We start from the raw sequence: 72,089 nt of genomic DNA, 5'->3' as shown, positions 1-72,089 counted from the left end.
CACAACTTTATAGGCCAAAGGGCCTGTTCCTGTGCTGTACTATTGTGAATATTGTTCTGACAGAAGCCACAAATAGGACTCTTTTTGTCACTAAGATTCTTTGTTTTATACTCCCAGTTCTAGTCTGTAAATTTTATGAAATAGTTTTATAACCTTGAGAATATTTTGAGTCTAAGAAACTTATGGTACCAGTTTTTCGATGTTCTGTTTAAAAAAAAAAGAAAATACTAACCGTAAATACAAAATATAAACAGTATATGCACAAAATATTTCGCAGATTTTGTTTATGAGTACTCAGTTTGTAAGAATATAATTAATTCCAATTTATGATTCATATGATTTGTTTATACAGGTGTTCATCCTCCTGCTTCTGCTGATGAAAATTTTGAGCATCATATTGAAAGGCTTAGAAAATTAATTAAAAAACGTAGTGATCTCTACGATGCAGAAGAAAGAGCCCTGAGAGTTATGCTGGAAGGGGAACAAGAAGAAGAAAGGAAAAGAGAAAATGAGAAAAAAATGAAGAAAGAGAGGGAGAAGTTAGAAAAACAGCAACGTGAAGTTGAATCAATGCTATTTGGAGACCCAGGTACTTGTAATAGCTGGACTTTACTTTTTCATAGCAGGCCAGGCAGCATCTCTAGGAAGAGGTACAGTCGATGGTTCGGGCAGAGACCCTTCGTCAGGACTAACTGAAAGAAGAGCTAGTAAGAGATTTGAAAGGGGGAGGGGGAGATCCAAAATGATAGGAGAAGACAGGAGGGGGAGGGATGGAGCCAAGAGCTGGACAGGTGATAGGCAAAAGGGATATGAGAAGATCATGGGACAGGAGGTCCGGGAAGAAAGACAAGGGGGGGGGGGACCCAGAGACCCAGAGGATGGGCAAGGGGTATATTCAGAGGGACAGAGGGAGAAAAAAGAGAGAGAGAAGAAGAATGTGTGTATATAAATAACTAACAGATGGGGTACGAGGGGGAGGTGGGGCATTAGCAGAAGTTTGAGAAGTCAATGTTCATGCCATCAGGTTGGAGGCTACCCAGACGGAATATAAGGTGTTGTTCCTCCAACCTGAGTGTGGCTTTATCTTTACAGTACAGGAGGCCGTGGATAGACATATCAGAATGGGAATGGGACGTGGAAGTAAAATGTGTGGCCACAGGGAGATCCTGCTTTCTCTGGCGGACAGAGCATAGGTGTTCAGCGAAACGATCTCCTAGTCTACGTCGGGTCTCGCCAATATATAGAAGGCCACATCGGAAGTTCAGCGAAACGATCTCCCAGTCTGTGTTGGGTCTCGCCAATACATTGAAGGCCGCATTGGGAGAATTCAGTGAAACGATCTCCCAGTCTGCGTCGGGTCTTGCCAATATATAGAAGGCCGCATCGGGAGAATTCAGTGAAACAATCTCCGCTCTGTCCGCCAGAGAAAGCAGGATCTCCCAGTGGCCACACATTATAATTCCACGTCCCATTCCCATTCTGATATGTCTATCCACGGCCTCCTGTACTGTAAAGATGAAGCCACACTCAGGTTGGAGGAACAGCACCTTATATTCCGTCTGGGTAGCCTCCAACCTGATGGCATGAACACTGACTTCTCAAACTTTTGCTAATGCCCCACCTCCCCCTCATACCCCATCCATTATTTATATACACACATTCTTTTTCTCACTCTCCTTTTTCTCCCTCTGTCCCTCTCATTATACCCCTTGCCCATCCTCTGGGCTTCCCCCCTCCCCCTTCCTTTCTCCCTAGGCCTCCCGTCCCATGATCCTCTCATATCCCTTTTGCCAATCACCTGTCCAGCTCTTGGCTCCATCCCTCCCCATCCCACTTTCAAATCTCTTACTAGCTCTTCCTTCAGTTAGTCCTGATGAAGGGTCTCGGCCCGAAACATCAACTGTACCTCTTCGTAGAGATGCTGCCTGGCCTGCTGCGTTCACCAGCAACGTTGATGTGTGTTGCTTGAAATTCCAGCATCTGCAGATTTCCTCGTGTTTGCGTTTACTTTCTCATACTTAGTTCACTTCATATCAAACCACTGCATTGCTGTAACAATCAAGCAACTGTTCTTATGTTAATGAGCCTTTGAAACATGGTTAAGAGTAATTCAGCTAAAGAATGTACATTTAAATACCATGGTGTTTCAGATCAACCACCTTTAGTTACAGCTGGCTACCATTGTTCAGAAACCAATTCTAACCAAAGGGGGCTAGCCTGAAACATCATCTATTCTCTTTGCAGATGCTACTTAACTTACTGAGAGGCTCCAGCAATTTTCCACTTTTTTTTCCCCTGCTATGCAGCATCTGCAGCGGGCTTTTATGTGAATAGATTTTTAATCATATTTGTTGTCTGTTGTATTGATTAAGCTTCTCCAACAAATTGAGTTTTCCTTATTGTAGATCTACTGCTCAACCTTGAGATTATAAGAAATAGGAGCAGGAGTAGGCAATCTGGCTCGTTCAGTCTGCTCCGCTGTTCAATAGGATCATGGCTGATCTTGCCATGGACAGATCTCTGCCTACGTGTCTTTTCCCTGTAACCCTTAATTCCTCTACTATGCAAAAAAAACCCAGCATAATTACATCTGTTCAATAGATCTCCACTGCTTCCTTTCATAGCCATTAATGTAACTGATTACTCCTTGAAAGTAACACTGTCATCCACACAAAGAAGCACCAGGTGATTTTTATATGCTTTTCTTTGTGCAATAGATTTGCCTGTAGACCACCCACTACAACCGTTTCGTCAATATTACTTGCAAGCTGAACATTCTTCTCATGCACTTATTCAAATCAGGTAAGGATTAATTCATCTTATCATGCTCCAGATATTTGTATCCTTGAGTATAATTGGTTCCTCTAAAAGATTGAGGAAAATGTGATTATTCAAGCTGATGGAGTATTTTACACAATTGGGAGTATTTAATAATTTAACACTTTTAAGAAGGAAATGTTCTCCATCTTTGAGCAAGGGCTGTATCAGTTCTTTGGAGTTAAGTGAGAGTTGTCCTATAATTTAGCATTTTTACAAAAATCAGTTGAACTGCAGCAAGACATGAAGTGGTTTGTGTAAAGAAACTGTTAGCTATCAACTGCTTGGAAGGTGACAAGGCATTCACCTAAAATGAAAAGAAACTACTCTGGAAACAGGTTAAGCAGCATTGGAGCAATGAACTGATGAGGGATTCTCAATTTGAAACAAAAGCTCCACTTCTTTTTCAACTTAGAGCTTCTAGCATTTATGTGTTTTCATTTCAAATTTTACATATCTGCACTTTAAAAAAATATCCCTACAAGGGCCTTGCATTTTATTAAACTTTCTGGAATATTTTTGCATATCAATTCATTTAACAAAAAAAAGTTTGTTGGATGAGACACTGCATTAACATTTGCCAGGTTTCATGTTGTTTTGTTATACTCTCATTTCTTTATTTGGAGAATTACACTGCTTTTTTGCCTTTATATGAAATGAGCTGGTATTTGTCTACATGTCCACCATGCTTAAAATAGTTGATTTAATTTTTTTTATCCTATTAAATCTTATTTTTATTTATTTTATTTTCTATGTTGGATTAAACAGAATCAGTTAGTCTTGCCCCTTCCCTTCCCTACCCCTCATCAAAAGCTTACAGCACAGTTATACGTGCTGCTTGAAAGCTGTGTTGAGAACAGTAGTAACAGACAGAATAAAGTACGTTTCTAATAGTTACTTAATGGTGTATTTCTAAAGTGTACATGTTGACATTGCATTTTTTCCTTTTCCCTACAAGGCAAGAATGGGATCGATACCTTGTCCCAGGAGATCATCCTGAAGGTAGCAGTATTCCGCAAGGTTGGGTCTTTCCGTGTCCACCTTCATCAGACGTATGGCGAACTGCACTCAAACAGAACGAAAGTTGATGTCCTTCTCTTTAGCTTAAGATTTTTTTGGGTTAAAGATGAGCATCTGTTTTATAATAAATAAATGTGGATTTATCTTATTTAGAGTTCTGTGACTGTTTGATATTATATAAAATTCATAAAACTGTTCACTTTGTAAGCAAAGGTCGCAGAAAACAAAACTCCCTAAGCGCTTTATGATGCTGTAGGTCTCTATTGCTGTAGATCAGCAATTACTTGTCACTAAGTAAGCATGCAGAGTAAGAAATGCAGTAAACTGTAGATAATCTACCATCTGACCATTTGGAAATCTTGATGATTTGGTGACAAAGTAATATTTCCCACACTCCCTCTGACTGGTGGCCAGGGCCCTGGTTCCTGTGCCACTAACAATGACTCCCCTACCGCTTAGTGTGATCTTGTATCCATATACAATTAAGATTAACTGGATCACTGGGAAATTTACAATATTACTGTATAACTTCTGAAATGTGTATTGAACCACTCATGTTAATAATATAATTTGCTAATCCAGCGCCACTGGTGTCCTGAGCATGCTGTATTATTGGAGTTTTATGAAACTTAAAGCCAGTTTAATAGCTATTCCTGAACCTGGTGGAATGGGTCCTGAGGCTTCTGTACTTTCTTGATGACAGCAGCGAGAAGAGAGCATGCCTGGATGGCGGGAGTCTTTGATAATGGGTGCTGCTTTCTTGTGTCAACATTCCCAACTATTTTTGTGCCTTGGATCCCTACCATTAACCAAGGGGTCTGTGGGCTCCAGGTTGTGAACCTCTTCCGTAGATGTGCTCAGTGGTGAAGAGGGCTTTGCCTATGATGGATTGAGCATTATCCCTACATTTGTAGGATTTTCCAGAGGAGGTTCACAAGGATGATTCCAGGAATTTGAAGGGTTATCATACGGGAAGGTTTGCTGCCTCTGGATCTGTACTCGCTGGAATTCAGAAGGATGGGGGGAGGGTGGGGATTTCATTGAAACCTTTTGAACTTTGAAAGGCCTAGACAGTAGACGTGGAAAGGATGTTTCCCATGGTGGGAGAGTCTAGGACAAGAGGGCACAGCCTCAGTATAGAAGGGTGCCCTTTCAAACAGAGATGCGGAGAAATCTCTTTAGCCAAAATGTTGTGAATTTGTGGAATTTGTTGCCACGTGTAGCTGTGGAGGCCAGGTCGTTGGGTGTATTTAGGGCAGAGATTGATAGGTTCTTGATTGGAAATGGCATCAAAGGTTATGGGGAGAAGGCCAGGAACTGGGGCTGAGGAGGAGATAGAAAAAAAGGATCGGCCATGATTGAATGGCATAGCAGACTTGATGGGCCAGATCGCCTAATTCTGCTCGTATGTCTTATGGTCTTAAATACATACCAGGTGGTGATGCAACCAGTCAATATACTCTCCACCACACATCTAGAGAAGTTTGTCAAAGCTTTAGGTGACATACTGAATCTTTGCACACGTCTAACAAAAGTAGAAGCACTACTATGCTTTCTTCGTAATGGCACTTAAGTGCTGGACCCAGGACAGATCCTCTGTAATAATAACAGAGGAATTTAAAGTTACTGACCCCCTCCACCTCTGATTTCCCCCAGTGAGTAATGGCTCATAAACCTCTGTTTTCCTCCTCCTCCTGAAGTCAATAATGAGCTCCTTGGTCTTGCTGACATTGAGTGAAAGGTGGTTGTTGTGGCACCACTCAGTCAGATTTTCTTTCTCCCTCCTATATGCTGATTTGATATGCCAACAACAGTGGTGTCATCGGCAAATTTAAATATGGCATTGGAGGTGTGCTTAGCCTCACGGTCATGAAGTATAAAGTGAGTAGAGCAAGGGGCTAAGCTCATAGCCTTGTGGTTCACCTGTGCTGATGGAGATTATGGAGGAGATGTTGTTGTCAATGCAAAATGACTGGAGTCTGCAAGTGAGGAAATCAAGGACCCAAGAAATTCTGCAGATGCTGGAAATCCAAAGCAACACACGCAAGATGCTGGAGGAACTCAGCAGGTCAGGCAGCATCTATGGAAATGAATAAAGTCCTTCTTGTGCAACTGGAGTCCTGAAGGAGGTACTGAGACCAACGTCTTGAAGCCGTTTGATTAGGTTTCAGGATTGTTGGAAGATTTGAATAAGCAAATATGTTCTAAGCACCTAATGTTCTCAGTGTAAAAATTTGCCTCACACATCTTGAAGCTTTTTTCCTCGCAGCTTAAACCTAAAACCTCTAGGTATTTGATACTTCCACCTTAGAGTGAGGATTTATATTTAATTATAGAAATCATTTGATTACAGAAATGAATGAATTTCTAATTGCCAGCATTGGGATTAAAGGAAAAGGCAATTAAAAACATAAATTTGAATTCAGAATGTGCAGTTTTGTCACTTGAATCAGGTTTAGCTCTACTAGTAAATTGTATCTTTTAGACAATTATAAACCATTGTTCATTCATTTTTGGTCATTGAAACCTGAAGCCAAACTCAATTCTACCTCCAGCAGGTGGCAGTAACTGCAAGGAAACAACTTGAAAATAAAGAAGTTATTGTTCTCAAATTAAATGCAGATACTGGAAATGGATTGCTTTTCTTTCCATAACTGGTTTAACTAAGATGAAGAATTATATAAATGCAAGCTTCTATACTTCCATTGTCTTTGAGAAACAAACTTTGAACAGAAGGGTGGGATGCTGCTGCAGTATGTAATGTTAAGATTAGAAAACAGGAATAATAAATCTCCTTTTACATCAAATTAAAACAGCAAGGATTGTGCTGGGTAGTCTACAAGTGTTGCTATGCTTACTGCACCAACATAGTACAGTATGCCGTATTCAGGTAATCTAATAGTGCTAATCAAGATCTCTTGTGCCTAGTCCATGCCGTTCTTTTCGCCTTACTGCCGTAAGCTGACTCCCAGATGCTGCTGCATCTTGACTTCTAGTTACTTAACATTGTTTGCATCCCTTGCCTTGCTTCTTATTTCTATAACGTTTCTCTAATTTGGGCTTCTACCCCCATCACCATCATTTGCAAGAATACCTAAATTCTGGATATTGTTTTTTAAAATCTCTCCTCATTGTAGATTCTCCATATAAATTAGAACTCTGACCTAGGTTTTGTCGATTTTATCTCTTTCAGTGTCAGTCTACCTCTGGTGTACTGATGTTAGATGTCCTGTTTAAAGTGTCCTGACTGCATTATGGTCTGGTACGTCAATTCAAACGTACATGAACACAAGACCATAAGATAGAGGAGCAGAATTAGGTCATTTGGCCTGTTGAGTCTACTCTCCCATTCCATCTTGGCTGATTTATTATCTTTCTCAATCCCATTCTCTTGTCTTTTCCCCATAATCTTTGACTCCCTTGCTAATCAAGAGCCTACCTACCTTCACTTTAAATATAACCAATGGCTTGGCTTCTACAGTCATCTGTGGATTTGAATTCCATATATTCATCACCCTCTGGCTAAAGAAATTCCTCTTCATCAGAAGCTTCAGAAATTGGTAGACTCAGCCTAATACATAGTAGGATGTTAGTCCCTCCAAGGCCTCAGAAAATGTTTTCTCCACGGTGTTAAAATCAGTGTTTTGGGCAGTGATCCATAAGTCATCAGCATATATAAAATGGCATGTGACATCATCTGTAGGTTGGTCATTCATGTGACATCATCTGTAGATTGGTCATTCGTGTAGATGTTGTACAACAGCGGTGAAAGCACACTTCCCTGAGGAAGACCGTTCTTCTCCTAATCCACCACCTGCTGCGCTTCCATAGAAAACCACCTCCGCGCAAACCCATCCAAGACGCAAGTTTGTGCATTCCACCTCAGGAACCGTGAAGCCAAACGACAGCTTAAAGTAACCCGGTGTGGAGCAACACTGACACATTGCGAGCACCCAATCTACTTAGGAGCCACCCTTGACAGCTGCCTCACTTTCAAGAGCCACAACAATAAGACAAAGGCAAAAGAGAGCGCACGAAAGAACATCCTGAATAAGCTCACTAACACAAAATGGGGAGCAAGCTCGAAAACATTGCAAACCAGTGCACTTGCTGTTTGCTATTCGACTGCCGAATACGCCTGCCCTGCATGGGAAAGATCCACTCATGCTAAGGAGATGGATGCCATTCTGAATGCAAGCTGCCGACTTATCACAGGTTGTTTAAAACCAACAAACACCAACAGCCTATAGATCTTGGTGGGTATCGCTCCCCCGATATAAGAAGAATGGTAGCCAGCAAGAAAGAAGGACTCCATCAAACATCAGATGAGGGGCACCCTCTACATGGTCACACACCTATGCCCAGCTACCTAAGGTTAAGAAAGAGCTTCATGAACAGTGTTGTCCCATTACAATCAACCCCATCTGAAGCCCGCATCACCTTGTGGAAAGACCGGCTCGCCAGTCGCAAACAACCTCCAACGATGGAAATTCCACTGGATGAAAGCCTTCCCTCAGGAGCTGATTGCAACTGGGCAACCTGGAAGTGCCTTAACAGACTTAGGACTGGTGTAGGTCGTTCAAAGGTGTCACTAAGCAAATGGGGATATACAACCAGCCGGACAACTTGTGAATGTGGAACTGAGCCATAAATTATGCAACATCTCCTGCAATGCCCATTGCTAGAGGAACCCTGCACTGTTGCAGATCTTGCCAAATTCAACAACAAGGCGCAAAAATGTGTCCAGTTCTGGCTGGGCCATGTATAGACTGTCTGTGGACACGATAAGAAGAAGCCTAATACATCACAGGCCTATCCCTCCACACCATCAAAAGTATCTACTGTACACCATAAACAACAGGAATTCTGCAGATGCTGGAAATTCAAGCAACACACATAAAAGTTGCTGGTGAATGCAGCAGGCCAGGCAGCATCTCTAGGAAGAGGTGCAGTCGACGTTTCAGGCCGAGACCCTTCGTCAGGACTAATTGAAGGAAGAGTGAGTAAGGGATTTGAAGGTTGGAGGGGGAGGGATGGAGCCAAAAGCTGGACAGGTGATAGGCAAAAGGGATACGAGAGGATCATGGGACAGGAGGTCCGGGAAGAAAGACAAGGGGGGGGACCCAGAGTATGGGCAAGGGGTACATTCAGAGGGACAGAGGGAGAAAAAGGAGAGTGAGAGAAAGAATGTGTGTATAAAAATAAGTAACAGATGGGGTACGAGGGGGAGGTGGGGCATCAGCGGAAGTTAGAGAAGTCGATGTTCATGCCATCAGGTTGGAGGCTACCCAGACGGAATATAAGGTGTTGTTCCTCCAACCTGAGTGTGGCTTTATCTTTACAGTAGAGGAGGCCGTGGATAGACATGTCAGAATGGGAATGGGATGTGGAATTAAAATGTGTGGCCACTGGGAGATCCTGCTTTCTCTGGCGGACAGAGCGTAGGTGTTCAGCAAAACAATCTCCCAGTCTGCGTCGGGTCTCGCCAATATATAAAAGGCCACATCGGGAGCACCGGACGCAGTATATCACCCCAGCCGACTCACAGGTGAAGTGTTGCCTCACCTGGAAGGACTGTTTGGGGCCCTGAATGGTGGTAAGGGAGGAAGTGTAAGGGCATGTGTAGCACTTGTTCCGCTTACACGGATAAGTGCCAGGAGGGAGATCAGTGGGGAGGGATGGGGGGAATGAATGGACAAGGGAGTTGCGTAGGGACCGATCCCTGCGGAATGCAGAGAGAGGGGGGGAGGGAAAGATGTGCTTAGTTCACAGCTATCTGGACTATTCCTTTTCTCACCCTGTCTCTTGCAAAAACGCCATCCCCTTCTCGCAATTCCTCCGTCTCCCACGCATCTGCTCTCAGGATGAGGTTTTTCATTCTAGGACGAGGGAGATGTCTTCCTTTTTTAAAGAAAGGGGCTTCCCTTCCTCCGCTATCAACTCTGCTCTTAAACTCATCTCTCCCATTTCACGTACATCTGCTCTCACTCCATCCTCCCGCCACCCCACTAGGAATAGGGTTCCCCTGGTCCTCACCTACCACCCCACCAGCCTCCGGGTCCAACATATTATTCTCCGTAACTTCCGCCACCTCCAACGGGATCCCACCACTAAGCACATCTTTCCCTCCCACCCTCTCTCTGCATTCCGAAGGGATCGCTCCCTACGCAACTCCCTTGTCCATTTGTCCCCCCCATCCCTCCCCACTGATCTCCCTCCTGGCACTTATCCGTGTAAGTGGAACAAGTGCTACACATGCCCTTACACTTCCTCCCCTACCACCATTCAGGGCCCCAAACAGTCCTTCCAGGTGAGGCAACACTTCACCTGTGAGTCGACTGGGGTGATATACTGCGTCCGGTGCTCCCGATGTGGCCTTTTATATATTGGCGAGACCGGACGCAGACTGGGAGACCGCTTTGCTGAACATCTATGCTCTGTCAGCCAGAGAAAGCAGGATCTCCCAGTGGCCACACATTTTAATTCCACATCCCATTCCCATTCTGACATGTCTATCCACGGCCTCCTCTACTGTAAAGATGAAGCCACACTCAGGTTGGAGGAACAACACCTTATATTCTGTCTGGCTAGCCTCCAACCTGATGGCATGAACATCGACCTCTCTAACTTCTGCTGATGCCCCACCTCCCCCTCGTACCCCATCTGTTATTTATTTTTATACACACATTCTTTCTCTCACTCTCCTTTTTCTCCCTCTGTCCCTCTGAATATACCCCTTGCCCATCCTCTGGGTTCCCCCTCCACCTTGTCTTTCTTCCTGGACCTCCTGTCCCATGATCCTCTCGTATTCCTTTTGCCTATCACCTGTCCAGCTCTTGGCTCCATCCCTCCCCCTCCTGTCTTCTCCGATCATTTTGGATCTCCTCCTCTCCCTCCAACTTTCAAATCCCTTACTCACTCTTCCTTCAGTTAGTCCTGACGAAGGGTCTCGGCCTGAAACGTCGACTGCACCTCTTCCTAGAGATGCTGCCTGGCCTGCTGCGTTCACCAGCATCTTTTATGTGTGTTACTGTACACCATACCATTTTCTTACAGCTACCACTGGCTGAAGCCTGAAGCCCTAACCTGCAAGTAACTTCCCTTCAACCTTTTGTTTTTGAATCAACTTGCACAACTTTAATCTCTTATTTAGTATAGCAACACTAAGACTACTTTGCAATACAATGGACTTTTTTTGATGGTGTTCTTTTATTTAATGGGTACAATTTATGTTTTTCTTGTGAACATTGAGTCTGTAATGTCTGTAACGCTGCTAGAGTTTTTCTTTTCACCTGTACATGTGACAATAAACATTTTCCTTTGATCTTAAGGTACAGTATTAATGCTTGTTTTATATAAAGGAGGGTGCTGGGAATGATGTTTTTCACAGATAATAAGTAGTTAGCTGTGTTAACATCCTCTGGGATTAGACATTTTGATGCTGTCCATTACCCTAAGAAGATTTAACAGTAATCACTGACTCTGCCACGTAAAAAGTCTGATGACTACTGGCTTCCCCCTAGTAGAATGTACCGGAATTAGTGCTTGTCCTGAAGAGTTTTTGGGGAAATATAATTTACTTCCAATCAAGATTCCTGACAGTAAGCAATTATTAAAATACTAATAGTAGCACATCAATATGGTGGATTATTACTTACTGTTGCAATAAACCTTATTTAAAAATATGACATTTATCTACTGGAACTACAGTATATTAGAAATTTTAAAAAATAGAATGTTCCTTTATATGTATTTGATATCCTGGACATTTTCTAGTTTGGAACTGAATTCAGAATGTTGTCTTTTGAAAGCTTTATTAAATGCAGCAAGAACCAATGCTATTGGAGTTGTATAAATGTTTATAAGTAGGTGAATTTTGCACTGTAGACTTCTTTTAAGTGATTTCTGTAGTTGGATGGATTCCAATGGACAATAATTAAATGTTTCTGGGTTAGTTTACTCATGTAACTATAATGCTTTGTTAATTGAAATTAATGGATGGTGAACATGGCATTTATATTTCACAAGTCTTGTGTAAGATATTCCAGGAAATCACAGCCTAGGGAAAATTTAATCAAATAATTTTTTACATGCATCCCTTGAAAAGAGACAGTTCTCTCTCCCTGACAGGTTAATGCAAACAAGAAATTCATTTGTAAAACTTGCAGTTATATTCTGGGAAGTCCATGATCGCTAAAGATATTCCCTTGGTTGTATTTAATGTTAAAAAATCTGATAGTTTTCTAATAATTAAGTTGACAATATTAATTTGCAACTATATTTAAGAATAGCTAAATTCTCCTCAATCTCCCAAGAAAATCTTGTGACAGAATTTTTAAAAATAAACACTGTAATTTCGGAAAATCTGAGGTAAAAATGAAAAGCTCTGGAAATCCCTGTCTGAATCAGGAAAGAGTATAGTGTTCCTAGTTTTCTGAAATGATATTCAGTTCCAACTGTTTTGTCTTTAATTATAACGTAAGTATTTATCTGGTTGCAGATAAGTTTCCTTCAGAAACTTCGAATTAGATAGCTTTGCATTTCTTCCAAGTAGCTTCATATAGATAGCAGTCTTTATCAAACCAATAATTATCTATCAACAAGTTGAATGGCTGGCGAGGAACATCAGTTTCTCTTGACAGAAGTACGTTCTGTACCACATTTGAAACACTGAAAACAAATGGAAATTTCTCCAGGGCATTGATAGAATTATTAATATAAATCTTGACAGATTGCCAAATAAATCTGAGACCTATGAGAATAAGAACCATATTGAGGGGTAAATTTCCTTCACATTCTTCAATCATTAAGATCTCTGAAATGCTTAATATGGAAGTGGGGCTGGGGACAGGCTTCTTTGTGTGTTCGTGTCAAGGTTGGTTAGCTGGAGCAAATCAAGATGTGGTTGTTAATCACATAAATATGTAAGCATTAGTGTTTGTTTCTATTGTTGGCCCCTAGTATATCTGTTCATTGATAGAACAAATCTATTTACCTCGTCTCTGCTGACGTTGGGATGATCTGTTCAATTGGGATAATCCTGTGTGAGAGCAATTGGTTTCCAACCAGTGCTATTTTTAAACTGTTGATTTCATCATCACCCACGTCCAGTTAATTAATGACTTAGAAGCATCTGGGCTGTATATCTGCTTGAAACAGAACCAGACTGATCATAAACATAGGAACACAATTAACAAGGTAACAAAAATAGACTTCCCATTAACTTTGAACAGCACCGTCCTGCATGAAGACAAGTGTGAGGTATTGCACTTCGGTTGGACCAACCAAGGTAGGTTTTACATGCTGAACAGTAGAGCACTGAAGAGTGTTTGCAGAACAAAAGGATCCAGGAATACAGGTCCATAATCCATTGAAAGTAGTTGTCACAGATAGATAGGGTCGTTAAGAAAGCTTTTGGCACTCTGGCCTTCATAAATCAAAGTACTGAGTACAGGAGATGGGATGTTATGGTGAAGATGTACGAGACATTGATGAGGCTGAATTTGGAGTATTGTGTGCAGTTTTAGTTGCCTACCTACAGGAAAGATGCAAACATGGTTGAAAAAGTGCAGAGAAAATTTACAAGAATTTTGCCATATCTTGAGGACCTGAGTTAGGGATGGATGAAGAATAGGTTAGGACTTTACTCCTTGGAACATAGAAGATTGAGAGGAGATTTGATAGAGGTATACAAAATTATGAGGGGTATAGATAGGGTAAATGAAAGCAGGCTTTTTCCAGTGAGGTTGGGTGGAACTGCAACTAGAAGTCATGGGTGAAGGATGAAAGATAAAAAGTTTAAGAGAAACATTAGGAGAAACTTCTTCACTCAGAGGGTCATGTGAGTGTGAAATGAGCTGCCAGCACAAGTGGTGCATGCAAGTTCAATTTCAATGTTTAAGAGAAGTTTGGATAGGTGCATGGATGGTAGGGGTATGGAGGGCTTTGGTCCTGGTGCAGGTCGATGGGAGTAGGCAGTTTAAGTAGTTCAGCATGGACTAGATGGGCCAAAGGATCTGTTTCAGTGTTGTACTTTTCTATGACTCTATTCAATTATGGATCTGATCTACACTCAGTATGACCACTTTATTAGACCTTCTTTTCCTAATAAAGTGACCACAGTGTGCGTTTGTTGTCTTCTGCTGCTGTAGACTATCCTCATCAAGGTGTTGTGTATTAAGATGCTCTTCTGCACACCACTATAGTAATGTCTGATTATTTGAGTTACTGTCATGTTCCTGTCAGCTTGAACTAGACTGGCCATTCTCCTCTGACCTCTCTCATTAACAAGGTGCTTTCACCCACAGAACTGTCATGCATTGGATGTTTTTTTTTTTGTTTTACGCACCATTCTCTGTAAACTGGAGATCGTTGTGCTTGAAAATCCCAGGAGATCAGCAGTTTCTGAGATACTCAAACCAATCTGTCTGACACTTCAATTATATTTCTTCTCCATTCTGATGTTTGGCCTGAATGATAACTAAACCTCTTGACCATGTCTGCATGCTTTTACGTCATGAGTTGCTGCCACATGATTGGCTGATTAGATATTTGCATTAATATGCAGCTGTAGCTAATAAAGTGGCCACTGAGTGTATACTATTGGTGTACCAATGAGGGTGCATTATTATTTGATTGACACATCACATGCTACTAATATATTGTAATCATTTCCTTCATTTCAGAGTGCATTGGGAATACAACAATGAGTAGATCAGCGAATGAGGTTTGTAGCAGTTTGGGTAAGTAATTTTCCAACTTAATACATGTACTAGAAGGCAATTATGGCCTTTCTTTTAATTAAAATTAATCACCTATACTTCCAAACTGTAAGCATCGGGGGATGTGATCTGGACGGTTTATAGCCTGCAGGCAACCTGTTGTCTCAGTGGCAATTTTCCAATTAAAGGTAAAAGTGGCGACCATCTGCTGCACAAAGCTTGCCCCGTACAGACTGATGAAATGATGGAATCTTCCAACACACAACTAAACCTTTAATCTCATGGGAATGCCAAATGAACAGATAAGAAAAAACAAGCCAATTACTGTAGAGGATATAACCTGGAAAATTCCCCTCTGACTTTCTGAGCTCATTAAAAGCACTCCTGAAGACCATGTTGACCTTGCCTAGCTTCCCTTTCATAAGGCATGGTTTCTGCTCCAATGAAGAATTGGTTCAGATCTCATTTGAAAGCTTGCTGTCTGCACAAGTTCACAATTCATCTTAAAGATCTACAATCAATTGGCAAAAGAAGTACCGGCTAAATCTGCATATTTCTTGCCCTTGTATAACTTGTAGTCTTCTGCAATCAATCAAACACCAAATCAACAAGTGTAATCCAGTTCTCTATTTGTACCTTTGATAAGAACATACTCAGTTTTGCAAGCTTACCTCAGTAACTAAATTTACTGAAGTTGGGAATCATTCTTTTAGTTTTCCTCTGACTATACTGTATCTTTGTGTTACCCATCTAAATGTCTTAAGTATTTATTAACTCTTGAAATTGTGGCCCAATCAATGTCATATGCTAAGATAAAATAATGTGCTTTGTTTTATATAAAATTTTCTTTTTAATATAGTCTAATTGATGTGAATTCTCAGTATCGGTCATGAATTTTACGTAATTATGTCACAAAATTCCTGATTCCCATAGCTGAGTTCAGTTCTAATCCTGGTAAAATACTCTACTTCCTCTATAGCCAAGAAGGACAAGCAGGCACAAAGAAACAACACAATTTGCAAGATCCCCTCCAAGTGTACATCATCTTGATATTGATATATTGATGTGCATTCTTATTGGTGGGAATAATTCTCACACTTGTGACTCAATAAACTCACACCAAACGCTGGAGGAGCCTCATCAGGTCAGGCGACACCTGGAGAGGAACAAACAGTCAACATTTCTGGCTGAGACCCTCCATCGGGATTATTACTCAATTATGTTGTGGGAGCACTTGAACTAGAAAGACTATGATACCCCAAGAAGGCAGCTAGCTCACCAGCACCTTCTCAGGGACAATTAGAGACAGGTAATACATACTATGAGTGGCAGGGTGGAGACAGAGATGTAAGGTGCTCCTTCCCTCTGTAGCCTACAGGCCACCCTTGGATAAGTTATAGTATCTGCTTAGTTCCGCACCCCCCAACCGATCAGGGTCACATGAAGCCACGTGAGCAGGTGGTGGATGGTCGTATTAGCAGCTGGTGCATATCACAAATCCTGGTTATGTGACCTGTGAGGCCAGGCAGACTATCCCCGAAGAGTATTGTATGGCTGGGGTCGCTTGTTTTGTAAAGATACTACCCAGAAGAATGCAATGGCAAACCACTCTGTAGAAAAATCTGCCAAGAACAATGATGTTCCTGGAAAGATCATGATCACCCTCGTCGTAGGCACGGCACATAACGAACAAACTAATACATGCCAGCCTCGCCAACGATGGAGTACTGTATATCCTGGTAAAAATGGATGTCGTCATCTATAAACATGACAACCATTTCCCCAACATCTATATCTAAGCCTTTCATGAAGCAAGTGATAGGAAGAGGACTAAGGAACGCCGTAGCCATCAGTCAGATGCACAACCACCAATGTGTGTCTTGAGGAAAGTAGTTAAACTGTGGCAGATATGTCCTATCATTTTCACATGATTCTGTCTTGTAGAATAAATAATAATGTCGTAAGAATGTAAGAAACTGGAGCAGAAATTGCCCATAAATCCATCGAGTATGCTCCACCATTCAATGATGTCATGACCTTTGGCCTCAGAAAATTGTGGGTGGCATGTTAGTGTAATACTATTGTAATGCCAGTGTTCCGGGTTCAATTCCCTCCTCTGTCTGTAAGGAGTCAAGACCCTGTGGATTTACTCTGGGTGCTTCTGTTTCCTCCCAGATTCCAAAGATGTATATTGGGTGTAAATGGGTGGTGTGGGCCAGAGGGCGTTTTACCATGCTGTATCTCTAAATAAAAATCAAATCATAAGCTTTGATATCCCCTGTATGCGTGAGTGTGTGCGTATGCATCGTGCCCATGGATTGGGAGAGGGTGAGGAAGAGGCATGGACCCCATTGGGTAGTTTCTTATTCAGCTATTCTCTGCATTTTGTGTAAAACTAAGTTGAGAAAGTCATTTAAGGATCACAGAGTGATGAGAACTCTTTTAAAAAGTTTATTGAAAGCTGACCAAATGCCACAAATAAAATAATTACAAGCACTATGAATAATATGATAATAAAATGAAACCATTTTCCAACACATAGTAAGAACACACAGACATCCCAGCGTGAAGTGTAATTACCAGTAATGCAGGCTTTACCTAAGTCTTTCCTTAGCCACACAATCTAGAACCTTTTAAAGCCCAGCTTTGTCTAATCATCTTGTGCTCCTAACCTATTTTTTAAAAATCTGGTCCATATGTTAAGATATTCTGATTCAATCCCAAAGAAATAAAGACTGAAGAGTCTCAGCCTGAAACGTTGACTCCTTATTCCCTTCCATAGATGCTGCCTGACCTGCTGAGTTCCTCCAGCGTTTTGTGTGTGTGTCTGCTTTGGATTTCCAGCATCTCTTATGTTTATGATTTGTCTCTCCAAAACTGACTCTTGAATAAGACTGCTTCACTATAAGAGATGCAGTCCATTAGTTGCGATTTTAAACCCAGGATTCTGTCTGCTTTAAGAGGATTTAAAAGTCCCTCCCATGTTGCAGTTTTCCTGTGAGTCATCTGCTGTTCTTTTTACTTTGTGTGACCAAACACCAAGGCCGTACATCTTTCCATCGAGGAATGCAATACAAGGTTATAAGATGGAGTTTGTAAGATCCCAAATGCATTGAAGAGGGAATCACCAGAGGAGGCTCCAAATGGCTGTAGGGTTTCAATATATTAAATATTCCAGCCATGATAACAGATATGTTTGCATTCCAACTGCACTCATTTTGAAATGACCATTTTTATGTCTGTGGTACATCTATAGTACAAATGCTGGCTCTGTTTAGATATTGTATAAATATGTCCATTTTTTGCCCTAGTTTTAATGTTAGGCCTCTGCGTTTTATCTCGGTTTCTCAGCTAAACAGTTTAAACCATTTCTGAAATAATCATTAAGGTCTCCAGTGCAACGTAAAATCTGTCAGGAAACAAATAGCTTTGAATAAAGTAAAAGCTTGTAAATTATTTTAATTATCTGGAATTTTGGAAGCTGTATTGGTAAAAATCCAATGTATCTGAAAAACATCCAGTCAAAATTTCCGAAAATATCCCAACTGCACCTTCATAGTGAAATGACCATTTTTATTTATGTGATACATCTGTACTGTAGTACAAATGCCCACTTGGTTTAGATATCATATAAATATGTCTATTTTAATCCTGGCTTTAATGTTAGACCTCTGTGTTTCATCTCAGTTTCTTAGTTAAACAAATTAAAACATTTCTGGAATAATCATAAAATCTCCTGTGTGAAATAAAATCTGTCAGGAAGAAAATAGCTTTGAATAAAGTAAAATCTCTTAAATTATTTTAATTATCTGGAACTTTGGAAGCTGTATTGGTAAAAATCCAATGTAACTGAAAAACATCTATTCAAAATATCCCAAATCAAAATATATTTAAGTAATAAAAATGTCTGGTAGTTCTGACTCAAGGAGTAGAACAATGCTGGTAGCCATTCGCCATGCTAGTATAAATTTTCCCAAATGCTATGCAGAAAATCGTATGAATTTCAGCAGACCCCATCCATGCCAAGAAACAACTGAAGGTAAAGTAAAAACATTTTTTTCCCTTTCGTCAAAGTTGGCTTCTTGCTTGACAAAGCATAATGAGAAAATTAGGCTGCTATTGGAGAGTGATGCTATAAGTTTGAAACAAGCCCTTTGCAATCCCCACCCCATGTCCATGCTGATGACCAAGTAGCTATCCATAATAATCCCATTTACCTGCATATAGTCTACAGCCTTCTAGGCACTGAAAATTCAAGTGTTTGACTAGATTATTACTAAATATCATGAGAGTACCCGCCTCCATCACCCACTTGTGAAATGCATTCCAGTCTGTTCACTGCCTTGAAACCAGCCACTAGGTTTGAATTCAAGAAAATGATCAGGAAAATATGATCTGTCTCAGGTGAGAGGGTCAAGGATGATGCAAGCTAGCACTTGATATATGACATACTTTCTTGAGTGTGTGTAGGAGGCAAAGTGTTCACCAAATGTTGCTCTGATGCCTATCTGGTCATTCTGAGCACTTTGAAAATAAAAAAAACGCAGATGCTGGGAAGTCAAAATCAAAGTAAAATTTATTACCAAGGTATGTATATAGGACCAAATACTACTTTGGGATTCATTTTCTTGCAGGCAGTTACTGGAGAAGTAAATAAATACAATAGAATGTATAAAAATACATACATTAACAAAGACTGACAAACGAAACAAAAATAGAAACGGCTGGAAACGCTCAGCATGTCGGGCAGCATCTGTGGAGAGCCGCACAGTTAATTTTCATGTTTGCAAACATTCTGCAGTCCCGAAACATTGACTGTTCCTCTTTTCACAGATACCACTTAAATTAGTGAACTTCTCCTGCATTTTGTTTTCATTTGCATAAATATATTTAACTGCTGTACTGTTATATAGATGATAGTGTATAAGGATGACATATAAGCAAAAGCCTTATCTTGTTAATAAAAACAACACATTTCACTATATGTTTTGCTGCACGTGGCCAAGTGGTTAAGGCATCGGACTAGCTACCTGAAGGTCGTGAGTTCGAGCCCCAGCCGAGGCAACGTGTTGAGTCCTTGAGCAAGGCACTTAATCACACATTGCTCTGTGACGACACTGGTGCCAAGCTGTATGGGTCCTAATGCCCTTCCCTTGGATAACATTGGTGTCGTGGAGAGGGGAGACTTGCAGCATGGGCAACTGCTGGCCTTCCATACAACCTTGCCCAGGCCTGCGCCCTGGAGAGTGAAGACTTTCCAGGCGCAGATCCATGGTCTCGCAAGACTAACGGATGCCTTTACTCATGATAAATAAACTTGAATCTTGAATTATCTATTATTCCTGTCTATAATGCTTATTGTTTTAACAGCAACCTCAACTTATTTGGATGAAGTACCTTTTAAAATTTCTCAAAAGTTCCAGACTATTGCCTTGGAAGAACTCACTCCAAGTTCCTTATCCTTTCCCTATGTGCCTGACTACACTGAAATACTGAAGCAAGCACAGGTAATGAGATGTTTCAGAGCATTTTAACTGCTAAACATTGCATTATTAAGTACCATAACTGTGAAACATGACATTTATCTTAATAGACCATTATTGGTGTTGAATAAACTAATACATTAAGAACGTTACTCTGGATTTCCAGCAACTGCAGAATCTCTTACTATCAGATATTATAATGAGTGATTGCACTGAGAGCAATACACCACACCTCACAAATGCATCTGTGATCTTCAAGGAGGAAGCTAAAGTGATGGCTGAGTAATATCATGGAATAAAACATAGTTAGCGATTAACAAGCTATTTGATAGTGAGCTATCAAATATCAGTGTATAGGTTTAATGGATATAGTAGCACTGATGTTCCAATACTGTGCAAAAGTCTTAAGGCACATAGAAACATAGAAAATAGGTGCAGGAGTAGGCCATTCGGCCCTTTGCGCCTGCACCGCCATTCAGTATAATCATGGCTGATCATCCAACTCAGAACCCTGTACCTGCTTTCTCTCCATACCCCCTGATCCCTTTAGTCACAAGGGCCATATCTAACTCCCTCTTAAATATAGCCAATGAACTGGCCTCAACTGTTTCCTGTGGCAGAGAATTCCACAGATTCACCACTCTCTGTGTGAAGAAGTTTTTCCTGATCTCGGTCCTAAAAGGCTTCCCCCTTATCCTTAAACTGTGGCCCCTCGTTCTGGACTTCCCCAACATCGGGAACAATCTTCCTGCATCTAGCCTGACAATCCCCTTAGAATTTTATATGTTTCAATAAGATCCCCCCTCAATCTTCTAAATTCCAGCCAGTATAAGACTAGTCGATCCAGTCTTTCTTCATATGTAAGTCCTGCCATCCCAGGAATCAATCTGGTGAACCTTCTTTGTACTCCCTCTATGGCATATAGCTGGGGTGCCTAAAACTTCTGCACAGTACTGTATTTATCAACATGGAGTGGAGGGTGAGTTTGTAAATCCGGTGGGTGCAAAGGATGTTGGGGAAGGCAAGGTTGGAGTGTTGCGGGAGGGGTGTGGGACAGGTGGCAGCGAAGGAGTGAAAGGGGTGGGGTGGCATGGGTATAGACACACCCAGCCCTGAGACACCAGGTGACGGGACATCAACTGTCTCGACTTCACCGCACCTTGTCCCCATTCCAACCTCACTCCTTCGGAACGCTCTGCTCTCCACTCTCTCCGCACTAATCCTAACCTTATTATTAAACCCACCAATAAGGGGGGTGTTGTTGCAGTCTGGCGTACTGACCTCTACCTTGCCGGGGCACAGTGGCAACTCGCGGATACCTCCTCTTATTTACCCCTCGATGTGACCCCACTAAGGAACACCAGGCCATTGTCTCCCACACCATCACCGACTTTATTCCCTCAGGGGATCTCCCATCCACTGCTACCAACCTTATAGTTCCCACATCTCGCACTTCCCGTTTCTACCTCCTACCCAAGATCCACAAACCTGCCTGTCCAGGTAGGCCCATTGTCTCAGCTTGCTCCTGCCCCACCGAACTCATTTCTGCACACCTCGACACAGTTTTATCCCCCCTTGTTCAATCCCTTCCTACCTATGTTCGTGACACTTCTCACGCTCTTAAACTTTCCGATGATTTTAAGTTCCCTGGCCCCCACCGCTTTATTTTCACCATGGATGTCCAGTCCCTATATACTTCCATCCCCCATCAGGAAGGTCTCAAAGCTCTACGCTTCTTTTTGGATTCCAGACCTATTCATTTCCCCTCTACCACCACTCTGCTCCGTCTAGCGGAATTAGTCCTTATTCTTAATAATTTCTCCTTTGGCTCCTCCCACTTCCTCCAAACTAAAGGTGTAGCTATGGGCATCCGTATGGGTCCTAGCTATGCCTGCCTTTTTGTTGGCTTTGTGGAACAATCTATGTTCCGTGCCTATTCTGGTATCTGTCCCCCACTTTTCCTTTGCTACATCGACAACTGCATTGGCGCTGCTTCCTGCACGCATGCAGAGCTCGTTGACTTTATTAACTTTGCCTCCAACTTTCACCCTGCCCTCAAGTTTACCTGGTCCATTTCCGACACCTCCCTCCCCTTTCTTGATCCTTCTGTCTCTGTCTCTGGAGACAGCTTATCCACTGATGTCTACTATAAGCCTACTGACTCTCACGGCTATCTGGACTATTCCTCTTCTCACCCTGTCTCTTGCAAAAACGCCATCCCCTTCTCGCAATTCCTCCGTCTCCGCCGCATCTGCTCTCAGGATGAGGCTTTTCATTCTAGGACGAGGGAGATGTCCTCCTTTTTTAAAGAAAGGGGCTTCCCTTCCTCCACTATCAACTCTGCTCTTAAATGCATCTCCCCCATTTCACGTACATCTGCTCTCACTCCATCCTCCCGCCACCCCACTAGGAATAGGGTTCCCCTGGTCCTCACCTACCACCCCACCAGCCTCCGGGTCCAACATATTATTCTTCGTAACTTCCGCCACCTCCAACGGGATCCCACCACTAAGCACATCTTCCCCCCCCCACTGCATTCCGCAGGGATCGCTCCCTACGCAACTCCCTTGTCTATTCGTCCCCCCCATCCCTCCCCACTGATCTCCCTCCTGGCACTTATCCGTGTAAGTGGAACAAGTGCTGCACATGCCCTTACACTTCCTCCCTTACCACCATTCAGGGCCCCAAACAGTCCTTCCAGGTGAGGCAACACTTCACCTGTGAGTCGGCTGGGGTGATATACTGCGTCCGGTGCTCCCGATGTGGCCTTTTATATGTTGGCGAGACCCGACGCAGACTGGGAGATTGTTTTGCTGAACACCTACGCTCTGTCCGCCAGAGAAAGCAGGATCTCCCAGTGGCCACACATTTTAATTCCACATCCCATTCCCATTCTGACATGTCTATCCACGGCCTCCTCTACTGTAAAGATGAAGCCACACTCAGGTTGGAGGAACAACACCTTATATTCCGTCTGGGTAGCCTCCAACATGATGGCATGAACATCGACTTCTCTAACTTCCGCTAATGCCCCACCTCCCCCTCGTACCCCATCTGTTACTTATTTTTATACACACATTCTTTCTCTCACTCTCCTTTTTCTCCCTCTGTCCCTCTGAATATACCCCTTGCCCATCCTCTGGGTCCCCCCCCTTGTCTTTCTTCTCGGACCTCCTGTCCCATGATCCTCTCGTATCCCTTTTGCCTATTACCTGTCCAGCTCTTGGCTCCATCCCTCCCCCTCCTGTCTTCTCCTATCATTTTGGATCTCCCCCTCCCCCTCCAACTTTCAAATCCCTTACTCACTCTTCCTTCAGTTAGTCCTGACGAAGGGTCTCGGCCTGAAACGTCGACTGCACCTCTTCCTAGAGATGCTGCCTGGCCTGCTGCGTTCACCAGCAACTTTTATGTGTGTTGCTTGAATTTCCAGCATCTGCAGAATTCCTGTTGTTTGCACCAGGCGAGGAATTTTGATTCCAAACCACTGGTTTGTTGATCATTACAGAATGTCTCTCTGGTGCTTCCTGTCCCTCCCCTCTCCCTTCCCCTTTCCCAACCAGGATTCCCCTCTCCCTGCCCCCTTCCCACTCTCAGTCCCCAATAGAGACCCATATCAGAATCAGGTTTATCTGCTCACACGTTCATGAAATTTGTTCTTTTTTTTTGCGGCAGTGGTACAGTGCAATACATAAAATTACTACAGTACTGTGCATAAGTCTTAGGCACCCGAGCTAAATATATGTGCTTAAGACTTTTGCACAGTGCTGTTTGTCACTGGACTAGTGATCTAGAGTCAGAAGATCGAATCTAGCAGCAGTACCTGGGGAGGGAATTTAAACACAAGTCAATAAATCTGGAGTAAAAGGTAAGTGACAGTAAATGAAGCCCTTATAATTACCAGGTAGGTATAAAATTACTCCTGGTTCAATATTTTACTCTAGAGATGGAATACTGCCCTCTTTAGCTGAGTTGGCTTGGGCATGAGTTCTCCACTGCCTTCTGAATTCATTTTTTTATTGAGATACAGCATGGAATAGACCCTTCCGGTCCTTCGAGCCGCACCGCCCTAGCAATACCCTGATTTAATCCTGGGACAATTTAGAATGACCAATTAACCTACTAGCCGGTACATCCTTGGACTGTGAGAGTACCCAGAGGAAACCCACGAGGTCACGGGGAGAATGCACAAACTCCTTATAGGCAGCGGTGGGAATTGAACCCACTGAACACAGGTCACCTGTGCTGTAAAGCTTTGAGCTAACTGCTGTGCTAATGTGCCGTCCCTAAACAATGGTGTCATCGACAAATTTGGATATGGCTTTGGAGCTGTGCTTTGCCACACAGTCACGCGTTTATAGAGAGTAAGCCAGGGGGCCAGGCACGCAGAATAAGATTCTACGGATGTAAAAATAAAGTTGAATATTTAGAGAGATTGCTTAACAGTAATGGCATTTAACACATTAAACAATCATTTTCCCTGAAGGCACCATCCCTAGTGTTTTCTGATTCGTAAGTAGATGTATGCTGGGTAACTGTGGATACCCTAACTGCACAGTGTTGCATGTATTTTGGTGAGGTTTCTGTTATGGTGGCACATTGGCAGAGAAAGTTAACTCAACCTTTTGGAATACCATGTTTAACATTATACATGCATCCACTGTAATCATAAACGCAAGAGGTCCTGGACATGTAGGAAATCCAGAGCAACACACACAAGGTACTGGGGGAACTCAGTATGTCAGGCAGCAGCTACTGTACAGAGGTGAATGAGCAGTCAATATTTCAGGCCCAGGCCCTTCATCAGGACTGGAAAGGAAGAGGAAAGAAGCCAGAATAAGGTGGGTGGAGGGAAAAGAGTACAAGTTGGGAGGTGCCGGGTGATGGGGAAAGTGGGGAATGAAGTGAAAAGCTGGGGGGTGGATAGGTGTAAGAGGTAAAGGGCTTAAGCAGAGGAATTTGTTAGGAGAGGACAGAGGACCATGGGAGAAAGAACATGAAGAAGGGTACCAGAGGGAGGAGATGGGCAGATGGTAAGAGAAGGGGTGAAAGAGGAACCATTTGGAGAATGGAAAAAAAGGAAAAGAGGGAGAAGGGGCAAAATTACTGGAGGTTAAAGTATTGGATGTTATTGGAAGTCACTGTAAGTTGTCTGATGTGCACCCAATATTGATGATGATTCACTAATATTATTAACTTGGACCAAAGTGTGGTGGATTTCAGGCTTCAAGACAATGACCGTTGTCATCCAAACCTTTTCTGCTTTGTTTATATATAAATAATAAAATTAATCACTCAGATGGCATTCAGACGCAAAATAGTATTAAGCATTGAATGATTCAATGTTGTACATCACGATCTGTAGAATTACCTGATAAGTCAACAATTAAAATCGTTTGAATTGCTGACAATCAGGTAATTCTGCAGATTGTAATGTGCAACACTGAACCATTCAATTTTCTAAACAGATTTTATCATCCTAAAGAGCTGTGAGTTACATGGTTTCATGATTTCATTGAACAAAATAACAACTACTTTGTATGAGTAATGTGTGGGTATATGACTGAGAGAGAAAATAAAGAATTAAAAGAATCTACATTAAGAAATCTTATGCTATATGAGAGATTGACTTAAAGTTCTGAACTATCTTCAATTTCTAAAAGAACATGATCCATAACAGCACACCGGTAGGCGGTTTGAATCATTCATTTATCACATGTATACTGAATCATACAGTGCAATGTGTTGCATTAACAACCAGCACAATCCAAGGATGTGCAAGGTACAGCCTAAAAGAGTGGCCACACATTCTGACACCAGCGTAGCATACCTACGATGTTCAGCTGAACAACAGCAACAAAATAACAGCAAAACAGAGACCCTTTCCTCCTTAGTACCCACCCACTCACACACACAAACAGTCCTCCAACCCCAGGTTAGGCTGCCTTCAGCTTCCAGTGGACTTGTGGACTTGCAGACATCAGGCCTCTGACTTCCCCAGCGGACTCACCTTCCCAGGGCTTTGGCCATTGGGCCTTGACTTCCGGATTTCCGATTGACCTTTGGACTTCAATCTTCATTATCAACCCCAGGACTCCAGGTCTCAAATTTTTTTAAAAATAGTTTTTTATTGATATTATTTTTATTTATAGGCATCGGTTAGTCTCGTGAGACCATGGATTTGCGCTTTGGAAGGTTTCCAGAGCACAGGCCTGGGCAAGGTTGTATGGAAGATTGGCAGTTGCCCATGCTGCAAGTCTCCCCTCTCCACGCCACCAATGTTGTCCAAGGGAAGGGCACTAGGACCCATACAGCTTGGCACCAGTGTCGTCACAGAGCAATGTGTGGTTAAGTGCCTTGTTCAAGGACACAACATGCTGCCTCAGCTGAGGCTCAAACTAGCGACCTTCAGAACACTAGACCGACACCTTAACCACTTGGCCATGCGCCAACACTTTACTGATATACCACATGGAATAAGCTCTTCCAGCCATTTGAGCTATGCTGCCCAGTAATCCCCCAATTTAATCCCAGCCTAATTTACAATGACCAATTATCCAACCAACTGGTGCATTTTGGACAATGGGAGGAAATCGAAGCACTTGGAGGAAACCTGCATGGTCACAGGGAGAACCTGCAAACTCCTTACAGGCAATGCTGGGAATTGAACCCGGGGCACTGGTACTGTAAAGCGTTGTGCTAACCACTACGCTACCATGTCACCCCAATTCCAGACTCACTGATGATGGGAGACCCCAAACTCAAGGCCTCAAACTTAGAACTCACCACCCACCACCTACCTGCAAGGATCTCCAATCTTGCAATCCACCCATTTGGGGTGACTTGCTGACCTGGAAGGGCCACCAGCCCTCATTTTCAGTGGTCTTTGTCCACAGTGCTTGCCGGCTCAGAAATCTGGGGACACTCTGTGATTATGAGAAGCCTTGTGAGGAATTTAGTATAACAAGGTGTGCAGATATTACTTGTGTATTTGAAAATAATATTGATACTTTGCCTATGATTAATGTTATATGCAATCATATTTTCTACAGTATGACTTTACACTGGAAAAGAAGGTATTGAAATGGGTGCAAGACCGACTGCTACAGGAACCTCCAAGGAGCATTCCAACATGTCCACCATTTTGGCTTGCTTTTACTGATCTTGAGGGCGAAGATACTGATGATACAAATAGTGAATCTTGTCAGGCCAAACCTCAGAGGGGTCACATGGTTTTGAGAACCAGAAGGTGTAGGAGTTTCAGTGTGACCGACATTAAACATGTTTGCTTAAAGGGTGCATATGTATCAGACTCAGAAAGTGATGATGGGTACTCAGAGGATGATGAACTCTCATCATCAGATGAAAATGAAAATCAGAAGCTTCCCTCAATACCATTTCTCAGGAGCAAATTTAGTGTCTATTCCAGATTCCTCGATGTGAGACCAGCCTCGTCGCCGGATAATCCTTCCAGAAGTAGACACAATGAGAGATTTTCTAATGCCAGTTTAACAAGGCTGCCTCACATCTCAGGACTGAGGCATTCCTCTCTTTGTAACAACACTGAAGGTGAGGAAGAGGGCAGGAGGGATGGATCAAGTTGGTCACCAGCATATGGACCAAGAAAGCCTTTGAGAAAATTTACCTGTCAGCACCCAAACAACAAGAACAGCAGAAATATAAATTTGGCAAAATGTATTGTTGGAAGCCCACCGCTTTCCTCTGCCCATTATCACATGGAAAGGTCATCCATGAATAGAGCAAGACCACCATTCAGAAAACACAAAGAACCATTTCAGGTAAGAGTTATGAACATCTTCATAATAGACATAGACTTAGTAGCTGAATCTACAGTGGAGTTCTTACTGATCTCACCTTTTATGTAGGAAGTCTGTATCACATTGAATATGTTTTTCAGCAGTAAATACTTTTTTTAAAGGCAGAGAAACTTGCTGCTTGAAAATACACTTTTAATGCAGAATTGGAAAATTAATAGTAAAGTAATAGTTCATTGCTGAAATCAGAGGTCCAGAAATAATAAGGCCAAAGGTGAAATTTTGAGAGTACAGAATCTTTATGTTCCTGTTAGGTTGAAAGAAAAGGTTCAAAGTTTGAGAGAGTCATGGTTTTCAAGGGATATTGGAAACTTGATTTGGAAAAAAAGAGAGATCTACAATAAATATAGACAGCATGGAGTAAATGAGGTGCTGGAGGAATATAAAGAATGTAAAAAGAATCTTAAGAAAGCAATTAGAAAAGCTAAAAGAAGATATGAGGTTGCTTTGGCAAGTAAGGTAAAAATAAATCCCAAGGGTTTCTACAGTTATTTAAATAGCAAAAGGATAGTGAGGGATAAAATTGGTCCCTTAGAGAATCAGTGGGCAGCTATGTGTGGAGCCAAAAGAGATGGGGGAGATTCTGAACAATTTCTTTTCTTCGGTATTCACTAAGGAGAAGGATATTGAATTGTGTAAGATAAGGGAAACGGGTAGGGAAGTTATGGAAACTATGATGATTAAAGAAGTAGTAGTACTGGAGTTTTTAAAGGAATATAAAAGTGGATAAGTCTCCGGGTCCTGACAGGATATTCCCTAGGACATTGAGGGAAGTTAATGTGGAAATAGCAGGGGCTCTGACAGAAATATTTTAAATTTCGTTAGAAACGGGGATGGTGCCGGAGGATTGGCGCATTGCTCATGTTGTTCCATTGTTTAAAAAGGGTTCTAAGAGTAAACCTAGCAATTATCGGCCTGTGAGTTTGACGTCAGTGGTGGGTAAATTGATGGAAAGTATTCTTAGAGATGGTATATATAATTATCTGGATAGACAGGGTCTGATTAGGAACAGTCAACATCGATTTGTGCATGGAAGGTCATGTTTGACAAACCTTATTGAATTTTTTGAAGAAGTTACTAGGAATGTTGACGAGGGTAAAACGGTGGATGTTGTCTATATGGACTTCAGTAAGGCCTTTGACAAGGTCCCACACGGAAGGTTGGTTAGGAAGGTTCAATTGTTAGGTATTAATATTGAAGTAGTAAAATGGATTCAGCAGTGGCTGGATGGGAGATGCCAGAGAGTAGGGGTGGATAACTGTGTGTCAGATTGGAGGATGGTGTGTAGCGGTGTGCCTCAGGGATCTGCACTGGGTCCAATGTTGTTTGTCATATACATTAATGATCTGGATGATGGGGTGGTAAATTGGATGAGTAAGTATGCAGATGATACTAAGATATGTGGAGTTGTGAATAATGAAGTAGGTTTTCAAAGCTTGCAGAGAGATTTAGGCCAGTTAGAAGAGTGGGCTGAAAGATGGCAGATGGAGTTTAATGCTGATAAATGTGAGGTGCTGCACTTTGGTAGGATGAATCAAAATAGGACACACATGGTAAATGGTAGGGCATTGAAGAATGCAGTAGAACAGAGGGATATAGGAATAATGGTGCATAGTTCCCTGAAGATGGAATCTCATGTGGATAGGGTGGTGAAGAAAGCTTTTGGTATGCTGGCCTTTATAAATCAGAGAATTGAGTGTAGGAGTTGGGATGTAATGTTGAAATTATACAAGACATTGGTGAGACCAAATTTGGAGCATTGTGTACAGTTTTTGGTCACCAAATTATAGGAAAGATGTCAACAAAAGAGAGGGAGTACAGAGAAGGCTTACTAGAATGTTACCTGGGTTTCATCACCTTAGTTACAGAGAAAGGTTGAACAAGTTGGGTCTTTATTCTTTAGAACGTAGAAGGTTGAGGGGGGACTTGATAGAGGTACTTAAGATTATGAGAGGGATAGATAGAGCTGACGTGGATAGGCTTTTTCCATTGAGAGTGGGGGAGATTCAAACAAGAGGACATGAGTTGAGAGTTAAAGGGCAAAAGTTTAGGGGTAACATAAGAGGGAACTTCTTTACTCAGAGAGTGGTAGCTGTGTGGAACGAGCTTCCAGCAGAAGTGGTTGAGGCAGGTCCGATGTTGTCGTTTAAAGTTAAACTGGATAGATATATGGACAGGAAAGGAATGGAGGGTTATGGGCTGAGTGCAAGTCGGTGGGACTAGGTGAGAGTAAGAGTTCGGCATGGACTTGAAGGGCCAAAATGGCCTGTTTCCGTGCTGTAATTGTTATATGGTTATAAGACTTAGGAGCAGAATTAGACCATTTGGCCCATTGACTTGTCCTCCACAGCCGCTCGTGACAACAAATTCCACAAATTTGCCATCCTCTGACTAAAGTAATTTCTCCTCATCTCAGTTCTAAAAGGACGTCCTTCAATCCTGAAGTCGTGCCCTTTGTTCTAGATTCCCATAACATGGGAATTAATCTGTTCAGGTCTTTTAACATTCAGAATGTTTTATGAGATCCCCCCCTCATTCTCCTGAACTCCAGGGAATACAGCCCAAGAGCTGCCAGACGTTCCTCATGCGGTTGAGAAAGAATATTTCAGAATAATGCCCTAAGTTAATTTCTCTGTACATTCTATAGGTTTTTACTAATGTACAAGTGTGGTTTAGAGGTTAATACTGTATTCATAGGGGTTAAATATGAGCTCAATATCTTTTCTGCACACTTTGAAAGGTAAAACTACACTTGTGTGAATCCCTGCAGCATCTGGTGACCATATGATCTTTGTCTCGGATACCAATGTTAGAACATCTTTCAAGAGGGTGACCCCTTGCAAGACGTCAGGCCCTGATGGTGTGTGCCTGGTTCGGGCTCTGAAAGCCTGTGCCAGCCAAATGGTGGGAGTGTTCAAGGACATCTTCAATCTCTCACTGCTACAATCAGAGGTTCCCACCAACTTCAAAAGGGCAACAATCATACCAGTGCCCAAGAAGGGCAGGATGAGCTGCCTCAGTGACTATCACCCAGTGGCACTCACATCTACTGTGATGAAGAACTTTAAGAGGTTGTCATGCCTACAATTAATTCCTGCCTAAGCAGGGACCTGGACCCACTGCAATTTGCATAGCGCCACAATTAAGTCTATAGTGGATGCAATCTCACTGGCTTCCCACTCACCTGGACAATAGTAATATCTATGTCAGGTTGCTGCTTATTGACTGCAGCTCAGTATTCAACACAATCATACCTTCAGTTCTAATCAACAACCTCCAAAACTTGGGCTCTTATACCTCTCTTTGCAACTAGATACATGATTTCTTCACCTGGAAACCACATCCTGTGTGGATCGCAAATAACATCTCCACCTCACTGACAATTAACATCGGCACACCTCAAGGATGCATGCTTAGCCCACTGCTCTACTCACTCTATACCTACAACTTGAGTGGCTGGGCACAGTTCAAACACCATCCATAAATTTACCAACGACACAACTATTGTTGGCAGAATGTCAGATGATTTCGATGAGGCATACAGGAGTGACATAGATCAACTGGTTGAGCAGCAACAACTTTGCATTCAATGTCAGTAAGACCAAGGAATTGATTGTAGACTTCAGGAAAGGGAAGTCAGAGGATCACACACCAGTCCTCTACGAGGGATCAGAAGTGGAAAGGATGAGCAGTTTCAAATTCCCATCTGTCAACACCTCTGATCTATCCTGGGCCCATCATACTGATGCAGTTACAAAGAAGGCACACCAGTGGCTATGTTTCATTAGGAGTTTGAGGAGAACTGGTATGTCACCAAAGTCACTTGCAAGTTTCCACAGATGTACTATGGAGAGCATTCTGACTGGTTGTGGTTGCATTGTCATCTGGTATGGAGGATGGGAAAAGGCTGCAAAAGGATTGGAAAAGGCTGCAGAGGGACATAAACTCAGCCAGCTCCATCATCAGCACATGCCTCCCCAGCGTCCCGGACACCTTCAAAAGAGGATGCCTCATAAGGCAGTATCTATCAGAAGGCTAAAGGCACAAGCTTAATGTTTCAGGAACAGCTTCTTCCCCTCTGCCATCAGATTTCTAAATAGACATTGAACCCATGAACACTACCTCAGTATTTTTTCCTTTCTTTTTGCACTATATATCTTTTATATATACTTATTGTAATTTTTATTTTTATTATTTTGCACTGCTGCCACCAAAACAACAAATTTCATGACACATGCGAATGATATTAAACCTGATTCTGATACTGCGTGCACTCTAGATTAGAATTACAGCCCAATAAAACTCAAAGTTTAATGCTAGGAATGGCCCAGAATCCAGTCTTATTCTGTAAGTCTTTAGCCTCTACCCCAGAAAGCAGTAGAGACTTAAAACAGGGTCTCCACTCAGTTTTCCTCCACAGATGCTGCCTGTCGCGTTGAATTCCTCTGGAACTTTGTGTGTTGGGCCACTGGAGGAATCAGTCTAAGACTACAGATGTCCACAAACCTTTGCTTCACTGGATACAGTTCATACAGTATAGGAGGGAGGCAGTTCTGCCCATTGTCCCAATGATAGATCTCTGAGAAACCTGTCAACTTACTCTCTTCCAATTCTTCTCTTTCAAGCCTTCTTTCAGAAAGCATATTTGCCTGGCACTTCCTTTGATGATGTGAACAAAATATTGGGCTAATATAAAGGGAAATGTGAAGAGAAAGCAGGATACCTTTGCCACTCTAGTGAACTGTACAACATAATATTACCTATTAAATCTGTTAATTATCACTTATTTTTCAACCTGCTTCAATTCTGTTATGTTTAGTTAACATATCATAAAATGGTTATGATAAATTCAATATCAAAAGCAGTTTTCTCATAAGAAATAATGATATCCTTATCATGAATTTAGATGCATTGTTCACTCATTCTTAAACAACAAATTAGTTAGTAAGTTAGAAATAAATTTTGTAAACAAATCTTGTCCAAGATTGGCAATGATGTTGATTTACTTGAACTATGTAATAGTTCAGACAACTTCAGGGTGTTAATGAACAACATCGCCTTTTCAGCTCTCCTCTGTAGTTGGTGAAAGTTCCTGTCAATTAACAAAAAATGCAAAGAGTTATTCTTAAGTCATAAAATCTACAGAGAAGCCTATAAAAAGTACTGGAAGCAGCCTTGTCCATCATAGGAAAAGCCCTCCCCATCACCGAGCACACCTGCAAAGAGCACTGCCACAAGAAAGCAGCATCCGTCATCAGGGACCCCCACCATCCAGGCCACGCTCTCTTCCTATTGCTGCCATTGGGAAGGAGGTACAGGAACCTTGGGTCCTACACCACCAGATACAGGAACAGTTATTGCGCTTCAAACAGATGAAGGGCCTCAATCCGAAATGTCGACTGTAAACTCTTTTCCATAGATGCTGCCTGGCCTACTGAGTTCCTTCAGCATTTTGTGTGTGTTGCTTTGATTTCCAGCATTTGCAGACTTTCCCTTGATTATGCTTCAACCAACAGGCTTTTGAACCAGCATGGATAGCTTCACTCACCTCAATACCGAACTGATTCTCAACCTATGGACTCACTTTCAAGGGCTCTACAACTCATGTTCTCTGTATTTTTTCATTTTTTTTTACATTTCTGTATTTGCACAGCTTGTCTTCTTTTGTAGATTGGTTGTTTGTAAATTTTCATTTGTGTGTAGTTTTCCATTGTTCTACTGTAAATGCCCACAAGAAAATTATGGTGACATATACATACCTTGATGATACATTTACTTTGTACTTTGAGCTTTGAAATGGAAAACATTGGAAAAATGCATGGAAAACACATGGGAAATTGTTTATAAAATGCTTTTTTACTCTCATTTGCTTCTGATTTGCATTCGTAATATTTCATGTTCTGTGTCACAGTCATTCCAGGCATCTTGATATTTCATTCTATCCAGTTGAACATCAGTTGTAAAATCTCATCTGGGTTGCGTTTCCAATAACATCACCTTTTCATCTGTGTACTTCTGCGGTTGTGTGTTTTTTTTTGCTTCAGCTGTTGCTACAGCAAGATAAATAATTAGACACTGAAAATACTTGACTAGATTGAAGTCAAATAAAAATCATATTCCCTTGGACAGGCTGTTAAATAAACTGTGTTGCACTGTTATTATTTTAAAATCTAGACTTCGGGTTTGCCATATGGGACTATATGCCCAGCAGTCTTCAAAGATAAGATGATAATCTTGCCCTTGGAAAAGCCAAGGCCAGACTGACTACTTCCTTATAGAGCTGCAAAGAAAACAGCAGCAAGATTGCCCTGGGCAATTCTCATCTCTTTCTTACTGATCATTTTCAGAGCAGCTGTGAGAACATTCTTGGAGTGTAGTGTCACCAATTCGCTTTGTGTGAATTGAGCAGACCCAAACGACTGTCTCAACAACGAAATAATCAACTTGCTTAATATCATCCTCCATCACATTGCTTTAAACCATTTGTGGTGGAGAGGCTGAGCTAGTAAAGCAAAGGGCCCTTTCACCCACATTACTGCACACTCTACTCATTAATTGCTGGAGGGTTGATAACTGTAGATGCCAGAGCAATCATTTGAAAATGAGCAGTGTAGACACCAATGTTTCAAAGTTAGGCCCAGTTAGATAATTAGTCTAATTCGAGAGTATAGCTTTGAAATGGTCTTTTAGTGGTGAGCCTCAGAGAGGGAGAGAGAGATGTAAGTCACGATGAGTGTACCCTAATCCCAAAAGTCATAAGACAAAAGTCCTTAGTAATACATAAATTATTTTACATCCCTGCTACACCCGCAATCTTAATGCCACAAATTATTGTGTAACATACCCAAAATTCTGAAGGAACTCAGCAGGTCAGGCAGCATCTGTTAAAGAATAATAAACAGTTGACGTTTTGGGTCAAGACCATTAATCAGGACTGGAAAGGAAGGGTGAAGAATCCAGAATAAAAAGATTGGTGAGGGGGAGTGTTGGAGGGGAAGGAGTGCAAGCCAGATGGTGAAGCCAAGTTGTGAGGAGAAGGAGAGGGGATGAAGTAAGAAGCTGTGAGCTGTACGAAGAGCCTGTCATCACCCTCTGGTGCCCCTCCTCATTCCCTTTCTCCCATGATCCAACCTCCTCTCCTATCAGATTCCTTCTTCAGCCCTTTATCATTACCTTGACCTACTAAGTTCCTCCAGCATCGTGTGTGTGTGTTACTCTGGATTTCCAGCATCTACAGAATCTCTTGTGTTTATAATTATTATGCTGTTCCATTTTGTATAATGTTTATATCACAAATACAGTTAATTAAAATAATAATTTCCAATAAATCAATTGTAAAATTCTTTTCCTTTTAAACTCAGCAATATTCTAATTATGTGGAACAATTCAATCCAAATTCAAAGAGCTTTTACAAATTACCATTTTAAGACTTCATTAACTGTGGAAGATATTAAAAGCCCCATCCAATAGTAATTGTCCTGATTATTTCATAATTAAGTCTCCAGTGGGTAAAACCGCTCTTCACTGAACCAATAGCAAAATGGCCTCACGTCTACTTTATCAATAAATCTGTGGCACTCAAGCTGCTCAATAGGGGCAAGTTGCCAAATCATCTTTGACAAGTCCCGTCATTCAAAGTAGGAGATGATATGAAACATGAATATCTTCTGTTAAACAAAGATGACAGCACATAGATTTCTTCCTGCTATCTCTGGCATGCAGAAGAGGTTATGAAATCCTTTCTCCACTGAGGTAACTTCTAACTTTATTAGAATTGATTTTTTAAATCAAATGTTAATTATCTATTCTGTAGTGTAGGCCGGCTGGTGGTGTAATGGCATCTGACCAGACTTCGAGGCGAGTGGTCCTGGTTTTGAAACCAGCTCCTTGCGCGCTTTCCATCCGTCTCGTGCTGGGTTGGGTGTTGAGCTAGCAACTCAGCCTGATAAAAAACAGACACAATGCTAAAGAAATGGCAAGTTTGCCACCCAGTGCGCCACAAGATGCAGAAAGGAATAACAAACAACGGTTCTATAATGTGCTTTAAAGAACGTTGCAAAAAGGTACAAAAACTAGGAAAAAATTAAATGTACTAAATATTCATTTGACCACAATTAAGCTTTTCCCTGTGTTTTAATAAAATATATCGAATTAGGCCAAACCACACTTGGTGTAATTTTCAGTTAGGTGACTACTCATCACATTTGAAAATGTTATATGTCTCAGCAAGAAGAAGCTGTAAGTTGGTGTCATAATGATAGCATAGATTACACAAAATTAAAAATAAGTGTTCTTGCACTTTTGTGTGAGGTTATACAGAAGCACTCAATATAAATCAGAATCAGGAAAACAACACCTTCTCTGGATGAGAAAACAAACTAAATTACTTTATGGATCCGAGAGTTAATTTGTCCGGTGTACCGAATGGCAACTGCTTGCTTCCATAGTTTTACGTATTCCAAATGTTTCTTTGTTCTTTCACAGCTGCTTAGAAACAATTCCTGCCTTCCAGCGCCCCCGAAAACTCCGAGACCTTTGAGTTCTCGCAAGCCTCTCCCAGACTCGACTGCTGATCTGCTATTGGCGCTCAGTCAAAAAGAACAAGACCTGATTCATACAGCTATGAGGCAAGGTTATCCAATAACCAGAGTGATATGGGCTATCCAGAACGTTGGACAAAGCAGCACAGAACAGGTATGTGATATAACAGTTAGTGCTTGCAGGGGAAGGCATGGTGAGGCATATTCAATAATATTACAGCACCACATTGATCTTCATTATTTATAAGACTTTTTTAAAAATTGCCATCTAAATGTGCACCATACAAGCAACAAAAGAAATTCAGACCAACCACAAAATGGACCAATTGTTGGAGGACTGAGTTACCAGAGATAATTGATGGTTTTGGGGATCCCCAATGTTACAGCAGGACAGGTCAGGACCAAGGTGAAAATGACTGGGCCAGGACCTTGGCAAGATATTACTTCCTGGTGACCGGCTGCAGAGGAGAATCAGAATCAGGTATATTATCATTGACATGTATCGTGAAATTTATTGTTTTGCAGCGGCAATGCAGCGCAATACATAAAATATACTATAAATTACAATAAGAAATATGTATATTAAAAAATTAAATAAGTTGTGCAAAGAAGAACAAAAATAGTGTAGTAATGTTCATGGGTTGTGTGGAATATTTCATTGTTCACTCTCAAGCTCCACACAGAGTCACCATGTTCCAGCACCATCTTGAACAAGGGGAGCATTGGTCTCTGACAGTTCATGGTACTCAGATAAAGAAGTGAAATTGTTGGTGCCAGCATTTAACTGGAAACCTCTGTTCTGCCAAAGGAAACACAGTGGTTGACCATCAGTGACCATAGAAGGGAAAGTCAGGGTTGGACCAACCTACTTAACTGGAGACAGAATGGACCTGATTCTGGAGAAAGGAACCAGTGACTTAGAGCCATTGTAAGCCAGCCTATGCTCCTGGATAATGGAGGAAATGATGCGGTTGATATCCAGAGCCTTCCATTCCTGACGATTGAAACAGAACGTAGGGTGTCTCAGCCAGCAGCACCAATAACAGTCCTATCATAGAACATAGACCATTGCAGCACAGTACAAAGCCCCTCGGCCCATGATGTTGGACCGAGCTTTTAACCTACTCCAAGATCAATTTAATCCTTCCCTCCTCCATAACCCTCCTATTATCCGTGTGCTTGTCTAAAAGTTTCTTAAATGCCCCTAATGTATCTGCTCTACCACCAGCCCAGGTGGGCGTTCCACACATCCACCATTCTCTATCTCGCTGAATGTAAGAGCAGAACCATGTCCTGATGACGGATCCTGGATCTGAAGTGTTAACTGCACTGTACATCATCCACAGACGCTGCCTGACCTGCTGTGTGTTTCCAGCACATTTTGTTTTTATTTCAGATTTCCAGCATCTGCAGTATTTTGATTTGTAAACAATGTAAGGAACACTTTTACCTTCCCTTTCTCTCTACACCCAGAGTTCAATGGAAACAATCAGTCCAGCATCAAAAATCGAGGCATCCAGGAATTCAATGTAACTTGAGCCAATTCTGAACAATCACTTCTTGACTTTCATTTTTTTAGCAGTTTGAAGTGCAAGTTTCAATTTGAAGGACAAGCAGTACTCTATAAATATTTGCTGGCAATATATTTAGTTTGTAAATGGCAACACCACGAATTATTTTAAGGTGCACAAATTCCAAGGGCCATGTTAAAATGTTTTGAATTAATAAGCTCTTTTTCTTTTGAACCAATTACTGTAAAAGGAATTCTGGTTGTAGACATGGGTTGGCAATTTGATAGTGTGGAACTATTATTGAAGCAAACCAAAATAAAAATAGAAATTAAAGCATTCAAAGCTCCTGATGTTGCGGTGTTTGCCGAGCTTGGCAATCAGCTTGCTCAGATTTCATCACCATTCGGGATGACATCCTCAGTGTGCAGTTGTTGGTGTTTCTCTCTGGGAGTGCTCGTGTTTATATAGCACCCCCCACCTCACCCCCTGTCCATTCGCCTCACTCCTGATTGGCTCCCCCTTCAATTCAGCTTTGAATTCTATTGGCTCACATTTCTTGGGATCTTAGGAGATCATGGATGGTGTCTATTTTGATATTCGAAGCTTCTCTTGCATTCACGTTAGCTATTAGGTGCTATACTTAAGGGGGTAATACTTACTTTAAGTGGTGAACAAACCACACCTTTATTTCCTTAGACTGTCCAAATCCTTGCTGAGATCTCAGTTAACAATCAAAAATATCAAAAGGGTGAACCTTCAAATGGGAAAAAATTCATTTCTTGTCTCAGGGAGCTTGTTTGCCCTACACCATTACCACACACTCCTCCCACTCAGTCCCTTCTCCCTACTTTCCCCATCTGCCCTCCCCACATCCCGTAATTGGTTCCAAGGTCCACCTTACTTTCTGGCACTTTGTTGCCTCCACTGATGGAGGCTGTGGACAAACCCTTTGTGGAGGCAGTTCAGTTCGTATCTGTGAACAAAGAGATGTACATTACACAGTTCAGTCCTGTTAAATGGTAAGCCAGAGAATGAGGTAACATTTTTGCTCAGCTTTTCATCATCATTATGTCACAGAGAGCAAAGTACAATTTTAAGGATGTAAGAAATATGAATAGGAGTAGGCCTTTGGGCCCTTGTGCCTAGTCTATCATTCACCATCGTCCTGGCTGCTCGGTTACCTCTGTGTCAGTTTTCTGCACCAGCCCCTCATCCCATGAACCCCCTACTATGTACCCAACTCTGGTTGCCTGATCTTGATCAGTGGATTGATACGTCGATAAGAAAGATTTCAAAGGATGCCAGCCAAACACGGGTAGGTAGAATGAGCTTCGACAGGCACTTCGGTCAGCTTGGACGACTTGGGCTGAAGGGCCTGTTTCTGTGCTGCGACACTACAGAACGGTTAGAGCTGTTAGTCTCATCGTTGTCTGGGGGTTAAATTCTGGCACGGCGTGGAAACTTTTATCATTCTGCATTAAAATACCCTGAGCATAATCACTTCAGCTGGAACCACTTTGTTGCTGTTAGACTAATTCCACAGTAAATCTAATGAGGGAAACTGAGCTGGAAAACTTTTTTCTTATTTTGGCTCCATCTATGTTTCTTGTACCTTTTTAACGTCCAACTTTAGAAATGTTTTGAAAGTAAAGAACGTGTTCTATTGATAAGCCGTCACAACTTTCCAAACTTGTATTTTCTGTATCTGAGCAGGTTTCAGTGATTCTCGAGGGGCTATTGAATTGTTTTCTGATTTATATTGATTTTGAAAATAAGCAGAATTGTATAACCTACGAGGAAGTTCAGAGGTCATACATCTGTTCTGTCAGTTATTCAGTCATAGAGTTAGACAGTGTTGGAACAGATCCTTCCACCTAGCTCATCCAAACCGACTATGCCAGTGTAATCGATAATGTTTACACTACTGGATAAGGAGGGATTCACGCCAGTCACACAAGTAGTCTGCATTCAGACAATGACTAAGTCTTGCCCTGCTGATTAAGCAGAAGGGCATATTGTTGGACAAAGAGTAACCATTATGGCTCTGAATTAACACACAAAATACTGGAGGAACTCAGCAAGTCAGGCAGCATCAATTGAATCCTGATGAAGGGTTTCAGCCCAAAACGCCAGTTGTTCGTTCTCCCCTATAGATGCTCCCTGAACTGCTGAGTTCTCCCAGCATTTGTGTGTCGCTCTGGCTCAAAACATCGACTGTCTATTCCCTTCCATCGATGCTCCCTGAACTGCTGAGTTTCTCCAGTATTTTGTGTGTTGCTCTGTGTCTGCAGAATCTCTCATTCGTACCTCTGAATTAACAATGGTTCTATTCATTGTAAGGGGAGTAACACTCACCGTGCTGAAGAACTAAATTGCACAATTGGTAACATTGACATTCTGAGTGAAAGAAATCTCTGCAGCCTTGCTTTGTACACTGTATATCTATTATATGGATTAAATGTGAATTTAGTGTTTCTTACTATTTTTTAAACATTTAGGGCAGGCCTTGTGGGATCTTGATAACTCTGAAATGTAAATCTTTAATCAAGCCCCGACTATAGCTAATAAAATAGAAGCCATGTGAGATTTGGTCTCACAAACTCTTCCAACATTTCATTGCATTCCAGAATTAAGCTGAAGTAATCTCAAAGCTAGACAGTGTTATGTGTTTTATAACTATTTTATTTTATAAATACTGTTAATCTGGATATGCAATATATGTATGTAAACTAGATGTCTATGTGGATGTGCAACATACTGTTTGTATGTAAATTAATCGTAAAACAATATTTAAAATTCATATGTGAAATATTGCAGGTATGATTAAATGAAAGTAATACTCAGATAAAGTGATTTTGGTAATTTAGCTTAATGTGAAGTTGTTTTTCTTCCAACTACTTCCTTATAATCCAGAATTAACCTTTGAAGTAGTTACAAGACTGATTCCGTGACACATTGTTTCTGACAGTTACTCTGATGTAGTTCAATATTAATAACCATTATTGTTTATAATGTCACTGTTGGCTGATGTTCATACTGACATGAATAAAGATGGTTGGATTGTTTTTTTAAAAATCTTTTCATTACTTAATTGTCCGGTGATTTCTTGCCAGATCCTCAAGTATCTGAGTGTGTGGGACCGTCTCTGTAAGGAGGGCTATAAGGAGAGACTTGTTGAAGAAGCTATGGAGATTTTTCAGAATTCTGAGGAAAAGGTCTGAGGATCTTTAATGTTTTGCAGTTTAACAGCAATTTTTCCTTACTCACCCTAGCCAAAATAAATCATTTTTGAAAATGAAGTTTATCAGCATTTTTACCAAGGTTGAATATTCTAAATTAAGGAATGCCAACTTTCATTAGAAATAACTTCCATTTATTTGATACTCCCCAGTCCTCAAAGACAACTGTAATTAGTTAGTAGCAACAGATTACCTCTGTAATGGTAGCTGTTGTACTGCAAAAGCCTGTGGCCCATTTTCACAAAGCATTGTTCTTAAAGGCGGATGTATGAATGGTGGATCAATCTGCTTCTGGTGGGATTAGCTGAAGGAAGAATGTTGCCAGAGCTGCAGAAGAATAAACTAATGCTGATACCAGTGCCAAATAATGCCATGGAATCATTTATATCCTTCTGGAATACAACGTTCGATGTTGGATTATCCACACGATGTCACAACCAGAGGAGTGAATTCCCAATTTTTAAATGAAAACACCATTTTTAAAACATGCTCACCTCCCTGCAACAAGCACCTGATGATGTTGTGGATTTGTCCTTTTAAGGAGATGGGGCTGTCCTGGGGATAGCTATTAATACTACCATATGACCATTTGATATAGGAACAGAATTAGGCCATTTGGCCCATTGAGTCTGCTCCGCCTTTCCATTGTGACTGACTTAATTCCCTTCTGATTTCAATCTCGTACCTTCTCTCTGAAACATTTGATGCCCTTATTAATCAAGAACCAATCGACCTCTGCTTTAAATATATCCAAAGACTTGTATTCCACAGCCATCTGTGGCAATGAATGTCACAGATTCATCACCCTCTGACTAAAGAAATTCCCCCTCATCTCTGTTCTAAAGGGATGTCCTTGTATTCAGAGTCTGTGCCCTCTGGTCCTAGACTCTTATACTATTGGGAAACTCTCTCCATGTCCACTCTATCTAAACCTTTCAATATTTGAAACTCTTAAACTCTAAATCTTTCTAAGCTCCAGGGAGTACAGGCTAAAGCTATCAAACACTCCTCATGTAGTAACCCAGTCATTCCCCAAGCTAGAGCAGCTGACATACGGAATATATTTATTTTAAGTTAGTAAACATGTATTTTAATGTTTTACATTAAACTAACTCAACATTATGAAAGATATCCCTACAGGCTGTGGTGCCCACTTTCCACTCTGCCAGAGCCTAGGTTGGGAACAGCTACACTGAAGGGCAGTCTGAAGCTACAATCCAATCCAGAAGTATGAGTATTGCCACCTAACCACACACACCCCACTGTCACTCTGTCACTGATACACTGAACTGCTAATCTGCTCGATGTTAGAGAGTGAGAATGTGGACGAAAGGATGTGGGGATGTGAGTGCAGTGCAAGAGAACTAGCCAGCCGACGAACTCTGGTGCCCGGCAAAGTGACCTCTCAAGCCGGGTTTGGTTTCTCTAGTGCAGAGGAGACCACATTGTGAATACCAGCTACAGTGCACTAGGTGGACAAAGGGCAAGTGAATCTCTACTTCACCTGGAAGGACAGTTTAAGTCCTTGGATGGTGGGGAGAGGTGAAAAGGCAGGTGTTGCAGTGTCTGTGCAAGGGAATGCGCTATCAGAAGGGATGAAGAGGGGTGTTTGGTGAGAGCCAGGATGTCATGAAGGGAAAGGTCCCACTGAAATGCTGAAAGAGAATGAGAGGGGAAGAAGGTCATCTCTTTGAAGATGAAGAACGTTACAAAGAATGATCCGCTGAAGTAGGGTGGTCGGTAAGTACTGGGATACTGTAACCTTATTCTGCCCGGAGGAGAACTGGTGAGAACAGAGGCACGGGAAGTCGGAAGCTTTATTAACAATGGTAGAAGGGAAATCATGCTTCAGGAAGGAGGAAGACTTTTCAGAAGCAATAGCATGGAAAGTCTTTTCATCAGAGCAAATTAAAGCCACAGAAGTTGAAGAGAATTGTCTGTTGAATGTGGAGGCTAGTGAGAAGATTTAATTGTCTTACCTGCAGAGAGCATTTCTGGTGCTTGAGAGATTGCAGACAAGAGGAAAGGGGCAGCAAGCTTAGTCAGGTTGTTTCAAGTTATACCTTTTATTCCTATTGTCATTCTCAGTTGGTAGAGGCACTTAAATTGAACTGGATCTACCTTTCAAAAGCAGAACAGACATTGGTCTGAGAATAGAAAAAACTGAACTTCGATGCTTGTATTTTACCAAGAGATAACCCTGCTTGGACTGGGTTTTATATAAAAAAAAATTGTCATTTGTAGCTTGGTCTTTACCTCTGTTCCCATCTCCCACAAACATCTTGTTAATTGTCCTGCTACTCTGTTCTATCGAATTTAAATGCTCACTCTAACCTTTAAATTAGGTTCTGTTAACATTAACATTTGAATGTATAATGAAATTCTTTTCTTATTTTATGGACTATGAATAAAGATTCATCAATGTTAACTAAACTCTTTTTGGGTTGCAAGCCAGATACAGGTATCGATTATAACTAATGCTTAATGGCAAACTCTGCCATCTTCAGGGATGATGCCTGGTTAAGTCTGCTCCGGTGGTGTTTACACTCCCATAGACTGTCCATCCTGATTGGTTAGTCCTCATCCCATCAGGTTTCTGCTCTCCCACCTTGTTTACAATTGAAGTCCTGTTCTTACTTAGAGCAAAACCTTCATCTTTGTTAAAATTCTTTTCCTCTAGTTTTATTTCAATGGCTTCCTTTACCTAGCAGTCCCAAAAGCCATTGGCGTGGCACAGTAGTTTTGTGCTGTTGAAGTCAATCCAATGGCTATTGCAAATGCAGTGTTCTGCTATCGCTGATTTCTCTGCGTAACCCAAAGGGATACACCTCCTGTGCTCCTTGATGCAGGTTTCCACAGTGCGTCCTGTCTGACTGATATACACTGCTCTGTATTTGGCGGTAGCAAGGTGGGAGTGCAGAAACCTAATTGGATGAGGACTAACCAATCAGGAGGGATGGACTACAGGGTTATAAATACCACTGGGTTAGACTTATCCCGTCATCATCCCTGATGAAGACGGCAGAATTTATCATCAAAAAGTCGGTTATAATCAATGCCTGTACTCAGCGTGAAGCCCGCAAAGAGTTTATTCATCATATAATGGGATCCAGTGAAGTTTGGCCAGGTGGATTCAGAATTGGCTTGCCTGCAGAAGGCAGAGGGTGGTGGTGGAGGGAATACATTCAGATTGGAGGATTGTGACTAGTGGTGTCCCACAAGGATCTGTTCTGGGACCTCTACTTTTCGTGATTTTTATTAACGATCTGGATGTGGGGGTAGAAGGGTGGGTTGGCAAGTTTGCAGACGACACAAAGGTTGGTGGTGTTGTAGATAGTGTAGAGGATTGTCAAAGATTGCAGAGAGACATTGATAGGATGCAGAAGTGGGCTGAGAAGTGGCAGATGGAGTTCAACCCGGAGAAGTGTGAGGTGGTACACTTTGGAAGGACAAACTCCAAGGCAGAGTACAAAGTAAATGGCAGGATACTTGGTAGTGCGGAGGAGGAGAGGGATCTCGGGGTACATGTCCACAGATCCCTGAAAGTTGCCTCACAGGTGGATAGGGTAGTTAAGAAAGCTTATGGGGTGTTAGCTCTTATAAGTCGAGGGATAGAGTTTAAGGGTCGCAATGTAATGATGCAGCTCTGTAAAACTCTGGTTGGGCCACACTTTGAGTACTGTGTCCAGTTCTGGTCACCTCACTATAGGAAGGATGTGGAAGCATTGGAAAGGGTACAGAGGAGATTTACCAGGATGCTGCCTGGTTTAGAAAGTATGCATTATGATCAGAGATTAAGGGAGCTAGGGCTTTACTCTTTGGAGAGAAGGAGGATGAGAGGAGACGTGATAGAGGTGTACAAGATAATAAGAGGAATAGATAGAGAGGATGGCCAGCGCGTCTTCCCCAAGGCACCACTGCTCAATACAAGAGGACATGGCTTTAAGGTAAGGGGTGGGAAGTTCAAGGGGGATATTAGAGGAAGATTTTTTACTCAGAGAGTGGTTGGTGTGTGGAATGCACTGCCTGAGTCAGTGGTGGAGGCAGATACAATAGTGAAGTTTAAGAGACTACTAGACAAGTATATGGAGGAACTTAAGGTGGGGGCTTATATGGGAGGCAGGGTTTGAGGGTCGGCACAACATTGTGAGCCAAAGGGCCTGTACTGTGCTGTACTATTCTATGTTCTATGCTCTATACACTGGGAAGGACCAGATCCTTATTCATCAATGTATTTACATTTAAAGTGCCTAATTCTGAGGTAGTTGTCCTATCTGTTACCTCTGTCATTGCACTGCACTGTGAACACTTTAAGCCACTTTTTATGTGCTGTTTACATTGTAACTGTATGCTGGTGTTTATATACTTATGCACATTTTATTCCACATCTGTACTTCCAACATTATTTTTATATAATTCTTTAATTTTTATAATTGTTGAATGCTGTTACGCCAACACACCACAGAAGATTCCTCATACATATAAATGTAAGTGGTGAATAAAGTAGATCCTCGAGCCTTCTCTTGAAACTAAATATGAGGCAGCAAATTTTGATTACATTGTTGGAAGGTTTCATTTATGGTAATTTTGTGGAAGTTAATAATTAAGTAATGAAACTTTGAATTGCTTTCAAATTGCCAATGCTGTGACATTTTAATAACAAAATGCACAGTTATCAGATCTAGCTTTGTGTGAAAGTTCTAGGGACGGCATAAAAAACCCAACAGAGAGGTTTTCCTGCGGTCCTCTTTTTTCCTGTTTCTGATTATGTGATAGCACCTCAGTTAGTCTTTGGATTCCTTTGTCACATTCTACAAAGATGTCCAGAGCTGACTGTCTTGCTTGCTCAACTTTTCTGCCAAGCTTAACCCATGCCTTTGTCCATTCTGCATCCTTTTGCATGCAGGCAGAGGAGTTTTTGACTCTCATGACACAGTTCGACGAGATGGGTTTTCAACACGAAGATAGTAAAGAAGTTCTACTCATTCATAACAACCACCGGGAAAAGGCCCTCGAGGAACTTATGACACGCTCCAGATAGAAAAAGAAGGTGCTATGTTTCACATTACCTGGTTTTGGTACTTCACACTTAAGTGTTTTAATCCCACCAGTAACCTTGGATATTTTTAATGGAGAGTTTAAAAATTCAACTGGCCTACTTGAATATCTGTTTAATATGTCCATCCAATTAATTATTTTTAACTATATAACAATATTTATCTGTGCTCATGAATGCACGGTGCTGTTCACTGCTTGCCCTGTTGAATGCTGTGAAATTGGGTTTAGTTGTTGCTATCACAAGGGGTTATCAAAATGTGAGTTTATTTAGTGGAGGCAGAGTCAGGACAGGGAAGCGATGGAATGAGGTGCCACTTGTCACCATACATAAGGAACGTGGTAAACCCGCAGGTGAAGAATAAGAACCAAAAGGGTAAGGTCCCGGGGGGGACCTTCAGTTACTGGAACGAGAAACAGAGTTTGAAACTCAGGGGAAGAGAAACAGAGTCACAACTTGGCCTGAAAGCGGGGTTCTTTTGAATTTGGATAGTACGGCAAATCCCCTTTAAGCTTCTCCATGAAGTGGCATCTGGATTGGGTAGTATAAGTCACTACATGCACTCGCAACCATTTTGTTTTCAAGCCGCCCAATCTTCATTAAAAAAAAAGCTTACTTTGATCACCTGACAAATTCCTCACCCTCCACACCCATTCTTTCATCCACGACACTCCTTGCATGCTGAAAGGAGGTAGAGTGGAAAGGGGTGTTTTGCCATCGGTGCCATAAACTGTAGGCTAAGACTTCCACCTGATATTGCTTGGAAATAAAATCCTGGAGAGTGAGTTGATAAATGGAGCAGACCGAGCTGAGCAGAGCATGTCTGTGGTACCACCGGATTTCACAGGGCAGAGGCTGGAGCTCTGGGCCATAGAGAAAAAACAGTGAAACTGGCGGATGGAAGTGCAAATCAGACAAAAGGCAAGGTATGTCACTTGCCAACAAACCTCCCCTCCACACCCTTCAGTTCAAGGGAGATGTGAGGGGCACAGTTTTTTTGCACAGAGTGATGGGTGCTTGGAACGCACTGCCTGGTTGGTGGTAGAGACAGATACATTAGGGACTTCTAAGAGATATTTAGATAAGCACATGAATGTGAGGGAAATGAAAGGAAATGGACATTGTGCAGGCAGAAGAGGTTAGTTTAGTTAGACATTTCATTTCTAATTTAATCCAGCACAACACTGTGGGTTGAAAGGCCCGTTCCTGTGTTGTATTGTTCTATGTTGTGTGTTCTAGATGTGCTGAGGTTTAAGTGGAAATAATGTATTTTCAGTAAACTTCTGGTAACTTCCCAGGACAGAGAGGTAGCAATGGACTCCTCTGTGGATATCATCTACTTAAACATACCAAGGAAACAGCCAGTTTTTGGAAAAGGGTTTGGGGAAAACTAACTGGACAATCTCAAACAGTATGCTGGAAAACACAGAAAAGTTGTGAATTCTGAAACTCTTACACTTTTGTTGCAAATAATATAGCAAAGACTTAAATCTTTATATTTGTAGAAGTGCTAAACAGTCATCAACATCAAAGTTTGGATCCAGTTTAAATTGGCATGGTACTACAGGACAGTGTTTGTGCCAGGGATATGATTATTCTTAGAATTGTGGCTGAGAATTCTCATAAAGAAAATATTTTCTTTACATTGATATGCTTGCATTCAAACAAGGAAATGTTGATGAGATGAGACACTAGCTTGTCAATCAGTAATTAAAAGAGCAGCTGGTTTATAACAAGAGTCTGAACTGCTTTAAAAACTGCCATTAAAAGCAAAATTACAATTATAAACTCCATCCTGTTAGCCTTGAATCTTATTATATTGAAGTCTTTGAGGCTGAGCCATATCATATTGCTCGTTACTAAAATCTACAGTATAAGACCACAAGACTTTGAGACATCAGAGCAGAATTTGGCTATTGAGCCCATCAATTCCACTCCAATCATGGCTGATTTATTATTCTTCCCAACCCATTCTGTTGCCTTCTCTTCGTAACCTTTGACACCGTTACCATTCAAGAACTTTATCAACCTCACTTTAAACATACCCAATGACTTGGCCTCCACAGCCATTCATGACAATAAATTCCACAGATTCATCACCCTGTTGGCTGAAGAAATTCCTTCCGATCTCTGTGCTAAATGGGCATCCTTGTATTTTGACATTCTGCCCTCTGGTCTTAGACTCACCCACTACAAGAAACATCCTCTCTATGTCCATTCTATCTAGGCCTCTCTGCTACACTTTAACCAGGCATTCTTGATTCAACACACATTTAATGGTCACACACTATTCATTAGAATCTACCAGCTCCTAACTCCTGCTGTCTGTTTGTGGAAAACCTTTTTAAGAAACTGTAAGTGCTAAAGCGACTCAAGAATCACTTATCTGAACAAACTCACCTTGAGAGTCATCTTCACCTTGATTATAGTCCCCCATTACAGAACCTTTGGAATTCAGCCTCCCAACTAAAAAGAAGTGCAGGTCTAGGTTTTTCACTATATTGTTAGGAGATAATATTGATATTATTTATTGAACTCTCCTGTTTAGTGTGAAGGCTGGGAAATACTTTCGTTGAAAGAGGTGATATAAGACGACTACTTTCACTGATAGAGGTGTATAAGATGATGAGAGGCATTGATCATGTGGATAGTCAGATGCTTTCCCCCAGGGCTGAAGTGGCTAGCACAAGAGGGCGCAGTTTTAAGATGCTTGGAAGTAGGTACAGAGGAGATGTCAGGGCTAAGTTTTTCACGTGGAGTGATGGGTGCGTGGAATGGGCTGTTGGCGACGGTGGTGGAGGCGGATACGATAGGGTCTTGTAAGAGACTCCTGGATAGGTACATGGAGCTTAGAAAAATAGTGGGGCTATGGGTAACACTAGGTAATTTCTAAGGTAAGGTCATGTTCAGCACAGCTTTGTGGGCTGAAGGACCTGTATTGTGCTGTAGGTTTTCTATGTTTCTATGAAGCAGTGGTTACTGTCAAGAGATTCACAAGAGATCCAGCAGAGGCTTGAAATCCAGAGTAATACATACAAAATGCTGGAGGAACTCAACAGGTCAGGCAGAATCAATGGAAAGGAATAAATGGCCGATGTTTCAGGCCGAGACCCTTCATCAGGAAGGATCCCTGTGAAGGGTCATTACCCAAAATGTCAACTGTTTATTCCTTTCCTTAGATGCTTCCTGACCTGCTGAGTTCTTCCACCACTACTGTGTGTGTTATTCTTGGTTACTAGCAGTCTTAGGTATATACAAATAAGAAGAAGTCATGTCTTGAAATCACATTTCAGATCTTAGCAAATCAGCGTTGGTATAAAGTTCCCTTGACTCCTATTTTAGACTTAAATCCGTTCATTTGTATGAACATATCAACGGGTGGCTCATTCATTTTTCTGGTTTCTAAGGCACAAAAACAAGCTAGTTAATTTAGTATGTGACGTAAAACTATACAATATATTTTAAATTTGTTTATCATGTTTCAAATTAATTTTCCTCCTGCTGTTCTGCTTGTATAAACATTGGGAACATCTCAACTCTCTGTCATAAGGTATTGCTCAATATAAAAAAAATCAATAGGAAACATGCTCTGTAGCCTTATTATTGATATAATACATGTTCATAGAAATAAAACCCTTGCAAAAATCTATCATCTGTTGTTTCTTCATATTCAAAGTTTGATGAATTGATGCATTAACTCAATTCCTTTTACAATGCTTATTATTTTTAAAGTCCAGGCAATTGGACACCACAGCATTCCCAGGGAAGCTGGACTAGAGAGGGTGGGGCGAGGCAGAGTGGCAAGCCTCCACATTTCTGATTATTATTCGGTAACTCTAGAAGCATGGGTGTGAGGATGATACATCATGCCTGGTCCATGACAGGCTCCAGTTTGGAGATAACCAACTTCAGATGTGGAGAATGGCCGTCCAAATAAGTTTCAAGAGAGTTCCTTTTGTTCTCAGAACCAAGCCAGACAAAAACACAGCACACAGAGCAGAGGGGAAGCAAAGCAGAGGAAAGAGTGTATGCTTAGGTGAATGAAGTAAATTTTTAATCAATTTGTATATTCCAAAGATCATACTGAAACCACAAAAGCTGCGGGAACTTAATGTTCCTGAACAAAGATTGACAGCTTTTTTCATTCACATCATTAAAAAAGCAAAGAAGCTCATACTGAATTTTAATTTTTATAGACATACAATCATACATTTGAATCATGTCAATATATAGTATTCAATGTTTTTAATTATTTATAGAGTAAAAGACAGGAACAGCATCTTCCCCTCTGCCATCAAATTTCAGAATGGTACATGACCCATGAACATTACCTGAATATTTTTGCTCTATTTATTATATACACTCAGTGGCTACATTAGGTACAGATGTGGAGCTTGGAGTGGTGTTCTGTTGCTGTAGCTCATCCACTTGAATGTTTGACGTGATGTGCATTCAGAGATGATCTTCCGCACACCACTCTTGGAACGTGTGGTTATCTGAGTTTTTGTCGCCTTCCTGTCAGCTTGAACTGGTCCAGCATTCTCCCCTGACTTCTCTCATTAACCAAGCATTTTTGCCCACAGAACTACTGCTTACTGGATGTTTTCAGTTTCTTGCACCATCCTTTATAAACTCTGGAGACTGTTGTGTGTGAAAATCCCAGGAGATCGGCAGTTTCTGAGATACGCAAAGCAACCCATATGGCACCAGCAATCATTCCACGGTCAAACTCACTTAAATCACATTATTTCCCCATTCTGATCTTTGGTCTGAACAACGACTGCAGCAGTTAACATTGTCTGCATGCTTTTACACATTGGGTACCTGCCATCTGATTGGCTGATTAGACATTTGTATTAATGAGCAGGTGTACAGAATTATATGTGCATATATAATAATTTATAGTCATCTTATGGTCTGATAAGTTACAAAAGATTGTATGGGTTCAGTGTAAAATTATTGAATGAACTATTACAAGCTCAGATATATAGTTCTTATACAGATATTATTTATGTTGTGTTCATTCCAACCCTGAGAAAGCTTTCTCAGACATTTCAGCTCTCATTGCAGTGGCAGCATTTATAAATTATTGACAGACTTAGTCTTTGTCAAATATTCAGCAGAAAATTTTTTAGGCATTGATGTTGTACAGTAATGATGAAGCTGCGGCAGCGGTTAGAAAAACAAGCTTTGAGTGCAGAGTCAAATGCTTTGAAATTGAAGCCAATCTGTTTATAGATACCCCAGTAAGGGAAGTTCAAAACCCTTGCTCCAACTGTGATGACTGCAGCTTCTCACAGGAAGAGTTTTCCATAGAATGAAAATAATCTGGCAATATTATCACAACTCCTTTGGTGTCGAGCTATGAACGTGACTATTCTCCAGAAAATTAGATACAAATACATTTATTGATGGTGGGACAATATGCTTTTGGGAGAAGTGTTTTAATTCTTCTTGTGCTTAATATGTTGTCTCTCCCTTATGAAATCAGTAAACACTTCATGTCATAAACATTATTGTAAATTCAAAGTCATAATTAAAGTGATTGTGTTGTTATAGAGTTTCTAACCATTTGGCACAATAATTCAAATTTACTTTGAATTGTTGTGCCAAATAACCAGGAACTCTACGACAATACAGATGTGACCTCAATAACTCTGTGGATTCAATTTAGTTATAATGATGTCCTTTAGCCGATTAAATTAAGAGCTCTAAAGATTCACTACTGTGGGCTTCAATCCTAGCAGAAAAACATGAGCACTTTGCAAAGATAGGGCATAAGTTGTTGTAGTTTTAGATAATCCTATGATCACTCTATTCTTACCTGAGAGCATTCAGTAGGGAATCAGCTCTGCAGCTTTATGAGTTCTTGAAGAACGTTGGAAGAAAGTCAAAAAATTCAAAAGTTGAAGAAGGCAGCTTCACCACCACCACCTCAATGGTGGTAGGTATTGAGCAATGACGACTGTTCTTACAAGTTGTGGCCAGATAATGCAAAGTGAATAAAGGTACTTGGTCATGAATATATAACAGTATAAGTATGTATAAAAGGTTCATTTTGCCAAAAAATGGAAAATAACTATGTAAGAGGAAAAAAGGAGACAGACACAAATCAGGATGCTCCCCAAGTACATTAAACATAGAACATAGCACTGTACAGCACAATATAGTCTCTTTGGCCCATGATATTGTGCTTATCTTTTAACCTGCTCCAAGATCCTACCATCCCACATAGCCCTTCATTTTTAATTTCATCCACGTGCTTATCTAAGAGTCTTTTAAATGTCCCTAATGTATCTGCCTCTATCAACTTCAGCAGTGTGTTCCATCCATTTACCACTCTATGTGTGAAAAAACCTACCTCTGACATCACTCCCCCCATGCTTTCTCCCAATCAGCTTAAAGGTATTTCCTAAACAAGAGAAAATCTGTAGTTGCTGGAAATCTGAGCAACACACAGAAAATGCTGGAGGAACTCAGCAGACCAGGCAGTATCGATGGAAAAGAGTACAGTTGACGTTTCGGGCCGAAACCCTTCGGCAGGACCGGAGCCAAAAGGATGAGTAGATTTAAAAGGTGAGGGAAGGGAGAGAGAAACACAAGGTGATAGATGAAACCGGGAGGGGGAGTGATGAAGTAAAGAGCTGGGAAGTTGATTGGTGAAAGAGATACAGGGCTGGAGAAGGGGGAATCCAATAGGAGAGAATAGAAAGCCATGGAAGCAAGAAAAGAGGGGACGAACACCAGAGGGGGATGATGGGCAGGCGAGGAGATAAGGTGAGAGAGGGAAAAGGGGATAGGGAATGGTGAAGGAGTGAGGGGGGGCATTACCGGAAGTTCGAGAAAATTGATGTTCATGCCATCAGGTTGGAGGCTATCAAACTTCCGGTAATGTCTCCCCTTCACCATTTCCCATCCCCTTTTCCTTCTCTCACCTTAATTCCAACCCTGTATCTCTTTCACCAATCAACTTCCCAGCGCTTTACTTCACCCCTCCCCCTCCCGGTTTCACCTACCACCTTGTGTTTCTCCCTCCCCTTCCCCCACCTTTTAAATCTATTCCTCATCTTTTTTTCTCCAGTCCTGCCAAAGGGTCTCAGCCTGAAACTTTATTTCCACAGATGCTGCCTGGCCTGCTGAGTTCCTCCAGCATTTTGTGTGTGTTCCTTGAAAAGGTATTTCGTCTCGTATTAGCCATTGCCACCCTGGGGAAAAGGCACTGGCTGGCCAATCTATGTTCCTTATCATTTATAGAACTCTATAAAATCATTTCTTGTCCTCTTTTGCTCCAAAGAGACCCCCCCCCCCTTTTGCTTGCTCAACCTTTGGACAAAGTAGAAATGTTCAGGATCATCAAATTCATTGAGAGGAAATTCCATGTATGCTGCTGGAATCAATATTCAAATACCTCCAAGGCACGCAGCTGAACATTTCAGACTGGTTTTCACTGAATACTTAGCTTCCTGGAATACGTCTGTGACTTTCTGAGCGTATTACTTTAAACATCTCTGCCATTGCTATCTCTCTTTGAAGAGTGGAAATCAAAAGGCTTGACTTCTTGCCAACATGCCTAATTGCTCACGGTTATCAACTTCAGCACCATTCTACCTATATATAACTTGTCAGAGGCAGCTTGTAAAAGATAACGGGTCAGTCAGTAAAGATTAGTTGGCTTTATTGTCAATTCGTGGAGCAGGAATGTTTTGTGCTGGACAGCTTGGCCCGAGAGCTGCTCCCTCCTTTTTCAGAGAAGTAACGCAAGTGAAGAAGAAACTTGTACAACAAAAAAGTCATTAAAAATAAAACCATAAGACCCTAAGATATAGGAGCAGGATTAGGCTATTTGGCCCATTGAGTCTGCTCTGACATTTCACCAATGGTTGATCCATTTCCCCTCTCAATCCCAGTATCCTGCCTTCTCAATCCCTTCATGCCCTGGCCAACCAAGAATCTATCAACCTCTGCTCTAAATATACCCAAGGCACAGTCGCTTGTGGAAATGAATTCCACGGATCCACCACTTTCTGGCTAAAGAAATTCCTCCTCATCTCTATTCTAAAAGGACACCCCTCTATTCTGAGGCTGTGCCCTCTGGTCTTAGACTCTCCCACCGTAGGAAACATCCTCTCCACATCTACTCTAGCAAGACCTTTCAACTTTCGACGGGTTTCAATGAGGTCACCCCTCATTCTTCTGAATTCCAGTGAGTAGAGGCCCAGAGCCATCAAATGCTCCTCATATGACAAGCCATGCTGATCCTGGAATCATTTTCGTGAACCTGCTTTGAACCCTCTGCAACGTCAGCACATCCTTTCTTCAATAAGGGGTCCAAACCTGCTCACAATACTCCAAATGAGAAAAGGAGAATATATTTGAACAGCAGTATTCTCAAAAGCCACATAGCCATAAAGGACTTGTTATAAAGTTAAAACAGCTTTTACTTCTAACTCAAAATAAAATAACTGGCCAAAATTGAGCACAATATGTTTGGTACTTATTAACAGCATTACATGCAATTATTGTAATAGGTATACTGCATATTTGGGTTGTTTCTTAAGATAGTTTATCTAGGTGCCTTTCATGTAATTGCTTCCATCTTAATTTCCAGTCATGTTTTCAATAAGAAAGAGTTGCTACCATGGAAACAATAATTCCACTCCAACGTATGCACATGTATGTAGCCACGTTGCCAGCACTGCCTAATTTATGTTTTACCATAGCTCAGTTTCTGTAGTTAAAAATTACAGATCATATCAGGCTGCTGTTCCTCGGAGGAATTTTAACATTGGGTCCAACTGCATACATTGTACTTGCTCGCAATCAGAACATCCGAGAGCTTTGCTGAAATATGAAAATGGGCATTCAGTTCATAGAATTGTATTGTGCCCAAGACGGAAATTTTAAAATATGCTCGTTTCATAAATACGAGGAAGTCTGCAGATGCTGGAAATACAAAGCATCACACACAAAATGCTGGAAGAACCCAGCAGGTCGGGCAGCATCTGTGGAAATGAATAAACAGTCGACGTTTCAGGCTGAGACCCTTTTTCAGGACCGAGAAGGAAGGGGGAAGATGGCAGAATGAAAAGGAGGGGTGGAGGGGAAGGAGCCCAGCTGGAAGGTGATAGGTGGAGCCAGGTGGGTGGGAATTGTCAAGGACTGAAGAACAAGGAATCTGATAGGAGAGGAGAGTGGACCTTGGGAGAAAGGGAAGGAGTCCCAGGGGAAAGTAATACATGAGAAGAGGTAAAAGCTCAGAGTGGGGAACAGAGGAGGAGTCTTGTTCACCAGAAGGAGAAATCGATACTCGTGCCGTCGGTTTGGAGGGTACCCGGACGGAATATAAGGTGTTACCCCTTCAAGCTGGTGGCCTCATGTTGGCACACCTGGAAGGGCCTGTCACCCTGAATGGAGGTGAGGGAGGAGGTATATCGGCAGGTGTTACACTTAGGACAATGGACAATGCACCCCTTCCAAGACATGGAAGCAAGGTTCGTTATTTAAATGTTAAATGTATTCTGTTCAGATGCAGTTGAGGGCAAGTAACAAGTGCTGGCCTTGCCAACAGTGCCCAGGAACTAAAGAAAAATCTGACTGAGTTTTCCACATATGCAACATGTTCCTAATGGTGTTGACAGCAGTCCAAAATAGAAATATTTTCAGTTGGGATAATTTCACAGAGCTGCACTGACATTTTGCTGGCCACCCCTAAAAAGGTACAGTGATGGCAGAGGCAATAGGCCAAAACAGTAATTTCTTAAAAGCAGACTCCACCGTCAGAAACCTGCTGACCCTCCCTCTCCCTAATGAAGTTCAAGGTAGATTTCTCATTTTCCTCTATTCTGTTACTAGTTTCTATCTATACTCTGTTAATTCTGACATTCTTTCTTATGTTTCCGCCTCTATGAATTACAGATTTTCCTTCCTCTCTCACCTCAAGCAATGCACACAGTGTGTTCCCTCCTGTCCTCCATAAGAATTCCTCTCACCTTCTCTCTTGATCTCTTTTGGATTTGTGGATTTGTTAATTTGTCATCAGCTACCCATTAGAATTGATTTTCTGGCAAAAATTCCTGTCTTCTATTTGTATCAGCAACATAAACGGATAAGTGACTGATCTGAAAAGCACTGTCTCTTCGAAATTCAAAGTAAATTTAACATCAGTGTCACCATATACTACCCCGAGATTCATTTTCTCGCAGGCATTCACAGTAGAACAAAGAATCAGTGAAAAACTACACACAAAAGCTGAAGCACCAATTGCAAATAAGACAAACTGTGCAAATACAAAAAAATAATAATGATAAGTGAATAAATAATACTGAGGGAGGACATGAGTTGTGAGTCCTTGAAAGTGAGCCCACAGGTTGTGTTCAGTGATCAGCTGAGTGTTGAGGTGAGTGAAGTTATCCACACTGGTTTAGGAGCCTGGTGGTCGAGGGATGACAATTGTTCCTGAACCTGGCAGTGTGCTCTTTGCATGCTTGTTGCTTGTTTTTCCTCAGTATTGTTTTTAAAGGAGAACGCGTTGATGGTTTTCCAATGCCAAGATGTACAGCATGATCCAGGGACTAATCTACAATTTAAAGAAGCCCTTATTAGGATCGCTTGTTGGGTTTTTGACAGTGTGCGCTGTTTACCTGGCATTAATCTAAATTCTTTAAGAGTCATGGTTTTTGGACATCGAGGGAGAGAGGAAGAGAAGAGCCATCCGCAGTACCACCGATGCGGCAGAGAGGGCCTCAAGGTGGCTGTGGCTCAAAAGAGGGGAGCCATGGAGTCATAAGTAGCTAGCCATCTGGACACAAGCTGGGGTCTGATCAGCCCCGGCTAGGTCACCTGGAGGAGGTTGTATGATGTTGAAAGACCCGAAACACCCGATGATACCAGGAACATCACTGAAGATATGTCCAGAAGCATCAATAGGTGTATGTACACAGCAGTGTCCACTGAGGATACTAGCCACTTATCTGAATATTGTCAACAAGTGCCCCAATCAATTTTTAAATTAAATCCCTGTCCTATACAATTATGCACTCTGCAATGGAGTTCTTGCTGAAATCAGTTGTTTTAATGTGAAGAAATGGTACCTTGATCCTTTCAATACAGGAAACATTTTAATCCAGGGCCAATTTAGCAAACAAATACTAAATAGAACCAAGTGTATAAGAACTAGAAAATCACCTCTCACTGTTTTAGGGTTGAATGGCCTCCTAGCTCTAAGAGATAAAGGAATTTACAAATTGTTTATGTGATTGGTGAGGTGTCACCAACATGGCTTCCTTCACCTGGCACAACTTATCAGATTCGTAAATAATCAGAAAAGTAAGTATTCATTCAAAAACTCCAGACCTCAGATCCAGCTTGTTTGGTAATGCTCATACACACCTATTGTATATATGGTGATTTTTTTTCCCCTGCAGCTACTGGGTAAGTGGAAGAATTAGAACATAATCAAAGAAAAACTCTAATCAAGTTACAGCTGGAAGAAGAGCTAGGAAAGATGGTGCCACTGGTTTTTGCAAAGCCAGGTGACTTTTCCAAGTCTGTCCATAAACAGCTTATTCTTATGTCTTCTCTTTCTTTTCAGCGTGGTTGGGGTTCCGTCGGAGTCTGTCACCTACAGTTCAAACTATGGTTCTTCGCAAGCGGTGGGTTTTCAGACTAGCTGTGTAGCCTGGAGCATCGCTATCTCCTGGAATGCCCTGAAGACCTGCGCTTTCTGGGAGCGGTCCCATAGACAACCCGGTTCCTCGCCATTTGAAGCATCATGGGAGACTGAAACATCGGGACAGCAGGCAGTGTGTGCTGCGGTCGGAAGAAGGCCCCTGTACTCGAGCGACCCCCCCTCTCTCTCGCTCTCTTTTGACGGTGAGCGAGAGTCTGTCAGTCCCTGAGTCAGAGGGCTTGGAAAAGTGACGTGGAAGATTGGAACATCGGAACAGCATGTTGCTGTTTTTGCAGGAGCAACCTCTCTCTCCCTGGATGGAGGGAGAGAGCCTGTCTGAGATACCGAAGTACTGAGCTATGAACTGTAGTTTTTGACGGGTTCTGGATCAAGGTCTCTTTATGGGGCTTCTGCTGTTGCTTACATCATGGGGGCGGGAAAGAGGGGTAGTCCGTGCTTCTGCTCGAACAAGTGGCGGGAAGGCAGAGGATCGATGTTTCTGCTGCCACTTGTGCGATGAGAGTGGTGGTGGGGGGGTTGGCTTCATGGTACTGATGTTTATTCTATGGGGTGTCTTGTTTCATGGATGTCTGTGAAGAGTAAGAATTTCAGGTTGTATACTGTATACATTCTCTGATATTAAACTGAACTATTTGATTTGAAGTAAAATGCTTCCATCTATTTTACCTTTATGTCCAAATAAATTACACAATATTTATCACAATTCATGGAAGTTTGTATATTGCTTCTATTTATTTTCTCAAAGGGAAGATTCACTCTGTTTTCCTTATTTTAACTATAACAGTGAGAAACGTGCATGATCTGGAAGATTCCAAGCCAATAATTTGTCAAATAATTCTACTCGTGGAGCAAACACTCCTCTACACAACAAACCACTGGTTAATATGGACCTAGATTTTTCTTTATAAAGCAGACATGACTGTGCTGTTGCTTCTCCTTTCCTTTCTCCCATGGTTCCCTGCCCTGTCCTATCAGATTCCTCCTTCTTCAGCCCTTTACTTCTTCCACCTATCATCTCCCAGCTTCTCATGTCACCCCCACCCACCTTCCCCCTCACCTGGTTTCACCTGTCACCTTCTAGCTGGAATTCCTTCCCCTTCCCCTCCCCTCACCTTCTTATTATAGCTTCTTCCCCCTTCCCTTCCAGTCCTAATGTAAGGACTTGGCCAGAAATGTTGACTGTTCATTCCTCTCCATAGATGCTGCCTGACCTGCTGAGTTCTTCCAGCATTTTGTGTGTGTTACTCTGGATCTCCAGCTTCTGCAAAATCTCTTGTGCTTGTACTTTTATAGATGAAAGTAGACACCTGGATTTTATGGGTGTATTTTTCTATGTATTGAGGCTCATGTATTCATTAAGGGATTCACATTTCTTTCTTGAATCAAACTTCCTTAAGTCAGTCTTTATTTCCTCCTATTTTGCCGGAAGGAGCTTTGGATACATTTCTGTATTTGTCATTTGACTTAAAGCCATCCACCAATTTGAGCACCATTACCAATTTAATATCACACCAAAATGCATTGGAAGGAAGCAAAAATACACCACTAATAATGGTTAAATGGACAGTTTGAAAATACTTTCAGATGCCGAGGAATCAAGGGATTCGAGTAGAAAGCAGATACAGGGAGCTGAAGACAATGAACAGCCCAAGTCAGATTAACTGGTTGAACAACCTCAAAGGGCCGAATTACCTACTCCTGTCCCCATGTTTCTATGTTCTACCAGATCTGCGGAAATAACAGCTTACAATTTCTCTCAAATGTTCCAAAAGATGAAATTATATAGACTGTTTAAAAAAGATACCACATACAAAACTATGTAATGAGTATGGTGAAGGAGGAAATAGAATCTAGAATTAGAATTAGATTTTCAAATATCTATTCGAGATAAGGTAATGTCTATGGGACAGAGGTTATTTTTAGCAACACACACAAAATGCTGGAGGAACTCAACAGGTCAAGTTTCCATAGATGCTGGCTGGCCTGCTGAGTTCCTCCAGTATTTTGTGTGTGTTGCTTGGACTTCCAGGATCTGCAGATTTTCTCTTGTTAGGAATTAATTTTGATTAGGTTAGGTCTAATTCCTTGTGTACCAAGAGCAGGAACTGTGACTGGCCAGTACTTGCAATAGAGAAAAAACAGATGAACAGGAAATTTGTCGAGATCAAAGTACTAATGGTGCAGAATGTTGGACACATTACGAGACTAAAATCATAACTGGTTTAAAATAGTTAAAATAAATTAATTTATGGAATGGGGAGAGTAATAGAAATGTTTTAATAGACCATTGAGTCATTTTAACACAAATTCTCGGAATATAATCTCTTTACTAGGATTAGGAGGTTAGATCTCCTTAATATAATGTTTAATGTGGACTGTGACCAAATTGGAGAGAGTTATTATGATAATAATCCTTGTTTAGGTTGGACCTGTTGTAGCCACACATGACATTAAAAAGTTGGAGTGGACTATATCTTAATAACGGGGATAGGGTATCCCAGCACGGTAGCCTAGTGGTCAGCACAATGCTTTACAGTACAGGCGACCCGGGTTCAATACCAGCCGCTGCTTGTAAGGAGTTTGTACGTTCTCTCCGTGACCGTGTGGTTGTCCCCGGGTGCTCTGGTTTCCTCCCACATTCCAAAGAGGTTAATTAGGCTAGGATTACATCAGGGGATTGCTGGGTAGTGTGGTTGAAGGGTCAGGAGAGTTATTCCGCTCTGTACCTCAATAAATAAACATGAAAAATAAATAAGGAACTAGTTGAAGTCAGCATGAAAATACAGTCAACACAACAAAATAAAGAAAAAAAACTGCATTTTATTTTATTCTTCCACCTATTTAGCTATTGAACATTATCTAAAGAAGAAATCAGTCTGTTCCTTTATAACCACATCAATGATAGCAATATTTATTGGCTCAGCATATTTTAGTTTTTTTTATTACATCGTTCTGATCCAACTAGTCTGGATTATTGTGTAGTTGCTTTCTGAACACAACTGAACCTTTCTCCACTACTACCTCGGCATTCCCAAATAAAGAACCCTTCATGTCCCCCTCGATTATTTTGCCAATCTGCATTGTTTTCTTTCACCTGGCTTGTGTCCCTTCCTCAAGAAGAACAGTTCTTCTCTCTGTCTTTTTGATTTTAGACATCTCTCGCTCTCTCAGATTGTCTGCAGCTTTAACTGTCCCAAGGAGAAAACTGCAACTTTTCGAACTCATCTCCCATCGCTCGTCTCTCAACAGTGGAATCATTTCAGTGAATCCCTTCTGCACCCTCTCTGAAGATTTTATATATTATTTTGGATACTGGATTGTAATGTTTTATGAAGGTCTGTGCCCTTATACGCTTGAAATCCCAGTATTATAAAAATCTCAACCGCTTTCTCAGCCCGTTACACTAAACAAACAGTACATATATGACACCACTCAAAATGCTTGAGAAACTCAGCAAGTCAGGCAGCATCAATAAATAGAGGGGAATAAACAGTTGACGTTTTGGGCCAGTCCTGACGAAGGGTCTTGGCCTGAAAAGGGTCTCCCCTCCATAGATGCTGCCTGACCTGCTGAGTTTGTCTCACATTTTCTGTCTTGCTCAGGATTTCCAGCATCTGTAGAATCTCTCGTGCTTACAACTCTGGTTTTGTTCTTCCCTAGTTGATTTGCCTTCCTCTCCTTCTTCAAACCAAACTGCAGCATCTTGCACTGTTAAGTGCTAAATTTCACTTGCCAACCATCCTCTCATTCACCGCCCTGTCAAAGTTGTCAATTTAGAAACTTGCCCCTATCATTTGCCTTCATAATGTGTCATATGTTGTCCTAGTGCTAAGCTAATAGTGTTGAATAGGCTGGATTGTTTCAGCATACAGGGTTTAATTGCACGGAGTTCTGGGGCTACCCTGAGTTACCGTCTGGGGTTACCTTCACCAGTTGCTATTGGTGAAGAAAGAAAGTAGAAGCGGCAGATTACTCTAAATTTCCTGTCCCAAATCAGGAGCATCATCAAACTCACTTATTTACTTTTCTAATAATATATTTAGGTCTTTGATGCAGCAAATTTAGCTAATGAACAAATGCTGGAAGAAGACAGTAAGAAATACGTTTCTGCTAATCCTTGGTGAAGTTTAACATCGATATCCATTGGCAAAGCTTTTTCAATAATTACTCAGGATTCCCATTCCTGGGGAGAAGAAATCATGAGGAGTGATTATAAGTCAAGGAAACTGTAAAGCTAGCATTCAGAAAATATACAGAATGAACTTGCATGTTGACCCAATAAGTTTTGACGTCACTGATGTGGTCAGAAAAGGAAAGATAATTGTGTTATTACTTTAATAACTCAAAGTCAATGTAAATTTATTATCAAACTACATAAATGTTACCATATATTACCCTGATATTCATTTGTTTGGAAAATAAAGAAATACAATAGAATTTATGAAAAACTACTCATAAACAGAGACTGAAAAATAACCAATGTGCAAAAGAAGACAAATTATGTAAATAACAAATTCTGAAACTTGCATTGTAAAGGGTCATTGAAAGTGAGTCTATAGGTTGTGGAATCAGTTCAGAGTTGAGACGAGTGAAGTTATCCACACTGGTTCAGGAGCCTGATGGTTGTAAGCTAATAACTGATCCTGAACCTGGTGGTGTGCGACTTAAGGCTCCTGTACCTCCTGATGGACCTGTGGAAAGCGAAGGTATTTTCTATTAATGACTGAGTTAGCCATTCAAGATGTATTTTTCCCTTGCCTACCTTATTTTGTATAGAATCAAGACCAGGAGTATTGTAAGCTCAGTTAGTTCTGGTGTGGGGCCCTTTCTTTGGCAGTCGAAGTAAGAAGGCGTGCATGGAGCCACTTCGGGGAAATCCAGCCCCTTCCCTCGCTGGTTTCCACTTATCTTTTTGTATGTCATAGACCAGGGTCAGCATTCTGTTTACTGTAAAAACATTATCACCTCTGATGGTTGCCGTGAAAAGTGCTCCTTTACTGTTGACATAATAGCCACACATGCTCATCCATTGTTGCCTGGTGAGGTTGAAGCAATCGATGAAACACCTCAAGAAATCATCTGCTGGTCCATTTCTTATGACGTACAGATTGTCCAAATGGGCGACCATGCAGTGTCCATAACTTTGTTGGCGTTTGAGTGTGGTTACAAGAAACCATTCATCCCTGCTGGTCTTGTATTCATAGATGTCGGTGGTGTCCATTGGAAGCCAAAGGCACACAAAAATCCGGCTCATTGCTCGTGTGCAGGCTATCCCCTCTCCAGGTCTGGGAAGATGTGCAGCAAAGGACCATGTCTTGGATGCCACGTGGTACTTCTCCACAGCTGTGAGCACCGTATTCTTGTATATTCCTCCAATGGCAAAAAGGCAGCCATCTTGCCCTGTCAGTGTTAGGCTGTGACGAAGGTGTTGCATGCTGGGAAATTCACTCCAGCTGTTCCTTTCAGTACTGTAGCAAAAGTTAAGCTTTACGACCTGCTTGCTCAGTCCATCAACACCTCCAACTATGTAGATATTATTGTCCACCACAGCAATGCCTGCGAGAGATGTGCTAGCTTTGTCGGGTAACGAGGTCAAAGTTCTCCAAGTATTCCCTGCTTCGTCCAAGTAGCAGATTGTTCTGGAATGGTCATCAAGATATTGAGAAGAGGGTGAGTGAGTGGCCACAGCCGCGAGTGTACTGGGAGACAGGGATTCAATATAATCCAACTGATCCTCAGGTAAAAAGCTCAAGTCCTCCCTGACATTAGAATAAATATCTCTAATAAACAGAGCAGATGCATGGAAAAGTTCAAAGAGCCCGTACGCTGCTGCTGTCTGGAGCATCACCATGCAGTTCTTGGAGCTGATGATGTGGATAAGGTGTTCAGTCAGAGACTTCACTTGCAGGAAGACTGCACACTCAATGGCGTCAGCGATCTCCTCGCTGTTCAGAATGGGGCAGTCCCCTTGCAGAACTCTCATGGTTAAAGCGAATCCACCGGCCGGGAGCTGCTGCAGGTGAATTTCCTCCATCGAGCACTCCCGCATGCCAGACTCAAAGAGAGCCCTGAAATACTCACTGCCCTCAATCAGTGTGTGCTTCTCCACAGTGAAGACCTCGGCCTCCACTCTCACTCGCACGGAACCCGCTGCCGGCGGCATGGTGCGGCCAAGCCGGAGCGGCCAACAATTAGAGAGTTAGCAGAGACGTTTGGAGCAGCAGTTAGGAGCCTTATCCACACAAACACGCTTCCACCAGCAACAGAACAAAACACAGGCCTCAGTAACTTCCAGTTATTCTGTTGTTTCTTTACGACGCCTAACTGTGCCCACAGTCTCTGGGGTTAGACTATTAATATCTCAGCTACGAAGAGCTGTCCTTGGCTGCAGATATTTTTAGGTGAAACCTGAGAACAGTGGACAAGGTTACAACCTGCATCTCTGCCAGCCCCCTTTAGAGCATCGAGTCAACTCTGTATTGGATCTGAACTCCACATACAGAGGTATATAAAATCATGAGGGGCACAGACAGGGTTAATGTTCACAGTGTTTACCTCAGTGTAAGGGCCTCTAAGGCCAAAGGGCATAGGTTTAAGGTGAGAGGGAAAATATTTGTAGTGGACCTGAGAGGAAACTTCTTCAGTCAGGAAGTGCTGGGTACGGAGAATTAGCTGCCAGAGGAAGTAGAAGGTGTTGGTACAATTACAACGTTTAAAAGATGTTCAGACATGAATAGGCAAGGTCTAGAGCAGGGGTTCCCAGACTTCTCGGTGAATGATATTGGTCCATGACATAAATAAGGTTGGGAACCCCTGGTTTAGAGGGATATGGGCCAAAAATAACTAAACAGAACTAATTCAGGTAGGCACTTTGATTGGTATAGATGAGTAGGGCCAGAGGGCCTGTATTCATGCTGCTTAACTCTATGACAATATTCCATTGTTTATATCACTGGCAGTGACTGTAACATTTTGTCCACATTTATGTAGCCCCCCCCCCCCCCAGTAAGCCTCAGGCTCGCTCAGCTCGCTTCCGTCTGGGGAGAGCAGCTTTCGACCCCGCCAAACTGGGTAATCAAGTTTGGGTGGATGCTGCGTGTTGTGTCCCCTGTGTAACATCAGTACCCTGAAATAACATTCAATCCACAATGTGCGGTTAAACGATTAAGATTTTATACTTAAGTATGGGGTTAGTATAGAAACAAAAGAAAAGGAAAACAAGTAAAAGGCATCAATAATTTCATAAACAGGTCAAGTGCACAAACGTTGGAGCTCACGGATTCCCTTTCGCTGATCCTCCTCCGCTCGTCGTCGACCCCTGGGCTCCTGACCCGAGCCCAGACCCAGCGGGTCCAGCAACCATCTCCTCAAGCCGCGTCTTCTCTCTTCATCCTCCTCGCGCCTTCTCCCCAAGCCCACGCAACTAACAGCTTTCACACAGACAGAAAGAATATCATCTATTCCAATTGGTTAACAAATGAATACAAGTCCCGTTATCACTAATTATAATCCAAACATACTGCTATAGAGAACCACTGTCAGAAAACGGTACAGAGAAGCCATTCTATTCACCTTAGCAGTAACATAAAAGAAGAAACCCTTACATTTATAACCATTGTAAGGAAATATAGGGCACATTGTGTATGCTAAGATGGCAGTGTTGGTCTTTTGAACTGAGGAGGTATCTGCAACTTGACAGCTGAGTCCTGAGGATTATGGATGGATGGTAATGTTTGCACCTAGAAACTGTTTTAGGTATTCGTTTTGGATTCCAATACCCAGACACACACACACACACACACGCACACACACACACGCACACACACACATGGAACATTCTTCCTTTTTGTGTTTGATTGTTGTTCCTTTCTGTACCTTGCGGCACATCAGTGGCAACCTTGCCAGTTCTTTAGAATGTGTCTGTTTTTTATGAGGCCGAGTTGCCAGCTCAATCCAACATGGATGAAAACCGTGCAAGGAGCCAGCTGGATTTGAACCCTAGTTTCGCCTCAGTGCGGATGCCACAATACCACCGGCCAGCAGCTTTTATGTTTGAGAAACAAGTGAAATAAGACCAGAATTACTCATTTCCCCACTCATTTCCCCCTTCAAACTCTTTACTACATTAAGTTTCCTGCTGAATATGAGATGAAAGCTCAAAATTAAGATGGACTTTTATAATCAGTGGTCAAACCACTTGTGGAACTTTGTCTTCCCATTCAGTCACCGATTATCAAGACAGAGTAAAGCTGCTGACCCACCAATATAAACCAGATGCATCTCTCAATCAGTCTGCCTGAATGTGTAGGGCAAGATGCTCTCCACGTTGAGCCTTATCAGATAAATAAGATTCGAAAGATTTGGACATCTGCTGGTCATTCCCCGGGAACTGGGACTGAACAGAAGGTTTAGTGGCAAAAAAAAAAGGCATTTTATGGGGATGTGGTTCAGGAGAAACTCAGAAAGAAGAACGCTAGAAGTGCGAGAAATCATAAAAGGAGTTAATTCATCAAAAGGGCCAACTGGCCAGTTGTTCTTCTGACATTTTGATAACGTTCAATGACGTCAGTCCAGTGTGGTGAACTTTGGCAGAATTAAAGCACTTTGAAACTAATTGTATAAAGTTTTGGCTAAAACTAAACAGAAGGATATGATGTCATAGATTCATAGAATTCTACAACGCATCACCAAGCCAATGAAAATATTTAAAAAACAGCAAATACCAGAAACAATCAGCAGATCAGAGAGCATCTGTAGAGAGAGCAACAGTTAATAATTCGAGTTTAGGAACCTTCAGCGTCTAGCAAAGGGTCTTTGACCCGAAGCGTTGACTTCGTTTTCACTTACCTCGCTCACCTTTGAGAGCATCCTGAGAAGATGCATCTCCATCTGGTACGGGAGCAGCCGAGCATTGGACCAGAAGTCCCTACAAAGGACTGTAAGAAAAGTTGAGAGGGTCATAGGGGTCTCCTACCATCCATCAGGGACATTTATCAGAGGCACTGCATATGTAGGGAGTTTAGGATCAGACTTATCCATCCAGCATCTTCTTTGACTTTCTACCATCAGGCAGGAGCCTCTGATGCATAAAAGCAAGAGCGGTCAGGACGGGAAACAATTTCTTCCCCCAGGCCATTGGGCTTCTGAACTCCCTGCCGTATCGCATTCAAAGTGTCTCTGGTTAATCAGTTCTGTACCTTGCAGTATTTAACTGGTGCACATTAGTTTGTTTACTTAGCACAATTCATCTGTAGACTTCATCCTTACTTTGATTAGTTATTATGCCTTATGTGCGTTATGTGTGAATGTGACATGAAAACTCAAAATTAAGATGCATTTTTATAATCAGTGGTCAAACCACTTGTGGAACTTTGTCTTCCCATTCAGTCACCAGTTGCGCTTTACATCCTGCTTTGGAGAAATGTTGTTCGTTTGGCGGTATACATTAATATCGTTACATAACAATAGACTTGGCTTGACACGATACTGCCTGACTTGCTAAGTGTTTCCAGCACTTTTATTGTTTTTAACATCAGTAAGTTACTTGGCCCATCAGGAATTTGCTAACTCCGAAAGAGTTAGCCGATTTCCTTAGATTTTGCCAATATTCCCAGCATTATGCCCCTTTTAAACAGAGATTCAATTATGTTTTGAAAGTTTGTTCCCATTGTCCTTTCAATTTAGGAATGAAGTGAATGGTCATTTATAACCTTAAATTGGTGTTCCATGCAGGAGTGGACAACATGAATTAAATAGCTTTCTTCATATTTAAATATTTATTTTCTTAAAGTAGCTTTGTAACTGCAGCCAAATTTATAGTCACAGCTGCAGTAGTTTAGAACTCAGTTGTATTTGACTTGGAGGCAGTAATCCCACGCACCAATGCCCTTAACACCAGTAGCAGCCCTCCCCACTTTCCCATGATATGTTTAGTTTACTGAAACAGTAACTTGGTTTACTAGAACTTTCCATGCTGCTCAGAGACAAAGTGCAGAATGACTCAAATCCCAGAATAAACAAAACAACCAGACCATAACTATCCCATAGTCTGCAATGTCGGTAATGCCTCTGAATGTAGAGGAGAATTTAGAGTGAGCCGCTTTTATAAATGGACTCAAACGACATTGATAAACACAGGGACTCTGCAGATGCTGGAAATCCAGAGCAATACACACAACATACTGGGGATACTCAGCAGGCCAGGCAGCATTTATACAAAGAAAAAAAAGTCAATGTTTCGGGCCAAGACCCTTCCTCAGGACTCAATTAGTCAGGTCCCACTTAATCAGTCCTGATGAAGAATCTTGCCTTGAAACAACTACTCTTTTTTCCCTTTCCATAGATGCTGTTTGACCTTCTGAGTTCCTTTAGCATTTTGCGTGTGTTGTTGCGTGAATGAAGTCTCCAGAGAGAAGTACTGATAGACTACATGACTGTTTATATGCTAAAGAGCAAAGAAAAGTTTAGGACAGTTCAAACAAATCCATATTTACAATGGTTCCTTTGTAACAATTTCAAAAGCCTGCATCATCCCACCATCACACCTCCCTGTTCACACCTATATTATAGACACCCAAATACACACAAGTAACAAAGTTAAATCAGCCTTACACACAAAAAATGCTGGTGAACGCAGCAGGCCAGGCAGCATCTGTAGGAAGAGGTGCAGTCGACGTTTTGGGCCGAGACCCTTCGTCAGGACTGCGTGAATCCTGACGAAGATTCTCGGCATGAACGACAAATGTACCTCTTCCTACAGATGCTGCCTGGCCTACTGCGTTCACCAGCATTTTTTGTGTGTGTTGCTTGAATTTCCAGCATCTGCAGATTTCCTCGTGTTTGCGTTTTAAATCAGCCTTATCTGTATTTCCAATTAACAGTTCACAGTTCTTAGGACCCATCGTTCAGAGCTGTATTTTGGATTTAATCCACAATTCATATTCAAATCTGAAGGCTAGTGGCTGAAGTCAGGTAGTTATTTGCTGCTTATGCTAACTGCTAAAATCACTCTTACAGTGCATGTTGCTCTCAAATGGCTTTAATTTGGCCTAGCTGCAAAGTTGACTATTTTTGACACAAGTTCGGAGTGTTGGCCGTTTAACTGAGTTTGAAGATAAGCAAGTATTCTGAAAGAAGTTATCATGAGGCTTAGTACTTCAGGGGCCATTCTGAGTCAGTATAAGGTAAACAGGCTTAGTGTCCTGTAACTTCAGATTTCACTCAATAAATTCAGAAGGAATCAAAGGCATAATGTAAGTTCAAAGAACTGTAAGTTCTTTGATTTAGCGATTAGGTGTCAACTTTCTTAGACACCACAGCTGCAATCTAAAGCAAGCTTGATATTCATCACTTATAGATAATTCATTGCAGGAAGCTCATTCCTTCGTGGGAGACCATTCAGCCCATTGGGTCAATGGCAGCTCTCCTCTGTCTGGTTCCAGCATTTATTCCCTAGTTACCTATCTGTTATGTTTTGTAACGTCAAAACATTAAATTAAATCAAATGAAGATGGGAGACTGAAAATACAGGAGTAGTTCATTTTCTTTTAAGCAAAGCGTGCATGTATCTCATGGTGACGCGATGAGGTATGCAATTCACATATTTTTACATTTAACCTGTAATAAATTATTTAAACAAACAAGAATACTGAGTGAAACTATATATATATATCACAGCTGCCATCAGATTTTCCCACCAACCACCTATGCTGGGAGTAAGTTACAGGAATCAGTTAACAACACAGCCAGCACTCCAGTGGGTGGTCGGAAGCCTCAAAGCTCAAAGGAAGAATGCGTAACCTCCGCAGACAGCACTGGAGATTGTGATTGAGCCCAGGTTACTGGAGCTGTGAGCCAAATGCATGACCTCTTTACAGGTTTGTGGGTATGCAACTGTGTGTGTGTGTGTGTGTGTGTGTGTGTGTGTGTGTGTGTGTGTGTGTGTGTGTGTATTTGGGTGTGGTATGTCAGTGTGGCGGGGTGGAGATACGTCTCTACCAAAGGAGGTGAAAGCCGCTCCTTCCCTCCGCTAGCCTGCAGCTCACTCTTGGGCAAGGTGTAGCCCCTGCTTAGTCCCCCCGGTCGGGGTCATGAGAAACCACGTGAGCAGGATGAGCAGCTGTTGCTTTTCACAAGTTACGCGACCACTGACGCCAGGCGGACAATCTCTGAAGAGTATTGATAATGGTTGGGGTCACCCGTCTTGTAAAGACACTGCCCGGAAGAAGACAATGCCAAACCACTTCTGTAGAAAAAATTGCCAAGAACAATCATGGTCTCCGTGATCACCCACGTCATATGACATGTCACGTAATGACGATGATGATGATGTAAGTGGGGTGTGTGCTTCTGTGTATATTTGTGTGTGTGAGATTTTGTGATACGTGCATGTTTGTGTGTGTATGTGTATGTATGAATATATGTGTGTGTGTGTGTGTGAGTGCTTGGGTGTATTGTGGATGTGTGGTGTGTGTATGAGTGTGCATGTGTTTTTGTGGTACATGCTTGTTTGTGTGTGTGATCTCTGTACACTGAACTCTCCAATGTGGACTCCCAGTTCAGGTTGCAACCAGGCAGAATCCTATTCGTGCAGCTTGGTGTTTGCTTGACTGGAATTTTCACCACCTTGTTTAGAAAGGAGCACTGCCAGCAACTGGATACTTAACAAATGTGAGTTAGAATCTGAATAATAACAACAAAAATACTTAGAGAGCAGGGAGGAAGGAATTTCTGCTCTCTAAATTAATATTAAGAGTCAAAAGAATTTAACGGACTCCCTGTCCACTCCATTGAACTCTGATTTGATATCAGATACACACTTAAATGGTAAAAAGTGACTGTTCTCTACACTGCCTCATGTCATTATTCAGTCTCGTTCTAGAGTTACCTGTGTTTAATGTGTGCAAAATTTCAATTATTTTGCAACATGGTTAAACTGCCAATGTAAATGCACCGAATGAATCTATTTCATTGCTTTTATGAAATAGGCTCACAGATCTGCTGGTTTTACTCCTCTGATATTTCATGTGATTCCTGAAGGGCCTTACTCATTTACTGGATGCACAGAAAATTATGACAATCCAACCAAATAGCAACTTTAAAAATTATTATCAAACTTGCATGTGTTAGAAAACATAATATTCAACCACTTTTCCGAAGTCAAGAACAATATGTTTTGTTATAATTGCAATTTGCCAATGAAGGCGGCAGCTTAATACTTACTGTCCATTATGCCGCTGGCGTTTAGGTCATCCATTTCCGGCGGGTGTTCAAGGCTTCCTTCATCGTGTCAGTAACTTCCCCTCGGTTTTCACTACTGTCAGTCATGCAGTTCCTGGGTGGAGATTCAGGAATACCATCACACTCAGATGTAGAAGGATTCTTCATTGCTGTTTCCATAACAGTTTTGTTTTACCTCTCAGGGTTGTTTGCCCTGAACTGAAGCCCCGAATCTGGAGGACTGGTGGACCACTCTTGGTCTGACCTCTACCCTTCAACCTGTTTGGCATGGGTGACTCTACTAAGAGCCAAAGCACAAGTCCTGACTCCAGCCAGCACATCTCTCCTGCTCAAAGAGGCATGCAAGCCTCCAACCCCAATGACAAGGCTGTGCTCCACTTGGAGGAGCAACTTAATAACGGAAATATTAAAGGTCCTTGAGTGACGTTTTCCAGTTTGGTCATGAACGTATAAAGCAAGACATGTTACTTGATTGTTGTGTGATTAGGAATTGAACAATATTTTGCAACTTCAATGGCATTACAGATATATTAGTAGCGTTCCAAAGGGTACGCAGAGACAGGGGATCTATACAAACTGCATGCATCATCGAACGTGGTAGGGTGTGTTGAGAGGGCAGTTATTACTGATACTGGGTTTCATGAATAGAGGAACACAATTCAAAGACAGAGAGTTATGTTGATGCTCTGTAGAACACTGTCAAGTGAACAACTAAAGAGTTGACTCAGGTCACTATGCTTCAGGAAGAATGTGAAGACCGTACAGAAAGGGGAGGACAGATTCGCTGTAATGGTTTCGTCAGCAAGGGTCGCCAGCTAGAAGGTCAGGGTGGAGAAGCTGGGTCTGTTCTCTTTGGAGCAGAGAAGATTGGAGATTTATTAGAGATGTATAAGATCAAGAGCATTTAGAGAGAGAGAGAGAGTAAATAGAACATAGAACACT

At 41.7% G+C, this 72,089-nt stretch overlaps 3 protein-coding genes across 3 annotated transcripts in view; 2 read left to right on the top strand and 1 right to left on the bottom strand.

Moving 5' to 3' along the window:
* pdcd7 (programmed cell death 7) overlaps positions 1-3,985 on the top strand; it is a 16,287-nt gene extending 12,302 nt beyond the window's left edge. The window contains exons 3-5 of the mRNA XM_072277705.1: positions 353-589; positions 2,718-2,802; positions 3,776-3,985. Of these exons, the coding sequence (XP_072133806.1) occupies positions 353-589; positions 2,718-2,802; positions 3,776-3,905 (452 nt within the window). The 3' untranslated portion in view covers positions 3,906-3,985. The remainder of the gene's footprint in view (positions 1-352; positions 590-2,717; positions 2,803-3,775) is intronic.
* Positions 3,986-13,044: 9,059 nt separating this feature from the next.
* On the top strand, positions 13,045-58,532 carry ubap1lb (ubiquitin associated protein 1-like b). Its single transcript, XM_072277704.1, has 8 exons — positions 13,045-13,126; positions 14,523-14,579; positions 19,929-20,065; positions 27,091-27,837; positions 36,358-36,567; positions 41,038-41,139; positions 46,070-46,213; positions 57,810-58,532. Exons 2-7 carry the CDS (start codon positions 14,543-14,545, stop codon positions 46,202-46,204), a joined length of 1,368 nt encoding a protein of 455 aa, XP_072133805.1. The 5' UTR covers positions 13,045-13,126; positions 14,523-14,542; the 3' UTR covers positions 46,205-46,213; positions 57,810-58,532.
* Positions 58,533-62,621: 4,089 nt separating this feature from the next.
* On the bottom strand, positions 62,622-64,071 carry kbtbd13a (kelch repeat and BTB domain containing 13a). Its single transcript, XM_072277702.1, has one exon. It carries the CDS (start codon positions 64,069-64,071, stop codon positions 62,710-62,712), a length of 1,362 nt encoding a protein of 453 aa, XP_072133803.1. The 3' UTR covers positions 62,622-62,709.
* Between the last annotated feature and the right edge of the window lie 8,018 nt (positions 64,072-72,089).

The sequence above is a fragment of the Mobula birostris genome, chromosome 14 (genome assembly GCF_030028105.1).
Source record: "Mobula birostris isolate sMobBir1 chromosome 14, sMobBir1.hap1, whole genome shotgun sequence".
Taxonomy (NCBI): domain Eukaryota; kingdom Metazoa; phylum Chordata; class Chondrichthyes; order Myliobatiformes; family Myliobatidae; genus Mobula; species Mobula birostris.
Note: the sequence above shows the minus strand (reverse complement) of the source record. Positions and strands in the feature narration are given on the sequence as shown.

Bases quoted from the DNA above. Each gene is read 5' to 3' on its own strand.
- ubap1lb (XM_072277704.1), top strand. From the start codon at position 14,543: ATGAGTAGATCAGCGAATGAGGTTTGTAGCAGTTTGG. The intron at 14,580-19,928 runs GTAAGTAATTTT...TTGTTTTAACAG, and splicing joins TGAGGTTTGTAGCAGTTTGG to CAACCTCAACTTATTTGGAT. The intron at 20,066-27,090 runs GTAATGAGATGT...TATTTTCTACAG, and splicing joins AAATACTGAAGCAAGCACAG to TATGACTTTACACTGGAAAA.
- kbtbd13a (XM_072277702.1), bottom strand. From the start codon at position 64,071: ATGCCGCCGGCAGCGGGTTCCGTGCGAGTGAGAGTGGAGGCCGAGGTC.